This window comes from Cricetulus griseus, chromosome 4 (genome assembly GCF_003668045.3).
Source record: "Cricetulus griseus strain 17A/GY chromosome 4, alternate assembly CriGri-PICRH-1.0, whole genome shotgun sequence".
In the NCBI taxonomy this organism is placed as follows: Eukaryota; Metazoa; Chordata; class Mammalia; order Rodentia; family Cricetidae; genus Cricetulus; species Cricetulus griseus.
The window spans coordinates 221,641,599-221,713,337 of NC_048597.1; the positions used below are offsets into that span (position 1 = coordinate 221,641,599).

General features: G+C 45.5%; 1 protein-coding gene, 1 long non-coding RNA gene and 1 other non-coding gene across 8 annotated transcripts in view; 1 reads left to right on the forward strand and 2 right to left on the reverse strand.

Moving 5' to 3' along the window:
- Positions 1 to 8,007: 8,007 nt before the first annotated feature.
- Positions 8,008 to 59,403, reverse strand: Cnot10 (CCR4-NOT transcription complex subunit 10). Of its 3 annotated transcripts, none has more exons than XM_027415303.2 (19): positions 59,118 to 59,403; positions 51,041 to 51,135; positions 50,106 to 50,267; positions 47,854 to 48,004; positions 44,995 to 45,137; positions 43,994 to 44,080; positions 43,191 to 43,274; positions 38,669 to 38,786; positions 34,800 to 34,949; positions 33,590 to 33,792; positions 29,408 to 29,529; positions 28,160 to 28,336; positions 25,758 to 25,835; positions 16,410 to 16,523; positions 14,906 to 15,036; positions 14,072 to 14,107; positions 13,725 to 13,852; positions 9,280 to 9,355; positions 8,008 to 8,440 (listed from the first exon to the last, which is right to left on the reverse strand). In XM_027415303.2, exons 1-19 carry the CDS (start codon positions 59,137 to 59,139, stop codon positions 8,286 to 8,288), a joined length of 2,232 nt encoding a protein of 743 aa, XP_027271104.1. In that variant the 5' UTR covers positions 59,140 to 59,403; the 3' UTR covers positions 8,008 to 8,285. The 3 variants fall into 3 exon arrangements, with proteins under 3 accessions (XP_027271104.1, XP_027271103.1, XP_027271105.1); XM_027415302.2 differs by having other exon boundaries at positions 25,758 to 25,838; XM_027415304.2 differs by lacking the exon at positions 14,072 to 14,107 and having other exon boundaries at positions 25,758 to 25,838.
- LOC113835624 lies at positions 17,266 to 17,372 on the reverse strand. The gene has a single exon (XR_003485304.1). It is a non-coding gene; the product is annotated as a U6 spliceosomal RNA (small nuclear RNA).
- Positions 59,404 to 67,682: 8,279 nt separating the features above from the next.
- Positions 67,683 to 71,739, forward strand: part of LOC113835597 — an 8,632-nt gene continuing 4,575 nt past the window's right edge. For 2 of the 4 annotated variants that reach the window (XR_003485243.2, XR_003485242.2), the window contains exon 1: positions 67,683 to 68,607. This is a non-coding gene — a long non-coding RNA (uncharacterized LOC113835597). The remainder of the gene's footprint in view (positions 68,608 to 71,739) is intronic. The other 2 variants (XR_003485244.2, XR_003485245.2) reach the window with 1 other exon arrangement.

A 71,739-nucleotide genomic window follows, 5' to 3' on the forward strand; every position in this document is an offset into this window, starting at 1 on the left:
CTCCCGTCCCGGTTGTCCCCGCTGGGAGCACTTTGGAAGTCGAGGGAAGCGTCAGTCACGTAGTGTGCAGGGCACAGACGCGCAGCTGTTCCAATGACTCGGACTTCCTACGTGGGACAATTGTCTATGATAAGGTTGTCCCTCATACATTAAAGGGTCCACGCTTAAGCGCGGGGTGGAAACTCCCACCTGCCGGCTGCCGGTGAGAGTGAGCTCGCTGAGCCTCAGCGGAGATGCGGACGACGGCGAGGCGCTGCCGAGTCCCCGCAGTCCCCATCGGGGCACACCGGGGTGGGCAGGGGACACACACGGACACGGACACGGACACGGACACACACACACACACACACACACACACACACGGACACAGGCTGCTTGCATGCTAATGCCGTGGTGACAATCGTGCTGGGCGCACCGGGGTGGGCAGGGGACACACACACACACACACACACACGGACACGGACACGGACACAGGCTGCTTGCATGCTAATGCCGCGGTGACAATCGTGCTGGGCGCACCGGGGTGGGGAGGGGACACGGACACACACACACACACACACACACACACACACACACACACGGGCTGCTCGCATGCTAATGCCGCGGTGACAATCGTGCTGGGCGCACCGGGGTGGGGAGGGGACACGGACACACACACACACACACACACACACACACACACACACACACACACACGGGCTGCTCGCATGCTAATGCCGCGGTGACAATCGTGCTGGGCGCCTCCGCGCCTGGGGAGGCCGAGGCAGGGACAAAGCTTTGGCGTTCTCTCCGTGTGAAAGGGCCGCATTCCTCGGCGGGCCCCGCGGCCCTCCCTATTCACACCACGGACCACACAGAGCGCCTCTCGCGCCAAACGCTGCAAGGTTCGGTTCAGCTTTTCTTTTGACCCGGGCGATGCATACGGAATGTAGATATTTCCCTAAACGCAGGCTTTGACGTTTAATGCGTCCCTAAGTAGTCTGAAATGTGGACAGGATTAGGAGGAGGCTGGGGGCCCACCGGGACACTCCCGCAAATCCCCCTAAATCCTCCAAGACAATTGTGTGTCACCACAAGGATTGGCTTTGCCCCAAATGGGGGGACTAATGAACTTCCCTGCCTCCTCCCGTGGCAGCCCACTCGCACCCGGCCCTTTGAGCGAGCCTCTGCGCCCTCTCCCGCTTTGTGTCAGAGCGTGTTTACTTTGGGCTGGGCCAGCTGCCTTCCAGGATCCAGTCCCACCACTAACTAACTCCTCTACCCTAGGCCATCACGCCACAAGGTTCTGAGGGTCATGGATACTGAGGACCCTTGAACCTTGGGGCTCTTACAGGCCACCCCATCTCAGGCTCCTTGTAACACTGCCGGGCCCAGAAGGAAAAAATACCACGTTATTTTATCTTACACATCAGAGTGTTTTGCCACCGAGGCCATTAGAGGGCGTTGCATCTGTGGAACCAGCTACAGGCGTTGAGCCACCATGTGGTTTCTTGGAATCGAACTCTCGGGTACCCTACATGAACAAAAGCTCTAAATGGCCATCCCACCAGATTACCCCCCCGCCCCTTAAGATGGGGGTCTCATTATGAATCCCTGGCTGGCTTGGAACTTGGTGGGTAGATCAGGCTGGCTTCAATCTCACTGATTTCAAGGCTTGTGCACCACACGGAGCAAAGTTTTCTTTTCTTTTTTTTTCGAGACAGGGTTTTTCTGTGGTGTAACAAACAGTCCAGGCTGTCCTGGAACTCACTTGGTAGACCAGGCTGGCCTCCAACTCAACGAGATCTGTCTGCCTCTGCCTCTGCCTCTGCCTCCCAAGTGCTCCAGCACTAAAGTGCACTACCGCTGCACGGTGCCAATTGTTCCTGAAAGAAAAAAGGAAATTTTTCCAGCAAGCTGGTGCACACTTTAATCCCGGAACTTGGGAGGCAGCGGCAGGTGGAGCTAAAGTTTGACACTAGCTTGTTGTACATGGTTGAATTCCAGGACAGCAGGAATATACAGACCCTGTTTTCAACACCCTCCTCACCCTAAAAAAGCAAAATTTACTCGGGGAGGTGAGTGTTGTTCTTTTGCTTCGAATGCTAGGATAAAGCTGGAAGGGGTCCTGCGTGGGGGACCATGGCGGATTCCATGGCCAGTGAGGGTGACTGAGGCGGGGGACACACAGGCCAGGCAGACAGAGCTTGAGTGAAAGTTTTATTAGACAGGGGAGGGAGGGGGAAGGAAAGAGAACAGAGGTAAAGAGACAGGGGGAAGACAGAAGAGAAGAGGGACACAGGAGGAGGAAGAGCAGGAAAGAGCAGAAAGAGCGTTAAGTGGGCGGGGTCTGTCTTTTAAAGGGTCCTTTGCACCTGCGTGCAGACTGTACTCATGGAACCCTGGGCTGACCAGAGTACTGCCTGAGTACATTCTGCCAGGTGACAGGGGCAGGCAAGCATAATGCCTGAATCCTTAAAGTGAGAACACTGGGGTTTGATTCCCAATAGCACAAAAAACAAATAAAATGTGCTGGAGATTTTCAGAGTCCCAATAGCTGGACAGAAAATCCTTCCTGAATGAAAAGGGGTGAAAAAGTAAAAATTGATTCCAAACTGCCAAGGCTGTCTCCCGGGAAAGCAAGAAGCAACAGGGAAAAGACTTCCAGGGTTACATGGGAAGTGGAGAAAGGGGGTTGTGAGCTGGGTTGAGCTTGTAAACGAGGGTGGGGGTGTTGAGGGAGCCCAGTGGCTAGCATTGACCTTGACAATAGGCACCATGGTCATAAACTGACAGAAGGGTCACACGTTTCTCTTATCAGAGGTAAGAATGGACATAGCTTTTCAGCAAGCAGGAACTTTCTTCAAGCCCCCGAGGGAAAGGTGGCTTTTCTAAATGCCCCACTTTGGTAAAAGGACTTTCTTAGGGGACCAAACCTGGATGCCCTCAGTGTAAGGGAGCATCAAGAAAGGAAGAGGCTTTGGAGACTGGAGAGGTTGAGAGGGTTTAGAGCACTATATACAGAAACTGTAAGGTTCAGTTGTAAGCAGCTGAGCGCCCAAGGCATCAGCCTTAGAGGAGAGAAATGGGAATTCATTCTGGGGCGGAGACACATGAATGCAGTGGAGGAAGAGAGGCTGGGGCACTGAAGCTGGATGCCTGTAAACTCAGAGTTCAGGAGGCGATGACCAGAGGATCAAGAGTTCAAGGCCAGAGTTGAGTGGTGGCGGCGCACGCCTTCAATCCCAGCACTTGGGAGACAGAGGCAGGCAGATCTGTGAGATGGAGGCCAGCTTGGTCTACAGAGTGAGTTCCAGGATAGCCAAGACTACACAGAGAAACCCTGTCTCAGAAAACAAAACAAGTTCAAGGCCAGAGGGATATAGCTCAGTGGTACAGTCTGAGTTGAAGATGCAAGAAGTGGCTTGAAAAAGAATGGCTTCCATAGGCTCATGTATTTGAATACTTGGTTAACAGGGAGCAGGAAGTGTGGCACCACTCCTGCCTGCCTGTCACCCTGCTCACCACCATAAAGATAATGGATTAAAACTCTGAAACTAAGCCAGTCCCAATTAAATGCTTCCCTTTTAAGTTTCTGTGCTCATGGTATCTCTCTCTCTCTCTCTCTCTGAGACAGGATTTCTCTGTGGCTATGGAGGCACAGTCCTGAAACTAGCTCTTGTAGACCAGGCTGGTCTTGAACTCACAGAGATCCACCTGCCTCTGCCTCTGCCTCCCGAGTGCTGGGACTAAAGGCGTGCACCACCACTGCCCCAGCCCCATGGTATCTCTTAACAGCCATAGAACATTGACTAAGACAACTACGACAACACAACTGAGTAAATAAGGCTTGCCTGCTACTCTTCCAATGGAGCTGAGTTAGCTCCCAGCATTCAGGTCCAGTGGTTCAGTACTGACTGTAACTCTAGCTCCAAGGGATTCAATGCTGTCTTCTGGCCTCCTTAACCACCTGTATGCCCGTGCACACATGAACATAAACAATGACAGACCTTGTGGGACCTGGGGCTCTGAAGTTATGAACAGAACAACAACTGGGCCCTCAGCCTCAGGGCTACTTTGTCTTCTCTTGATGACCAACGCATGGCAAACACCAAAACCAAAGCAACTTGGGGAGGAAAAGGCTTATTTTGTCTTTGGACTCCCAGTCTGTCCATCATTGAATGGTTGTCAGGGCAGGAACAGAGGCAGGAGCCATGGAAAAACACTGTTGGGCTTGCTCCTGGGCTCAAGTTGGGATACCCTTTTTATTCTTCTTGCCCAGCAGTGGTGGTAACACCCATGATGGTCTGGGCCCTCCCACATCAATCAAAAATCAAAAGGTGAGGACATCTCACTTGAGGTTCCCTCTTCCCAGGTGACTGGTGTGTGTGGAGAGTTGGTGCACAGTAACCAGTACATGGCTTTTTCTTCCATACCGTGGAAGGACCGAGGCATCCCTGCCAGTCACCAAAACTCAGGCACCAAACCAACAAGTTCCTGGGTGGTGGTAGCATGCGCCTTTAATCCCAGCACTAGGAAGGCAGAGGCAGGAGGATCCCTGAGTTCAAGACCAGCCTGGTCTACAGAATGAGTTTCAAGCCAGCCAGGGGCTGCTGGAAAAGTGAGGTATTAGTGTGTCATCCCCAGCAGTGGAGGTGAAATGCACTATTCCCTGGGGACCTAAGTGGCAAGTGAACCAGAAGTGCCCAAGAGAAGTGAGGTTGTCCGGAAGCCACTTCTGGAAGTGTGCTGTCCTTATTACTTTCGAGAAAGGAGTCACATATGATTTATTTTATCAGTACAGCTTTTATTGTGCTTTCTATGGTGTGTGTGTGTGTGTGTGTGTGTGTGTGTGTGTGTGTGTGTGTGTGTGTGTGTGTGTGTGTGTGTGTGTGTACCCATGCTACAGAATCTGTGTGGAGAGCAGAGGACAACTTTCAGAAATCCCCGTGGGTCCTGGGGATCAATTGCAGATCACCAGGCTAGCACATGGCAAGTTCTTTATATCAGTTGCCCCACACAGCACTTTTTTTTTTTAATAAGACTTTCACGTTGCCTTGTTTTTGTCTTCATATCTGTCCTCCAGGACAATTGTCATAGCTTAGCCCAGAACACAGAGGATCCAAGCCGAGGACTGGTTCTAAAGCCCTTTGCTGAGGTTATGACTGGAGAAGACTCATTCAGAGAGAAAATTCAGGCACACTCATTTAATCCCAGCACTCAGGAGGCAGGAGCAGGCAGATCTCTGTGAGTTCCAGGACACCCTGGTCTACACAGTAAGGTCCTGTCTCAAACAAAAACAAAGAAACAAGAACACTGCTATTGTAGAGGACCTGGGTTCAGTTCCTTGTACCTACTGAAATGGTACAAGGTTTCAGTAGGTACCTTCGAGCAACAATGGTTGCTCGAAACCACCTGTAACTCCAGTTAAACAAATTCCAGCAAACACTTACACAATAAATAGATGACCAGAGTTCTGGAGCTCCAGAGGGCGCTGTCTTCTGGCCTCTGTAGCCCCCTCCATCTCTCCATCTCTCCATCTCTCCATCTCTCTCTCTCTCTCTCTCTCTCACACACACACACACACACACACACAGAGTCCCATAAAATAACACACACACAAAACCAAATCCCACCCCACAAGCCCTAAAGCAGTCTAGCCCTAGCCCTACTGTGTGCTTAACTGTCTGGTGTCAGACGACCTACTCAGAGAAAGCTGCAGACATCCCATGTTTGCCCACTAGCCTCTGTAGGATGTCAGCGAGACACGTCTGCTCCTAGTGGCACCAATCAACTTCAAAGAAGCTGAATGGGCATCAAAGAAACTCCATGTGGCATTTGCTCTTTATGGCAAAAGATAACCATATGGGCAAAGAAACTGCCCTTGCCTCAATTGCTGACAGTATACTATCCAAATTAGACCAGCAGGACACAAAAGAGAGTGACTCCTAAACTTTGCCAAGACAAGGCAAGACAGTCCTTCAAAAATTCTCTGCTTCTCAGAAAAGTCTGTCAGATATATGAGGCCTGCAGGCCAAAGTTGGATGCCTAACATTACAGAAGAACCTAGGTTGACTGTCCAGGAAGCCAGATATTCCTGTCGTTAGGTGACATTTTACCTTTCTGGGGTCTTAGACAAAATTGAGGACTAGATAGTCGTAGTTAAGAGTTTTCCGTAGTTATGATAAAAGGTAAATTAGGCATAAAACTTTAGTCACAAAGATAAAACAGATAATAGAATATTTTCTCTAATTTTGTCAAATACAAATGAACTAGACATTGTAACTATAATTCTTACTTGATAATTGTTTTGTTGCATATATCACTATTTAAAGTTAAAACCTTCCTTTTTAATTAGACAAAAAGGGAGAAATGTGGAATATTCCTTTACACTGTATGGTTTAATAAAGAAGCTGACTGGCCAATAGCTGAATAAGTTAGGTGGGAGAGCCAAACTGAGAATGATGGGAAAAAGACGGGTGGAGTCAGAGGAGTAGCCAGGAGATGCAGAGAGAAGCAAGAAGAGCATGCTGTGCTGGGACAAGGTACCAAGCCGCATGTCAAAGCATAGATAAGGAATTTAGGCTAATTTCAATGTAAGAGTTAGCTAGTTACAAGCCTGAGCTATTGGCTGCTGAGTATTTACAATTAATATAAGCCTCAGTGTGTTTATTTGGGACCTGCTGGTGGGAATGAAACTTTTCACCTATGAGCCTCTTACTAGACATGAGAAGCCATCAAGCTTGGTTGTGGTGATTTGCATGATAACAGACTCTCAGCCTTGTAGTTAAGTAGAACTGCTTGGGAAGGACCAGGTGTGGCCTTGTTGGAGAACTTGTGTCACTGGGGTCTTGTAGATTAAGATATGAGCTCTCAGCTACTGCTCTAGCACCATGACCCTGTCATGATGACCATGAACTCTAACCTTCTGAAACTGTAGGCCTCAAATAAGTTGCCAAAATAACTAAGACAGCTGCCATATATGCTGCCTATGCCAAGGTGGTCTCCACGCCAGGAATTGAAGAGAGCGAAGACACCAACAGACACCGCTAAATAAAAGACATTCGCCCAACAACTTGTCAACAGTTGGGGCAACTCACTTTTTTTTTCCCCCTTTCTTTTTTGTTTTTCTAGAGACAGGGCTTTTCTGTACCTTTGGAGGCTGTCCTGGAACTTGCTCTGTAAACTGGGCTGTCCTTGAACTCACAGAGATCTGCCTGCCTCTGCCTCCTAAATGCTAGGATTAAAGTTGTGTGCCACCATGCCCAGGTTTCTGTCTATCCATTTGTGAGGGTTCCCTGAATGTATGTGCACTATGTGCGGTGCCTTCAGAGGCCAGAAGATGGTGTCAGATACTCCTAGGACTGGAGATCTACAGGCAGTTGTGAGCACGTGGGTCTGAGGGACACACCTCTGCTTCCTTGTAAGACCAGCAAGTGCTCTTAACCACCGAGCCATCTCTCCAGCCCCCCTGTCAGTAATTTTTCACTAAATGATTCCTACTTTAGACCCAATTATATCCTGTGTTGGTTTCAATGAGAATAACCCCAAAGGATCACAGATTTGAATGCTTAGTCACAATGGAGTGGCACTATTTGAAAGGGTTAGGAGGTGTGGCCTTGTTGGAGGAAGTGTGTCACTTGGGGTGGGCTCTGAGGTTTCAAAAGCCCAAGCCAAGACCAGAGTTTCTCTCTTGGCCCTGCTGCCCAGGATGCAGCTCTCAGCTCCAGTGCCACGAGTGCCCCCCACTCCCTGCTATGATGATAATGGGCTAACCTCTGAAACTATATGCAAGCTCCCAAACAAATGCTTCCTTTCTTATGTTGCCTTGGTCATGGCGTCTCTTCACAGCAACAGAACAGTGACTAAGACAGACCCTGTAGGTGAACATCAATCTAACCCATCTCCTTCACTCCAAGGACAGTTTCTGGCCTGGCTAGAGTGATGTTCTTATCAGTCAGCTTTTATTTACAGCTTTGACATTAAACCTTACTAAATCATCCAACAGTATAAGAAAGACTACAAAACTGTTCTGATAAGACCATCTTTTAATGCCTAGACACAGACATACCACAGAATGGGTCACAGGTAAGAGCCTGGCAAATAAAAACTGAAAGTAGGTTTATGAGTCCTTAATTTTAAGTAAGCCTCTGGCAAAAAACCCAGTGCAGGTCCAACAGTCGTCTTCAACTGTTTTCAAAACCAGCACCTTTACCATCTGTTCTCTTTACTGGTGTTGCTGTAGGACAGCTGAAAGGCCACTGACTACGCTGGGGCTCAGGTAACAGTTCCCCCAAAGCAAGTTCTCACTTCCTCTGCACGGTGGTGAATGAGGACATCTGGATGGGCTGGATTGGGTGCACAGACTGGAACACCGGCTTCTTCCTCACGTCGGAGTGCGCCTTCACTGTGGGGAGCAGCTGGTTCCGCTTGATCATCTGCAGGGCTAGCTGTGTGTTGCCTAGAAAAACACCGCCCATTCAAGAAGAAAACCAAGCACACAACACTACCATTGCACAGACCAAGCCACCAGAATCCCGAAAAGGAGGCCATGACCAAACCAAACCAAACCAAAAAAAAAAAAAAAAAAAAAAAAAAAAAAAAAAAAAAAACCAAAACAAAAAGATGCTGCACTGTGTGACTTAAGTAGTCAGCATTGTGACTCATGTTCTCAAGAATCAGGGGCCCAAGAAAAGCTTAATGTTCGGGGCTAGCCCTGATGGTCAGAAGTTGAAACTGCATTTTCGGACTAAAGGGAGCATGAATTTGTGGGCAGGAATCCGTATGACATTAGAGCCTTGCTCTAGCACTGCTGTGTGTGTATGCGTATGTGTGTGCATGGGTACATGGGTATGGAGGTCAGAGGACAACTTTGTGATTCAAGCTCAGGTCACCAGGAGCCTTTAGTCCCACCACTTGGGAGGCGGATGGACCTCTGTGAGTTTGAGGCCAGCCTGGTCTACAGAGCTAGTTCCAGGATACTCAGGGCTACACAAAAAAACTCTGTCTCGAAAAACAAAAAACTACCCCCACCCCCAAAAAGAAAGAAAGAAAGAAAGAAAGAAAGAAAGAAAGAAAGAAAGAAAGAAAGAAAGAAAAGAAAAGAAAACCAGATGGGTCATGTTCTCAAGGACTGTGAAGCTTTAAACTATATTGTTGGGGCTACACCAGGCTGGATCACATGATCCTCCTGTCTCTCCCTCTCAACATGCCAGGTCCTGAGTTTGAGTTTGAAGAGAAAAAGCAGATAGCAGAAACCAGCAGCACTTTAAATGACAGCCCCTAATGAGAGTCACTTACCATTCTGCAGTTCAAGGTAGACTGCCAGCAGGATGGCCTCAGGGGGCACCTCTTTAGGATGGATCATTGAAGCCGCCTTTGCTCAAAAAGAGAGAGAATACACCCATGAAATCAAAGTCGTCAGTGACTCGGGCTCATGTTCACAGGACCCCAAGGCTATCTTCCAGCTGCCTCTGCTTTTCTCAGAAACACTATTTCTGAGAACTGTTGCCCAGAATAGCCTCACACTCAGTGTCCAGTGTGGAGAGCTATTCTGCTTGGCTATCTGACCAAACAAGGATGACAGACTTTCACATGGTGACCTCCTGTCTCATTCTCTGAGTATAGATAGAGGAATATGTCACCTCACCCAACACCACCCTCATTCATTTATTCATTTTTTGGCTTTTCCAGACAGGGTTTCACTGTAGTTTTGGAGCCTGTTCTGGCCTTGAACCCACAGAGATCCGCTTGCTTCTGCCTCCTGAGTGCTGGGATTAAAGGTGTGTACCACCACTGCCTGGCCATGCAAACAATTGCTCTTAATAGGTGAGCCATCATTGGGCATGATGTCATAGCCTTTAATTCCAGCCCTCTGGAGGCAGAAGCAGGTGTCATGTGAGTTGGAGGCCAGCCTGGTCTACAGAGTGAGTTCCAAGACAACCAGGGCTACACAGAGAAACCCTGTTTCATAAAACCAGGTAAAAAAAACATGACAAAAAACCAAAAAGCTGAGCCATCTTTCCAGTCCCTAATTTAATTTTGAAAAGTTGTTTATTCTCTGGTACGGGGGGGGGGGGGGGGCAGCATGCATACCACAGTTGTACATGGGACACGTGGAAGTCAGAGGACAACTTGTGCCAGCTGCTTTCACTCCATGGCTCCATGAGGCTTTCCAGCAGCGACTTTATAGTCTGAATCATCCTACTGGTCCTGTTTTCCTGCTTCTAACTTTCTACACTATTTATGCAAGTGTGTGTGGGTGTGGGTGCTCACAGAGGCCAGATCTAGTATCTTCAGACACCCAGAGTTGGAGTCACAGGTGACTGATAGCCACCTAAGATGGGTGATAGGAACTGAGCTTATATGATGCAGATGCTTTTTGAAAAAATATTTATTTATTATGTATACAGTGTTCTGCCTACATGTATCCCTGCAAGCCAGAAGAGGGCACTAGATCTCATTACAGATGGTTGTAAGCCACCAAGTGGGTGCTGGGAATTGAACCCAGAACCTCTGGAATAGCAGTCAGGGCTCTTAACCTTCCTGAGCCATCTCTCCAGCCCGCTGCAGATGCTCTTAACTGCTGAGCTATCTCTGCAGCTCCATGAATCTTACTTTTTTTTTTTTTTTTGGAGGAAGGGTCTCTGACTGTGTAGTGGGTAGCCCTGGGTTGTCCGGAACTTGCTATGTAGACCAGGCTGATCATAAATTCAGACATCTACCCACCTCTACTTCCCATTAAATGCGCTGTGACGCAACATCGGGCTTCTCACTGATTTGAGACGGTAGGTCATGAAATTGTCCAAGTTGACCCTAACATTTCAACCCTCCTGCTTCAGCTCCCCAGTAGGAGGGATTACAGGGCTACACCACCAGACCTGCCTTTCTCCTCTGCTAGGAATCCTGTGTCTCTGCAGTACTGAGCCTACCCTCCAGTCACAGGACCATGTCTAGTGTTGTCTCTTCAGGACAGATTGACAGTTGCATTTGTCCATCTGTATAATGATGGACAAGGTGGGGCAGAGCTTCAACCCCCCAAAATAAAGGAGGCAACAGCAGGAAGATCTCAAGTTTGAAGTCAGCCTTGGTTACAAAGCAAGCCTCGGGGCTGGAGAGATGCCTCAGAGGTTAAGAGCACTGACTGATCTTCCAGGAGGTCCTGGGTTCAATTCCCAGCACTGACATGGTAGTTCACAACTGTCTGTAACTCCAGTTACAGGGGATCTGGTACCTTCACACTAATGCACATTAAAAAAAAAAAAAAGCAAGCCTCTGCCACAACATTCCCCTGTCCCCTGCCCGGGTTTCTCTGTGTAACAGCCCTAAATGTCCTGGAACTCACTCTGTAGACCAAGCTGGACTAAAGGCATGAGGCACTGTGTGCTTTCCTAAGTGAAGTAATTTACTAACTTAAAAGCTTCGACTGAATGTGGCTCAGCCCCACAGCTCCCCAGCAGTCTCCTGATTGTACTAAGAAAGGAAGTCTGGGTGGCTAAGATGGAGGTGCATTTCTTCCCCGGTCTGTCCTCAGGTGCTCTCTGCTGCCTCACTGCTTTACTTCTTTAACCAAAATGGAAAATGATCTTGTGTAAATACTTGTGTTTTTCCCTTCAAGTTTTTGAGGCAAGGTCTAACTCTATAGCCCAGGCTGGCCCTAAAACTTTTTTTAAAATTTTTTTTAAAGATTTTATTTATTTATTATGTATACAACATTCTGCTTCCATGTATATCTGCACACCAGAAGAGGGTACCAGATCTCATACAGGATGGTTGTGAGCCACCATGTGGTGCTGGGAATTGAACTTAGGACCTCTGGAAGAGCAGTCGGTGCTCTTAACCTCTGAGCCATCTCTCCAGCCCCGGCCTTAAAACTTTTTATTTCCTGAGACATTGTTTCTCTGTGTGTAGTCCTGGCTGTCCTGGAACTCACTCTGTAGACCAAGATGGCCTTGGAATTCACAGAGATCCTCCTGCCTCTGCTTCTTGAGTGCTAGGATTAAAGGCATGTGCCATCACTGCCCTGCAGAGCCTATACTCAAGACATGCCCCATGAGCGAGGTGGGTAGCTTTTTTCCTCTCATGTCACAAATGTCTATCAGCTTGGTCTTGAAAAGAAAGTTCTATACTGGCAGGCCTCGCTTTATGAAGGGAAGAGCATCACTACAGCACTTTGTGTTGAGATCCATCAGTGGGTAAAGGAAATAACTCCCTCCAGTTGCCCCTCCCCCATGTAAAACCTTTCTTAAAGTTCTATTATTTTAGTGTCTAATAAGCATAGGTCATTTTCTATTGTTCTTGGCATCAACTACAACCTACAGTTTTTCTGATCTAAGAATTCAAGACAACAACTTTCTGAGACTTAAGGGCACTGGCTGCTGACTGCTCAGAATGGGGATAGGGGGCCTTACTTTGGAAGCATTAGCTCAGAGCCCTTTCTGACTCTCCATATCATTGTTCTGCCCTCCTAGACAGGGCGGGCCTCCCAATTAACAAAAGCCCTGCCACTGGATTAATCAAAGAACAGAGACCAAAAACAAACCTCAGAGCCCCGAAGCAGGACTGACCTCATCTGTCTCTTCTTGCATGCATGGCTACCTGCAGGAAGAGGACCTGAGCTGACTATGCACACTAACTGCAGATCAGAAGCCCTGCTGTTTACTGGGGCCAGGGCTGGGGGCATCAGAAGGGCTGGTGGAGACACAGCCCCATGGCTGAGAACACAACACTTTTCACCTCTTGCAGTTCACAGCTCAGCTCCTAGAGGGTCCCTAGAGAGCTCAACCCTGACTTTCTGATTTGCACTAGAAATGCTGACACTAAGGTGACTACAGCTCAGGCATGGTTATTTTCCATGATATAGCACACAGTCCCGTCACTTTCAGATACTGTCAGTCTCCCCAACAACATGGGAGAACACAGGTTCTCTCATGATGTTCTTTTCTTGTGTTTTACCTTTTTTTTTTTCTTGAGAAAGGCGGTCTTAGGTTTTCTACTGTTATGATAAACACCATGAACAAAATCAATTTGGGGAGGAAGGGGTTTATTTCCACTTACAGCTTATAATCCATCACCCAGGGAAGACAAGACAGGAACTCATGGACAAGGCAAGAACCTGGAGGCAGGAGCTCATGCACAGGCCAAGGAGGCAGAGGCCATGGAGGAATGCTGTTTTCCTGACTTGCTCCCCATGGCTTACTCAGTCTGCTTTCTTACAGCACCCACCCCCATCAATCACCAATTAAGAAAATGCACCAAGCAGTGGTGGCAGCAGTGGTGAAAGCCTTTAATCCCAACAGGTAGATCTCTGAGTTCAAGGACAGCCTGGCCTACAGAGCAAATTCCAGGATAGCCAAGGCTACACAGAGAAACCCTGTCTCAAAAAACAAACAAACAAAATGCACTACAGACGTACCTATAGGCCAATCTTATGGAGGCATTGTCTCAAAGAGTCTCTCTTCCCAATAACTCTAGCTTTTATAAAGCTGAGATAAAACTAGCCAGCACACAGGGTCTTCCTACATAGCCCAGGGTGGCCTGGAACTCACAGAGATCCACCTGTCCCTACCTTCTGAATGCTGGAATTAAAGGTGTGCCCCATTACACCCCCAAGAATATTTTAAACCTGGAAAAATATTTTAGGTGTTTAACAAATTGACCATTAACCTCAAATAAAACCCCATAAAGTCAGGTCCTTTAATGGCTGGTGTGCACCAGTGAGTGCCACCCTGTCCATGTCCTCTCACCTGGTGCAGACACTTCCGGGCTTTGTCATATTCACTCCTCAGGCAGTACGCGCTGCCCAGGTTGAAGAGCATCACGGTCCGGGCAGAGTTGACAGAACTGGGGTAGCACTGAGGGGCGCGCTTGCCAGCTGAGGAGAAAGCGTAGACAGTGATGAAAGGGACGGCGCAGAGGACAGGGAGCACCACTCCACCGCTGAGCAAGTGGTGGAGCACCACTCCATGGCTGAGCACTGGAACAAAGCACTACTCCTCAGGCTGACAGATACACGAAGGACACAGAGATGCAGGGTCTAAGTCTTTGGGATGCAGGCCAGGCTACTTAAGGATTTACAAAACTTCTTACTTACAGGACTCCATTGCTTCATTTTCACCCTTGTCTGATCCTACAAACACATGAAAATACATCTGAGGGCAGGACAACAGCACATCTTCTCAACACCTAAGTTTCTTACCAAGTAGGAACGGGAAGTATGGCAGTGCTTGCTTTGGTGTCGTGGAGGCTTTGTTAAAGGCGCCAGGGTGCAATCTCACCACCACCCCATGTGAGCTAGCCATGAAGAGAGGGGACTATATGGCTTCAGAGCCTCAGAAAGTTACAACGTGAATGAAAATTGTTTGAAAACCACGCCTCCATTCCCTCTCGAACAGAGGAAAAATAGTGTCAGAGCCAAACCCAATGAACCCTCTTAAGCAGGGTGAGCTGACACCAAAGTCTGTCATGCTAGACTGAAAAAAGGTCCAGACAGGCTGGAGGATGGCATGAGCTCAGGGGTTTGAAGCCAGCCTGGGCAAACAGTGAGATTATGTCTCGTAAAAAAAAAGGGGGGGGGTTGAGGGTGGGGAGAAGGAAGGAAGAAAGGAAGGAAGGAAGGAAGGAAGGAAGGAAGGAAGGAAGGAAGGAAGGAAGGAAGGAAGGGAGGGAGGGATAGAATGGAAGGGAAGGGAAGGGAAGAACCCTAACATTATCAGCCTTTGAGTGACAATTTAGGCCATGTGACAATCAGTTTCCAGGTTTACTTAGCAGACAATTGCTACATAGTAAGAACAGCCATAAACATGGAGAGCTGACTTCAAACTTCCTTCCCTTCACAACCATGCCCTTAGGTCTCTACATATCCTGAATTACAACAGGAAGGAAGTGGCAACAATGACCAGTTCTAATCAAATGTGTCCTCATTAACCTTGGTCCTGCTCATTCGAAGAGATCCCTAAGGAGACATCAGTGACATTCTCTGGGTTCAAGTGCGTAATGGCATCAGATATTCTGTCAAGGGAGATGAGAGCTTCTGCAGCATACAAATGGCCCAGAAACCTGAAATGAAATGGCAGATTTCAGCCTGATGAACAGGTCATCACAGAAACGCATAGTGTACAGGAACACCTGGACCTGGGATTCCCACACTCCATGTCTAAGTTTAGGTTGTTTTAAGCCAGCAAGAGATCAGTGGGTGAAGCCACTTCACTTGCCACCAAATCTTATGTCCTAAATTCAATCCCTGGGAGCCTTGTGCTGGAAGGAAGGAGCTAACTCTTTCAATTGGTCTCTGACTGCCACATGGCATGTGCCTTCTCACACCTCCATCTGTACAAACACCAAAACCAGACAGACAGGGAACACAAAACGCCAACAACAAAAACATTGTAGGAGGAGCTGGAGAGATGGCTCCAATGTTACAGACTGGTCTTTTAGAGACCTGGGTTCACTTTCCAGTGGCTCAGAATCAGCGGTCAAGTCTCAGAGCCCCCCCTCCCCCCAAGAAAAACCCACTGCAGATTCAGAGAGGCTGGTAAGATGGCTTAGTAGGTAATAGTGCTTGAAAATGCTGCAAGGAGAGAACTATTTCAAGAAAACCTGTTCTCTAAGCACCATATCAGTCCCTGTCTCCCACCCCCTCCTGGAGGACTCATCAAAGTGGCAGAAACAGCAGGAGGCACTGGCTCCAGAAGGTGGAAGGTGACTGGGCTCTCAAGAGCTGTCCCCTGACTTCCACAGAGTGTGGCACCTGCACAGTTACTCACACATATACTACTAATAAATTAAATTACCCCCCAAAAAAACCCCACAACATAAGCCAGGCAAGGTGGAGTACACCTTTAATTCTAGCACAGGAGAGAGGTAAGAAGCCAGGCCACCCAGGGCTACACAGTGAAGTCCTGCCTAAAAGTAAATAAAACATGAGATGGGATTCCATGTATCGCAGACTTCTGATCCTGCTGCCACCCTGCACCTCCACTGCTGGCATTATACGCACAAGTGACACATGCTATGTGGATGCTGCAATTGAACCCAGGGCTTCATGCATTTGAGCAAGCATACTATCAATCTAGGTACCTTTGTGGAGCGTTTTAGACTTCTTTCTTGTTTTGTTTTTCAAGATATGGCCCTGGTGGGCTTGAACTCAAAGCAATTAGTCCTCCTGCCTCAACTTCTGAGTTCTGGGATTATAGCTATGAACTACCATTGTCTGCCTGCCCTTCCTTCTTCCCTCCTTTTCTTGAGACAGGGTCTCTCTCACGTAGCTTAGGCTAGCCTTGAACTCGGTATGTGTCCGAGACTGGCTTGGAAGTCCTGGGACGACAGTCACACACCACCATGTGCCTGTGCTTCCCTCAGCAGCACACATCCATGCAGAGACGACCCAGAACCCAGGAAACAATTGTGAGTGCAGGTGAAGTCACACTTACTTAAGAGAGCCAGACAGCTTGGGCTGCTGAAGGAGCTGGTCTGCATGACTCAAAGCCATGAGGTTATCACCTAAGGCCAGAGCCACGTAAGCACTGCAAGCAAGGATGGAACACCTACAACAGAAATGAGAGGCAAGAACCCGAGTTACAGGTGGACAGCATCTTGGTCCAATACCAAATAGTTAGCCCTGAAACAAGCAATACAAATGAGCAGGTTGTATTTATATACTTAGGAATGCATGCACACACTTAACAGAAAAAAGTTCATGAATTTGAGAGCAAGAGGGAGACACAGAGAAGGGGCTGCAGGAAATGAAAGGGGGAAAAATTAACTATACTACAATCTCAAGAAAATAATTTAAAAAATGCAGAGAATAGCTGGGCATTGGTGCACACACCATTAATCCCAGCACTCTGGAGGCAGAAGCAGGTGGATCTCTGTGAGTTTGAGGCGAGCCTGGCCTACAGAGTGAGTGCCAGGACAACCTCCAAAGCCACACAGAGAAACCCTGTCTCGAAAAACAAAACAAAACAAAAAACAAACAAAAAATACTGAGAATGAAATGAAACACAAAGGTTAGAGTGGGAAGCTACATGTAGGCTATGTGTTTCCAAATAACTTTTTGGAGCCTGTCCTGGCACTTGCTCTGTAGACCATGCTGGCCTCAAACTCACAGAGATCCGCCTGCCTCTGCCTCCAGAGCGGTGGAATTAAAGGTGTGTTCCACCAATGCCTGGCTCCTATTTTCTTATCATCTGATATTATAATTACATTGTTTTCCCTCTTTCTCTCTCCAAACCCTCCCAAGTATATTGCCTCCCTTGCCCCCTTTCAAATCCAGAGGTTCCCCACCCCCCAACCCAACTGCTTCTGGGTAATTTTCATGTCATTCTTTAGCAGGGGCCATGCTAGTCTTTTCTGATTTGAGCTGATTTTTGTATGTATGCTGCCAAACTGAGCATGGAAACAGGGCTCTCACTCCTAAGTATAGACTGTCCTCAAACTTACAGTCTAGGTGTCCTTACACTTGAGCCTCCCACTTGCTACAATGACCGACAGGCCTGAGCCCCATCAAGTGCTGACTGATCAAGCCAACTTCTGTTTGGTCCTTTCTTCCTTTTTTTCTTTTCTTTTTGAGACAGGGTTTCTCTATGTAGCTTTGGAGCTTGTCCTGGTTTTCTTATTCTGAGACAGGGTGTTCCTCTAGGCTGGCCTCAAAACTCACAGCAATCCTCCTGCCTCAGCTTCCCAAACGTTACAGGCATGAGTCATCTCTGGCACTTACTAGATAGACCAAACTGGCCTCACACTCAAGAAATATACCTTCCCCCACCTCCAGAGTACTGGGATGAAAGCTGCATGCTATTGCACCTGGTTTAATTAATTCTTTTTTTCCCTTTTTGTGTGACAGGGTTTCTCTCTGTAGCTGTGGCTGTCCTGGAACTCAAGAGATCCACTTGCCTCTACCTCCTGGGTGCTATTATTGCAGGTGTGTGTCACCACCACCTGGCTTTCTCCCCACCCCAATTATTGTTTTTATGTGTCTAGGTATTTTGCCTCTATGTATGTACATCACACGAGTACATATGTGCCTAGTGTTGGGAGGGCAAAAGAGGGCATCAGACCCTCTGGACTATAGTTACAGATGGTTGTAGGCCACTAAGTAGGCACTGGTGACTGAATCCAACTAACCGCTGACCCATCTCTCAAAAAACAAACAAACAAAAAACCCTGATCGTTTTGTTTGTTGAGACAGGGTCTCTCTACATAGCCATGGCTGTTCTTGATACAGATCAGGTGGGCCTCAAATTCACAGAGATCCACTTGCCTCTGCCTTCCAAGTGCTGGGATTAAAGGAATGGGCTACCACACTGCCCATCTAATTCTAGATAAACAAGTGTCCCAGTAACTTAAGCTGGAGACATAGCTCAGTGGTATAGAACTTGTCTAGCATAGACAAGGTCATGAATTCCAGTCTCCAGTATCACAAAAAGAAAATAGGGCTGATAGTTTGAATGAGAAATGTCTCCTGCTCATTCATGTGCTTGAGCATCTGGTCTCCAGCCAGTGGCACTGTTTGGGGGAGGTTATGGAACTATTAGGTGTACCCTAGAGGAAGAAGTCACCAGGGGCAAGCTTATCGGCTTTATAGTTCTGTTCTACTTCCTTTGTTGCTTACTGGTGGTTTCTGGAATCTTCCTCTGGTTTCATCTACTAGTTTCAGGACAAGGCTGCCCCATAGTCTTGGGGGCAGCCATCTCTTGCCTGGAAGACTCGAGGGACGAAGGGAGGAGAGCACAGACAGTTGGGCAGATCTCACCTTTAGAAACATGTCAGCAGTTAGAGCTGTTCGACAAGACTAGACAGCTTAACTTTTCCTTTTGGCTTGTTTACTCTATTCATTTGGTTGATTAAGTGGTGTTTAAGACAAGGTTTCATGTAGGCCAGGTTGCCTCCTCACACGCATGATATAGCCAAGGATGACCTTGATGGAACTATTATTCTTCTCTCCATTTCCTAGGTGCTAGGATTATAGGCATGTGTCTTCATACCTGGTTGTTTTTATTTTAATTAAAGAAAAAGAAAAAACTTAAAGGACAGTGTCTCATATAGTCCAGACTTTTAGCCTTCAACTTACTACATGCAGCTGAAGATGACTTTGAACTCCCACTAACCGAGTTCTGAGACTTGGGACAGTCACTTACTCTGTGTGGCTGGGCATCTATGCAGGGCTTCCTGGGCAGCATAAGTCTGCTAACTAAGGCACACCAATCTTCTTTAAAAATTTTTCTTTATGTGCACTCGTGTTTTGCCTACATGTATGTCTGTATGAGGGTGTTGGGTACCTTGGACCTGGAGTTACAGAAAATTTTGAGGTGCTATGTGGGTGCTGGAAGCTAAACCCAGGGTCCTCTGGAAGAGCAGCAAGTGCTCTTAACCGATGAGCCATCTCTCTCGCTCCACACTAATCATCTTGCTCCTATTTTACTTAAAAAAAAAAAAAAAAGAAAAAGAAAGAAAAAGAAAAAAAGAAGACAAAAACTTTTTATTAAGCCAGTTGGTGGTGGTGCACACCCAGCACTTGGGAGGCAAAGGCAGGCGGATCTTTGTGAGCTAGAGGCCAGCCTGGTCCACATAGTGAATTCTAGGACAGGCTCCAAAGCTACACAAAGAAACCCTGTCTCAAGAAAGAAAGAAAAATTAAAACAAAACAAAAAAAAACTCAAAAATCAAAGCAAAACAAAAAACACACAAAGAACAAACCAGAAATGCATATTCATACACCGAGGAAGGGCACAGTGCACTCAGAAGGTAGAGGCAAAAGGATGGAGAGTTTGAGGCCACCCTAGGTTACACCTATTAAAAAAAAAGGAGGGGAATACTGGAGAGATGGCTCAGAGGTTGAGTGCCAGCTGTTCTTGCAGAGGAGCTGCTTTATTTATTTATTTATTTATTAATTATTATTATTATTGGTTTTTTCGAGACAGGGTTTCTCTGTGTAGCTTATTATTATTATTATTATTATTATTATTATTATTATTTATTGGTTTTTTTGAGACAGGGTTTCTCTGTGTAGCTTTGGAGGCTATCCTGGCACTCACTCTGGAGACCAGGCTGGCCTTGAACTCACAAGAGATCCGCCTGCCTCTGCCTCCCTAATGCTGGGATTAAAGGCGTGCGCCACCAAAGCCCGGCGAGGACCTGGTTTGGATTCCAGCACCATACAGCAACTATCTGTAACTCCAGTTCCAGGAGACAGCACGCTGTCTTCTGTCTTCTACGGACCCCAGGCACACAGGAGGTACAAAGACATGCACGAAGGCAAAGCCACACATACACATAAATAAATCTTTAAAAAAGGAAAAAAAGTTTTAAAAAGATAGTGTCTACTCAAATTTACACATATATTGTTATAAAAGAAAACCACAAACACTTGTTTAGCACTAGGGATTGAACATGGGTCCTTGCAAGTGACATTAAAAAAAAAAAAAAAAAAAAAAAAAAGTCTTGGGCTGGAGAGATGGCTCAGTGGTTAAGAGCACTGACTGTTCTTCCAGAGGTCCTGAGCCTGAGCCCAATTCCAGGCAACCACATGGTGGCTCACAACCACCTTAAATGAGATCTGGTGCCCTCTGCTGGCATGCAGGCAGAAGACTGTATACATAATAAATAAATAAAATCTTAAAAAAAAAAAAAAAAGTCTTTAAAGCCTGAAGAATGATGCTCACAAAGTTTAACCTTTTGTTTCAAATTCAGTTTTATCTGTGACTCTTCCAAGGATGAACGCAAAAAGTAAGTTCTTTAAAAGTAGAAGCGGTTTCCTGCATTCGCACAGCATCTTACTCTTCCCCAGGAGGTAGGTGTATAGATGGGTAACTGCTGAAGACCATGGGCTATGCTAGGCACCGTGCTAGATGTCTGCGTTCCTAGCACTGGGGCACAGAGGTCTCCAGAAGGACAGTGTTGAAGGCCAGCCTGCACGGCACAGCAAGATCCTAGCTCAGAAAAACAAACCAAAATAAAACCAAAGCTACAAAAGCAAAAGCTTCAGCGGGTATACCAGACCCTGTCCCTCTCCTGGGCTCCGGAAGCCAGAGGCTGTCCTTGCATGCTAGAGCTCCTGGAGCCCTCAACAGTACCACCTCAGGCAGGCTCACTGGGAAACATCGGCCCTAGGCTCTCCTGATGGTAGGTGGGCAATTACCGCTCCAGCCCACTGTCACGCTCACTTTGGGTCCAGAAATCAGTCATGTAAGCACAGGAGCAGGACAGTTTTCCAGCAAGCTCACATCAAATCCATGTGTAACAAAGTGAATGTTTCCCCAACTCTTACCCTAAGATTCTATTAGTAAAATCAGCCCACAAGCATATTTAAATATGTCAATATAAAACCGGGGCCAGGGATAGTTAGTGGTAAGAGACCTCGGCTAACATGCCTCTCGGTTCAGTCCTCAGCAAGGCAAAACAACAAATTTGGCCGGCACCCTGCTCAAGAGCCATACAATGAAGGCAGCTTCATGACGCTCTCCTCCTGAAGCCTGATAATCTACCTCAGGTCACTGCTCAGTGCCCTCTCCACCACTGTTCCCTGTTAGTATTTCCCGAAGGCTCCGAACACCAAAGAGAAACATGCAAGTCTCTACCTACTAAGCCCTTGCAGAAAGTCATTTTACTTTTGATCATCACCACTTAAAGCACTCCCATCCCCACCACACACGACACCCTGCAGTCACTGTCCCACCCGTTTTACCTGACGCTCAGTGGATCTGACAGCTCACTGGACTAGAAGATGGAAGAGGCAAGGGCAGGGACACTGGAGCTTCTGCCCCCTGCAGAGCATCTGACAAAACCCTCACTCCATCCACACGCCTGAGGAGCCAGCTAAGTCCCCGGACAACAACCAGAGAGAGAAGAAAGGAAGGAGAGGTGAAGGGGGACTCCTCCTTTAACACAGCAAGCTACAACCAGCTGCAGAAGACCAGGCATTAAAAACTGTCAAGAGATACCCTGGGGACTAATGAATGAAGTCCAGATACCTCAAACTTCAACCTCCAGTAAAGAAGCTGACGCGGCCGAAATCAGTCACTATCAAAACAAAATGCATTTGCAGTGAAATTTCCTAACAAATACCATTTGAAAAATTGACTAACAAAATCAATGCACAACAAACTGAAAAAATGTAAATTTTCAAAGAAACAGAACTACAACAAACAAGAACCTCCAAACTACCAAGCTTCACTAACTTCTCTACAAGTTAATTCAGAAAAAAAATGAAACCTGTCAGCTGCCAGCTGATCTGGCTCTTCTGCCTCCACACACAGAGTGTCAGATTATAGCCATGTACCACCATGTCCTCTGTGCTGTGGTGGGGTCAAACTCAAAAGCTTTTGTACTTGTTGAGCAAATGAGCTACATTTGGGTCTCCAAGAGCCCCTCCCACATTTTGAGACAGAGTTCTTCGAAAGTAGCCTCAGATAGCCTCTCCATTCTTGTCCTTAGTATCCTAGATGATAGCATACAGGTGTGGGCCTTATGTCTACATAACCCTTACCCACACTGGACACAAGGTCTTACTACGTAGCTCTGGCTGGTCTGGAACCTGTTAAGTAGTTCAGGCTAGTCTTGAACTCACAGAATCCACCTGCCTCTGCCTCACTAGTGCTGGGGTTAAAGGTAAGTGCCACCACATTCTCAAGACCTTTCTTTGTTCGATTGTTTTGCTTTTTCTAAAAAAAAAAAAAAAAAAAAAAAGTATGAATGTTTTGCTTGCTTGTGCAGGTACCACTTGTGTGCCTGAGGAGGGCAGGAGAGGGTGAAGAATCCCCGGAACTGGAGCAGTGAGCCACCATGTGGGTGCTGGGAATCAATCCCAGGTTCTCTAGGAGAACAGCCCATGCTCTTAACTAACCACTGAGCCACCTCTCCAGCCCATTTTGCTTTACCTAAAAAGCTCCTTTTATCTTTAGCAAATGTAGCGATCACAAGAGCTGGTCATACCCTACGCAGTAAATCAAGCACACACTGTCTGGGGACTGAAGAGATGGCTCAGCAGTTAAGAGCACCGGCTACTCTTCCAGAGGTTCTGAGTTCAATTCCCAGCAGCCACATGGTGGCTCACCATCCATAATGAGGTCTGGTGCCCTCTACTGGTGTGCAGGCATACCTGCAGACAGACCCCTGTATATATAATAAATACATATACTGTCTGGCTGGAGAGATGGCTCAGTGGTTAAGAGCAAGCACTGCTTTTATAGAAGATGAGTCTGAGCCCAGCACCAACCACGGCTCCAGGGGATCTTATGCCTCAAGCCTCCAGCCACTTGCCCTCACCCTCCACACCTACATTGCACAATTAAAAGTGAAATCAATCTTACAAAATAAGGCAGAAAGTCCTGGAGACCCATTATTTTATATAAGCAGGACCCCAGTATTACATAACCGGATTCTAACCCTGCTACCTGACAGGAGAGCTCGAGGGTTAAACAATCTGTCCACAATTAGTGGTGCTTGCTGCAGTGGTCCAGAGGGCCAGAGCTGGTCTAAGAGCATTGTGGAGGCACACGGATCCTACTAAGTGGACACAAGTGCAGATGACCTGCAGGCCAGGGTGCTGGCTGGGCAGGAGCCTCTGGACAAATCACTGCATAGCTAGGCTTTAGCAGGACCAGCACTGGGGATACTGGGGCAGGAGGATCACCATGGATTATTTAGCATGACTATGTAACTGTACGTATCTGTGCCTCAAATAGAAACAAAACAAAATAACCCTAAAATCAATTGAAATGGGGAGGGGTATGGGCCCTAAGAAGGCAGTACAAAAATTGAAGACCAGGTGAGGCACATCACCCAGCAGGTCTCCCCTACTCCAATTCTGTCTCACGACAAGACCCAAACAAACATAAGCCTTAATCAAGCTGACCCTCCTGCAACGTGCATGTTATTGGGCTCCTTAACACCAATGGAGAAAGAACTCAAGGATGCCTCGTCAGGATCTACAGAATTACCTAAAGCCTGCCACGATTTATATCTGTGCAACAGTTATACAGGGCCTAATTATGTTTGTCCTTTTATCCATTTTGGAGCCTCTTACCAAAAAAAGACAAATTAAAATTCATTTCTAAGCCAGGCGGTGGTGGCGCATGCCTTTAGTCCCGGCACTTGGGAGGCAGAGGCAGGCGGATCTCTTAGATCGAGGCCAGCCTGGTCTACAGAGAGAGAGAGTGCTAGAAAAGCCAGGACTGTGACACAGAGAAACCCTGTCTTGAAAAACAACAACATCAAAAAGTAAAATTGAGGACTCTGGCTGTATCTGGCCTTTTGTCATGATCATTCTCAGAGGGTTAGGTTGAATTACTACAACGCAGGGTAGACCTGTGGACTGTTACATGCCTAAAATCAATTCTAGTACTGGCGAGATGGAGGCAAGAACACCAGGATCATCCTTGGCCACAGGGCCAGCCTGTCTACATAAGATGCCGCCAAACAAACAAACAAGAGCCGGTGAGACGGCTCAACGGGTAAAGGCATTTGCCATCAAGCCTGCAGATCTGAACCACTCGGTGGAGAGAGGGAGTAACTTTTTCTCTTTTGGTTTTTTGGGACAGGGTTTCTCTGTGTCACAGTCCTGGCTGTCCTGGGGCTAGCTCTGTAGACCAGGCTGGCCTCCAACTCACAGAGATCTGCCAGCCTGTCTTCCAAATGCTGGGATTAAAGGTGTGCACCACCACAGCCCGGCTAAGGGAGTAGACCTCCAGGGATGTGTACAAAATATGTCAGGCAAGCAGGGCAGTGTCAGGCATCTGTAAAGGGAAGGGTTTGAGGACAAGTATTTTACCAAATACTGTGTTGGCTGAAACTTACCATGCATGTGTACTTATTACACCAAACCTAGGCGACTTTTATAGAATTCACTTTGCTTTTCTATTTGGGACAAAAATGTAGTATAGTGACTTTATTTTAGTTATACAAGTAGATTTTTTTTTCTTTTAAAAGCTTAGCCATGTCTCGAAGTCACCACACACAGAGGCCACTTCCGCCTACCAAGCGCTATGACCAAAGGTGTGGACAACCATATCTGACTCTGGTTGGAAAGGAACTGCTTTTAGCTGTTTTCTACTTTTACACTATTTGCGTGCGCATTCCCATAGGCACTCAAGTGTAGAGGCTAGAGGACAACTCACAGAACTCCTTTTTCTTTCTATTTCATGGATGTGGGGATCAAACTGAGGTCGTCAGGCTTGGTGAGGAAATGTCTTTACTAAGCCATCTTGCTGGTCCAGTGACTACATTAAAACAAACAAACAAAACTGTATTTGGTAGATTTAGTGCTCTTAAACACTGAGCTATCTCTTCAGCTCCTATTTTTGTTTTCTTCAGTCCCCCCTTTTTTATGAGCCAATATCCTTTATGCAGTTCACTGGAAAGCTTACTTTTTCAGGGAACAGGACCTTGTAACTAGGGGGTGTGGCCTAGCTCAATGGTAGTGATGAAGCACCAGCCCAACACACACAAGTCCCCCACTGCATCCACAGCATTATGGCCTCCCCACCCCAGTTTGTTCAGATAAACTTCCAGAGGCCTGAAACTTCCAGTAGGCAGAGTGGGTAATAGCACACACTGTACAAGCATGGGGACCTGATTTGGCATCCCCAGCAGCCATGGAAAAGGCCAGGCATGGCCGCACACTTTGTAACTTCAGCACTGAAATGGGGAAAGGAAGGCAGTGCAGGTGGTGCTATGGAGAGGACAGACGGTGCAGGCGTGTGGCCCACTGTCCCACAGCGCTGTGATGCAGGTGGAAGTCAGTGTGTTCACCTCAGTGGATGCTCACTGCAGCAGATACTCACTTTAGGTTTTCCAATTCCTGTTTCCTCAACGGAGAAGACGGTGGAGCTGGAATGAACTTATCTCCATCATGGCTTTTACTGCTGAAATAGAGAAAGACTCAGATATATAAACAAACAGTGTGCAATTTCTTTTCCTATCCTTATTGCTTCACTCTAATGCAGTTCTTACAAGTGTGTGAGTTGGGGCGACTAGTGAATGGAGACCTGGCCCTACATTCACACTGACTATGTACTGCGCACAACTGTATTTTCCCAGTGCACATTGGCACTTCTACAAAACTTCTAGCTGCAAACATCTCTACTACGTAAGTATCTTCAAACCCTTTAGTTTTGCTTCAAAATTTCTTTAGTAAATAGGCTGGAGTGTGGTTCAGTTGATAGAGTGATGGCCTAACATGCATGAAGCCATGCAATCTATTCCCAGCACTGCATAAACCAAGCATGATGCTGTGTGTCTTTAATCCCAGTATATGGGAGGTAGCTTAATGGTTAGAAATTCAAGGTCACCCTCAGCTACCCGGTGAGCCAGCCAGGTCTATATGAGACTTTGTTTCAAATTTTTGTAACAAATACTTTAAAAAAAATTATAATCAAGAAAGGAGGTGTTGGAATGGAGACATGGGTTTAAACCTAAGGCAAAGGGACCAGACCTTCAGGTTGAGCATGGTGGCTCATCTCTTTCATCCAGCACTCAGGAGGCAGAGGCAGAAGGCTCACTGGAAATTCGAAGCTGACTTGGGTTTGGACTATAGATCTAGATCAACACAAAAAAAGAAACAAAAAGAATTGAGAAAAAAACTAAAGCAAGTAGGTTTTTTTTTTTTTTTTATAGACCAGGCTGGCTTCTAACCCACAGAGATCGGAATGTCTCTGTCTCCTGAGTGCTGGGACTAAAGGCGTGCACTACCACACCCAGCTGGCATGTTAAAAATATATATGCATTTTTAAATTTGTGCATGTGTGTGGCAATGAATGTGCCATAGTGCACACATGGTGGTCAGAGGACAACTTGTAGAAGTCGGCTCTTTCCACATTGGCTCCTGGGGACAGAACTCAGGTTGCCCTGCTTAGCAGTAAGAGCCTTTACCTAGTGAAACCACCTTGTCTGATCCCTTTTTGGGGGGAGGGAGGGCAGAGCCTCACAGCTATAGCTCTGGCTGTCCTGAGACTTGCTAGGAACTCAGATCTGTCTGCCTCTGCCTCCCAAGTGCTGGGATTAAAGGCGTGTGTCACCCTGGCCTAGCTTGGCTCCTAATATTTAATAAGTATTAAATACCCATAAAACTTTTGAATATCTCCACTGTTAACCTACAGGGATTTCTTTCCTTTCCTATTTCTTCACTGAGTTTTGTTATGTAACCCAGACTGCTACCCAATTTGTCATCCTCCTGCCTTCCAGAACTGCAATATACATGTGTGAATCATACCTGACACTCTCCTTACTTAGCTTTTACTTTGTTTCTCTTCAGAAACATCACAGTCTCCTTTGTTGTCAAGTAGTTTGGAACTGCTGCATGGAGCTTAGGAAGATATATAAAGGATAGAAGGGCTTGCTAAAGACGTCCTGAAGGGCTTTAGGTGCATTGATTAGTTTTTGGGTTTTTTTGTTTGTTTTTGTTTTTTCGAGACAGGGTTTCTCTGTATTGTTTTGGAGGCTGTCCTGGAACTAGCTCTTTTAGACCAGGCTGGTCTCGAACTCAAAGTGATCTGCCTGCCTCTGCCTCCCCGAGTGCTGGGATTAAAGGCGTGCGCCACCAACGCCGGGGTTTTTGTTGTTGTTGTTGTTGTTAACCTGACACAAGCTAGAGTAATTTGGGAACAGGGAACCACAGCTGAGAAAAGGACTCCATCAGATTGGCCTATACGCAAGTTTGTGGGCTTTTTTTCAACTGCTGACTCATAAGGACCCAGGCCAGTGTGGGTGGTCCATCAGCTCAGGGATGGAATATGATCAAAACCAGCCCTTCCCTTCTTGTGGTGGTTCAAATAAGACTGGCTCCCCTAGACTCATGTGTGAATGCTTGGTCAACAGGGAGAGGTACTATTTAAAAGGATTAGGAAGTGTGGCTTTGTTGGAGGAGTGTGTCACTGGGGATGGGCTCTGAGGGTTCAAAACCTCAAGACAGGCCCCAATCCCAGTGTCTCTCTTCCAGATGCCTATGGACCCAGATGTAGAACTCTCAGCCACTTTCTCCAGCACCATGTCTGCCTGAGTGCTGCCATGACACTAATGGACCAAACCCCTGGGAACTGTAAGCAAGCCGCAATGAAATACTTTGTAAGAGTTGCTATGACCACTGTGTCTCTTCACAGCAATAGAGCACTACACTTGCCGAGAAGCTTTTGGTCCCAGGGTTTGTCAGAGCAGCAGAAGCTGCAGCACAGGTGAGCGGGACAGGTACCTGCATGTCTCACTGCTCTCGCTGCTCTCCGCATTCCCTCCTAGCTGGCTGCTGTTCTTGGAGCCATTCTCCTGCTTTGGGTCTTGTTGTTCTTCAGGTAACAGCAGCAATGCATTTCTGAGGCAGATGGCTGCAAACTCCACACTGGCTACAGGAATGGCTGAAGACTGCCCATCACTTCAAAGAACAAGACAAATAAGTTGAACAGACAGCAGAAAAATAAACTGGACACTGCTGCTATAAGGAATCACTAACTGTTAGATGGCAGTGGTGATGGCAACTTTTATCCCAGCACCAGGGAGACAAAAGCAGGTGGATCTTCGTGAGTTCTAGGCCAGCCTGGTCTACAGGGTAAGTTCTGGGGCAGCCAGGGCTACACAGAGAAACTCTGTCTTGAAACACCATAAATAACCCCACAAAGGACTGTAAATGCATAATCAAGTACTCTGTACTCTGTCAATATTAATGCAAGAGAGGAATTATGGATGAGGCCATGAGGGTAAAGGTCAGAACAGGTGTCGTAAGAAAGCAAAGGAGGGTAGTGGGAAGCTAAAGAACTAGCTTAGTGGTTAAGAGCACCAACTGGCCGGGTGGCAGCTCTTGCCTTAATCCCAGCAATGGGAAGGCAGAAACAGGTGAGTTCGAGACCAGCCAGAGAAACCCCGTCTAAAAAAACCAAACCAAACGAAAGCAAACGAAAGCAAACCAAACCAAACCAAACCAAAAAATCCAAAAAGAGCACTGGCTGTTCTTGCAGACTAAGTTCTACACAGAAACCCTGTCTGGAAAAACAACAACAAAAAAAAGGAACTATGTGTATGTTCCATAGGTTATAATTTTCTTGCTTGTGGGTCTTTTCAATCAGAGGCAGGTTGACTCCATGGGTGGGGACTCACAGGCAAGGGTGAGGAGCATAGGCCATTGTCCCGGATCAGTGTGATCTAAAATGGGAACACCAAAACGTCCTCTTCAGGACATCCTGATTCACAGAAATGAATGGGTTGCTTCCTTAGGACAGACAGTTTCAGCACCCACAGATGTTCTAAATCAGTTTCACTCGACAGATCAACTCACTGTGGGTTTACTCAGAATGGGCCTAGGTTTGTGGTGAGTTTACTGATGAAGCCATGGAATGTCATGACACAGCAATTCCTCCTGGAAACCAATAAAGCCCAAGCTCCTACCACATAGACCACAGTGTGAACAGGGTTATTACAGAGACACACTGGCTCATGGAAAAATACTCACTTGTAGACAGTGTTCTGAATAGACTGTGATGCCAGAACTATTTTACGGTGATACCCCTGACCGACAATAGATTGCACAATCCCCTTTTTAGTAGGAAGACCTTTAGTTTCTTGCTCAGAAGTCTGCAAAACAAAAAATATTTCAAATAAAATTTAAAGGAACTATAAGACAACATAAAATATGACCAATTTATAATTATTACTATGTTTTATACATTTATTTTATATACATAAGTGCTTGCCTGCCAGTATGTATGTATTCCATGTGTGCCTGGTACCCACATCTAGAAGAGGACTCTGGATTCCCTGAACCACAGGCAGCTGTGTACCACCATGTGATCGGTAGGGATCTAACCTGTGTTCTTTGCAAGATAATTAAGTGTCCATTTCCAGCACCAATTTTGTTGTTGTTTTGAGACAGGGTTTCTCTGTGGCTTTGGAGGCTGTTCTGGAACTAGCTTTTGTAGACCAGGCTGGTCTCAAACTTACAGAGATGTGCCTGCCTCGGCCTCTGCCTCCTGAGTGCTGGGACTAAAGGCGAGCACCACCACCGCCTGGCTCCAGCACCAAATTTTACAACTTTAAATAAGTGTCTGTGTCTGTGTGTTTAGGAGACAGGGTTTTGTTATGTAGCTCAAGCTGGCCTCAAACTTATAATTCTATTGCTTTAATCTCTGATGGCCACGTGGTGAAGCTACATTTATTTTCCACCATGTGTATCTGTATGTGTGATGCACAGGTGCCTGTGTGTGAGCCTGGAGGCCTGAGGGTAACACGGAGTTGTCCTTGGTTTATCTCCTGTGTATTTACTGAGGCAGAGTCTCTCAACAGAACCTAGGGCTGGCTGGTAAGGCCAATTCAGCTAGACAGCTAGGGATTCCATCTCTGACTTCCCAGTTCTGGAATTATGCTCATTCTATTCACGATGCTGGGAAGCCAAACTCTAGTCATGTTTAGTATAGCAACCATTTTATTTTGGAGCCATCTCTCCAGCTACCCCTCTCTGCCCCCACCAAGTGTTTCTGTTATATAGGGCCTCATCATGTAGTCCTAGCTGCCCTGGACCTTGCTATTTAGACCAGGCTGGCTTTTAGATGCCCCTCCCGCTTGTTCCTGCCTCCCAAGTGCTGAAACTATAAGTACCACCTTGCCCAGCATCTTTTCCCCTAAAGTAGTAATTACATTACCAGAAACAATCTAACAAGCTACATATGGAGTTCACACAGGTATAATTCTTGCCTTCTAGGCAATTTAGAGCCCCAATCCATAATATCAACAAACATTTAAATTTAAAGATACAAATTACTTCACCACAGGAGCTTGGTAGTAGCAGTGACACACAACTCTCCTTCCCCCTGGATAATTACTGTGACATGAGTGCCTACCTAGTCACCATCATGAGACACCCCGAATCTCCTCTACAGCCACACCCTGGAGCCAGCCAGCAGGAACACAAAACTCAGCTTGGCCCTGGAGTCCTTCTGTAAACACAGATACCTCCATAACCACTGTCTCCCTCTAATAACTTCAAAAGGTCCCCACAATTCAAGCTCGTGAACTGATGAAGGATGAAGAAGGTAAGTGACTCCTAGAGATTCACTCATTTATTTACACATTTAAATTTATAAAATTATGTGTATATGTGTGCCTCAGTGGGGGTTTATGCACACGAGTGTGGTGTCAAGGAGAGCAGAAGAAGGCATTAGATCCCGTTTAAATTCTAGGGTCTAGAACTTGAATTATCGGCGGTTTGTGAACCATCTGGTGTGCTTGCTGGGTGTCAAATTCAGGCCCTCTGAGAAAGCAGCAAGTACTCTTCATTGATGAACCATCGAAGCCAAGTTAACAACCCCCACCCCTGCTCTGGTTTTTAGAGACAGGGTTTCTCTGTGTAGCTCTGGCTGTCCTGAAACTCAATCTGTAGACCAGGCTGTCCTGGAACTCAGAGATCCACCTGCCTCTGCCTCCCGTGCACTGGGATTAAAGGTGTACACCACCACCACCTAGCTCAAACAAGTGTTTTTAACAGGTATGAATCTGCCTAGAATTTATTTGTTAATTTAAAAATGATTGAAATATGGCTGCTCTTCCAGAGGACCTGAGTTCAATTCCCAGCAACCACATGGTGGCTCACAACCATCTGTAATGAGATCTGGTGCCTCCTTCTGGCCTACAGGTATACACGCAGACAGAACACTGTATACATACTAAGTAAGTAAATCTTTAAAAAAAATAAAATAAAAAAAAATCTTAAAAAGAAAAACTCTCGGGGCTGGAGAGATGGCTCAGAGGTTAAGAGCACCGACTCCTCTTCCAGAGGTTCTGGATTCAATTCCCAGCAACAACATAGTGGCTCACAACCATCCATTATGAGATCTGGCACCCTCTTCTGGTGTGCAGATATACATGGAAGCAGAATGTTGTATGCATAATAAATAAAATTTAAAAAAAGAAAAAAAAAAAGAAAAACTCTCAAAGCAGCGCAGTGGTAGAGTACTTTCCTGCTATGCATAAAGCTGAGTGTGAGCCAGCATGCGAACATGCGTGCACACCCGACACCATGCAAGGTAAAGCACAAGCGAAGGCACCACCGAGCCACTCAGGAGCGCCATTAGTGTTGTCTTCTCCGCTGCACTAAAGTCATTGACTACCTCAACCCCGAGTGCAAACACTGCCCATCTACATGCCTCCTCAAAGCCCTGGGTTCTTCTGCCTGCTGTTCAGAAAATGCTGCTCAGGGAACAACCTCAGCATCTGATGTAAGCTCTGGCGGGCAGGCATGCCAGGCAAGACCCTCCTGACACACTTGTCCACAATGTCTAAAACTAGGCTGCTCTGCACCGTCACCTCTAGACAGTAGCAGCCTCCGAAGTCTTGGGTTGAGAGAGGTCAGTGAAAAGTGGGGAAACGACCCCCCCTTGCCATGTCCAGGCGTGTGGAGGCTGGAGCAGCTGACAGTGTGTCAGGAGGAACTTGGTTGTCACGCGCTTCACGGCAGGGAATGCTGCTTACTGCACTCCTGTCCATTCCCCATCAGAACAGGCGCCAAAGTCACACACTCACACTTCACACACTCTTAGCGCCAAACACACTCACACTTCACACACACTCTTAGCGCCACATTCACACCTCACACACACACTCTTAGCGCCACACTCACACCTCACACACACACTCTTAGCGCCACATTCACACCTCACACACACACTCTTAGCGCCACACTCACACACTTCACACACACTCTTAGCGCCACATTCACACCTCACACACACACTCTTAGCGCCACATTCACACCTCACACACACACTCTTAGCGCCACACTCACACTTCACACACACACTCTTAGCGCCACATTCACACCTCACACACACACTCTTAGCGCCACATTCACACCTCACACACACACTCTTAGCGCCACACTCACACTTCACACACACACTCTTAGCGCCACATTCACACCTCACACACACACTCTTAGCGCCACACTCACACTTCACACACACACTCTTAGCGCCACATTCACACCTCACACACACACTCTTAGCGCCACATTCACACCTCACACACACACTCTTAGCGCCACATTCACACTTCACACACACACTCTTAGCGCCACATTCACACCTCACACACACACTCTTAGCGCCACACTCACACTTCACACACACACTCTTAGCGCCACATTCACACCTCACACACACACTCTTAGCGCCACATTCACACCTCACACACACACTCTTAGCGCCACACTCACACTTCACACACACACTCTTAGCGCCACACTCACACACTTCACACACACTCTTAGCGCCACATTCACACTTCACACACACACTCTTAGCGCCACATTCACACCTCACACACACACTCTTAGCGCCACATTCACACTTCACACACTCACCCTTAGTGCCACACTCACACGCTTCCTTCATGCTTGCAGATGGCACAGGCCAGGCCCAACAGGAGCTACTGTTCTGACAGACAGTCTTCTCATTGGCACCAACCCTTTGCCAACAATCAGAGCTAAGCAAGTGACAAACAACCCCCAGCTGCTAACAGAAGAGTCTCCTACAGATTCGGTGAGGCTGAAAAGGAAACTGAGGTCTTAGATCCCAAGTATGTTTTGCTTTCTGTGTAACAAGTGTTGGAGAGGAGAAGCAGAGTCCCAAGAGATAGCACTCACCCCTTTATTGGCAGCAATGCAGCATTCAGCCAGCCGCAGCCAAAGCCGGGGATTTGCATGATAAACCTGAACAGCTTCAATCAGACACTCGAAGGCAGCCAGTGGCCTCCCGATGTGCAGCAGCTGGATCCCACAGTTGTACAGCAGTTCATACCTCTTATTGGTTAGCAAAGTACACATGGGTCTTCCAGAAAACTTTTTGCCTAGCAATAAAAATTGCAGACTAGATTATTAAATATATTTTTCTTTCTTTCTTTCTTTTGTTTTTTGTTTTTTCTCTGGGTAGTCCTGGCTGTCCTGGAACTCAACTTGTAGACCAGGCTGACCTTGAATTCAGAGATCCACCTGCCTCTGCCTCCCAAGAGCTGGTATTAAAGGTGTGTGCCACCACCGCCTGGCTAGAATATTTTTTTTAATCAATTAAATAGATGCTTATGATGTAAAAATTAGCAAACTACTTGATTTTAAGCATTTCTGATCAAGGATCCACATAATCTGAATGTTAAATGACAAACTTCAGTCATGCTTTAAGGCTGTCAGATATCACCAATCCATCACTTGGGAAGTTCCACCAACAATTTATAATAACGCTGGCCTAACAGTGGAGAAATCCTAATGACTAATTAGAACTGATCAACACACCATCTAGGGTTACTGATTCAAATCTAAAACAAACTGAGGTAACTGAATTTTCTTCCTTTTCCCCATGTCTGTGAGTTTTCATGTGTGTACGTATGTGAAAGTATAAAAGTCTGAGGTCGAGGTGCTCTCTTAATCACTCGGGCCTTTTTGTTGCTGACAGTTACTGAAGCTCCCTGAGAGGGCTGGTCTCACCAGCCAGCTTGTTCCAGGATCTTGCCTTGGCCATGGGTACACAGCATTTATGCAGATTCTGGGGTCTGCTCCCCTTGTTTAATTGCTGAGCCATTTCCCCAGCCCCCCCCCCTTTTTTTGGTAAGTCAAAGTTTCTCTTAGCTTCCTAACATCAAGGTGCAATAACTACTAAATGTCTCCAGAGCCAAGTCTGTCCACACGGCCTGCACCCTTCGATGGGATGACCGCAACTCCTTTTACTATGGAACCTTCAAACAAAACTTGTCACTTCCCCTGAGCTCTGACTGTATCTCCCACACCCAGCTCTCCTCCCCCATGCTTGCTCTCTCAGTAACGTGTCTCTAAACAGGACACTGCAGTTCCCAGTGCTGCCTACCTGGATCAGTGCCACATGCACTGAGCTGGGCACAGACATTGTCATTTTCTTGCAGAGCCTTCTTAAAGTAGAAAATCCCCAAATTGTGCTTGCCCATGGCAAAATGGATGCAACCAAGATTATTCCAAAACATGCACCTCAAGCATTCACCTGAAAACAACACAAACCACTTTATCCACACAATTTTGTTTTTGCAGTCCCTCATATACAAATCAGATCTACTTGCTGTCAGTTAGTTAATCTATCTGGAATGTCACTTAGTCGCTAAAAGGCAGTTCATTAGGAATGGTGTAAGTGTGAGGACTGGATAGGGTGACACACTCTTTCTGGCAGATAATACTATTTTAAGTCAACCCTGCATACTTTTTTTTCTGACCTTATTTTCAGCAAGTGACAAAAAATAAAAACAATATACATGCCATACATCCACAGTGAAATACCATATAAACTGCAAACAATGAAGCAATCTAAACATGGAGGCTCAATGGTAGAACATATAAGGTCTTGACATGGAAACAGCTAAAATACACTAAGTGAAGAATAAATAACAGGGAGAATGTAGGCAATAGAACAGAGTATACAGCACTCAAGAGGCAGAGGAAGAGGCAGAGGCAGGTGGATCTCAGTGAGTTTGAGGCCAGCTTGTCTACAAAGTGACTTCCAGGACAGCCAGCACTACATAGACAAAACCAAAGCAAAACAATAACAAAACCCAAAAAAGAAAATACAGAGTATTCAAACCCTGGTTCATTTGAAGCTAAGTTTCCACTCTTTATTTGCTCTGCCTATCCACCAGTCTATTCATCATACTACCTACCACCTGAGACAGAATCCTGTGTAAAAAGGCTGGCAACACTAGAACTCTCTGTGACGTTGAGAATGACCTAAATCTCTTGCCTCTACCTCCTAAATAAAGTGTAGGGATCATAGACATAAACCAGCACACTTGGTTTGTGTGGTACTGGAGATGAAACCCAGGGCTCTGTGCATGATAGGTGAACACTCTACCAACTGCTACAATTCCACCACCATTTTCATTACTTTGAGAGAGGGCCTCACATTTGGTCCTGGGGGACTAGAATTCACTAGGTAGCTGAGGCTGGCTTTCAACTTTGGAAATCCTGTCTCATCCTCCTGAGTGCAGGGATTACAAGTGCATTATTTCTTAGCTTATGCATGAATGCATGATCTCATCTGGTCTATCAGCTGCCCCTTGCCTTGTATGTCAGAGAAGCCTTCTGTCTGTTTCAAATGCTCATGCACATTAACATTTGTCATTTGTTTAGTGACTTGATCTTGTATGTATATGTGTAGTTATGTTTTTAATCACAAAAAGTTGATGTGTGTGTGTGTGTGTGTGTGTGTGTGTGTGGTCAAAATCTTTAGCTATCTCTCCAAACTCTATGTCAATAGATTTTCACTTTGGTATAATGAAAATAACCCAAACTTAGCTTTCATTTTCTGAATGAGCCACCAAACACTCCAAAACCATTGACTGAAGCTTGTGTGGCAGAGGAGTAGCACATGCTATAATCTCAGCACCTGAGGGGTGGAGGCAATAACATCAGAGTTTGAGACTGGGTGTCGTGGCTCATGCCTTTAATCTCAGCACGTGGAAGCCAGTTAGGCAGATCTCTGAGTTTGAGGCTGGCCAGAGCTACACAGCTACCCCATCTCTAAACAAAATTACAATAAAATGTACTAATTAGCACATGCCCTACTTTACAATCCACAACACAAAATGCCAGATGATGACAAGTTGGTGACAGGATATTTACTGCTAAATACCAAGGCTGTATGCTTTGAGCATTCATTCATTCATTCATTCATTCATTCATTCATTCATTCATTCATCTATTTTGGTTTTTCTTTTTTGTTTGTTTGTCATGTCCACCGCCCCCTGTCCCGGCCCCGAGATGGGGTTTCTCTGTGGCTTTGGAGACTGTCCTGGAACTAGCTCTTGTAGACCAGGCTGGTCTCAAACTCACAGGGATCCACCTGCCTCTGCCTCCTGGTGTGCCACCACCACCTGGCTATGCTGAGTTTTAAACAAGGCAGCAATATTAAAAGGAAACAGGGACTGAGAATTTAGGTCATCAGTAGAAAAGCTGTTTCGTGAATCAGACTCTGGGGTCTGACCACAGACAGGAAAAGGAAGGCTGGCCTGGGCTGCACAGCAAAGAAAACCAAACAAGAGAGAACAGTAAGCACACTAAGATGCTTAAACAGACCAACTCTAGGTATGACATTATAGGCAATTACAGCTAAATTCTACCTTCCAAGTATTCTTTGATAACCATATTTTATCATTAGCAAAAACTAAGGTTTACATAGGGGAAACAAAGATTTCAACATTAGAAGCTGGATTGTGGTGGTGGTGGTGCACACCTTGGGTGAATCTCTGAGTTCAAAGCCCACCTGGTCTAAAAGGTGATTTCCAGCATGGCCAGAGAAATCTTTCCTCGAACTGTCCCCCTTCTCAAAACCCCCCAAAACCTTCCCATCAGAGAGCCCTAACTTTGATTCAACACCCACTTCACCTCCAGCTCTTGACCTCCTGCAGTTTTCTCAGAGTGCACTTGTAATATGAGAGACCATCTTATACTATGATCATGAATACATCAGAAACAGAATTCAGAACAGGCTAGGATGTGGTTTAATAGGTTGGGTGCTTCCTGGAATTCGTAAGCCCTTGCACCACATGGTCAATCCTTGGCAGCATGATACAGGAGCAATGGTGCATGCCTGTACTTCTCCACTGCAGAGGGAGAGGTAAGAGGATCACAAAAACCAAGGTCATCCTTGATACACTGAGTTAAATAAACAAGGCCAGCCTGTGTACATGAGATACAAGACACAAGTTGAACAAACCCAGGAGCATTAGGACTGAGTGTTTCAAAGAATGTCCAAGGGGGCTGAGAGATGCCTCAGTGGTTAAGAGCACCAACTGATCTTCCAGAGGTCCGGAGTTCAATTCCCAGCAACCACATGGAGGCTCACAGCCATCTCTAATGGAATCTGATGCCCTCTTCTGGTATAAAGTTGTACATGCAAATGGAGTACTTATCTAATTAAAATAAATAAACAAATTAAAAAAAAAGAAAAGAAGAAATGTCCAAGAGGAAACTAGAGTAAAACTGCCTTTCTCCTCTCTCCAGTCAACTCAGACCACAGACTGGGGGAAGGACCAGCAGGTAGAGGTAGAGGCTATGTATGCATCTGAACAGAATCCAAGACAAAAAACACAAACATCTCCACACACACAGAGACATGGACACACATGGACCAGGAACAGGTAAAGTCAAAAGAAAGCAAAGATGTGATGAGCCCTCTTTCAATGTGGAAACAAATTACTTGATAAAAATCTCAACAAAATTGTTTTTCAGAAAGAAATATGAAAACCCTGTTTTAAGATACAGCATTGAGGGGTTGGAGAGATGGCTCAGTGGTTAAGAGCACTGACTGGCTGCTCTTCCAGAGGTCCTGAGTTCAATTCCCAGCAACCACATGGTGGCTCACAACCATCTGTAAAGAGATCTGATGCCCTCTTCTGGTATGGATGAAAACAAAGCACTCATATACATAAAATAAATAAAATTAAATTAAAAAAATTAAAAAATTAAATTAAAAAAAAATTATTAAAAAAAAAAAAAAGAACATTGAAAGGCAGCCTGGCTGGCCTCAAATTTGAGATTCCTCTGCCCTCATCAGCCCAGTGATGGATTAGAGTGTGCCATCATACCAGACTTAGAACATTTCCATTTAAAAAAATGAAGAAAATAACTCTGAAATAGACTGGTATGTGGGGGGTAGAGGGGACCCCAAGCAATAAGGAGTAGACCAACAAAAACATTACAATTTTCTTTTACCTGTTTTCATGAAGCCTGGATGCTCGGCAATGTTTGAACTATTTAAGAGCTTCACCGCTTTTCGATAATTGCCCCTTAAGTACTCAAAATTGCTTTTGAGAAACAGGGAGGGTGCAGACTGTAAAGGAAACATAAAAGTGATTTAAAATTTGTCTTCAGTTCTTTTTTGCATGATCGGGACTACATTGCTGTGCATGCCCATGTTAGGACATAACCAGCTGAATCATGCCACAGGAAACAATCTCTAAATGCTGCATGGATCTTGACATTTCAAATACGGAAACATTGCAGACAATAGCCTGTGAAGTGTCCACCTAAAAATATTATAAATGTGTACATAAGAACAGAGTTCACGGGCTGGAGAGATAGCTGAGAGGTTAAGAGCACTGGTTGCTCTTCCAGAGGTCCTGAGTTCAATTCCCAGCAACCACATGGTGGCTCACAATCATTTGTAATGAGATCTGCTGCCCTCTTCTGTCGTGCAGACAGACAGAACACTGTATACATAATAAATAAATAAATCTTAAAAAAAAAAAAAAAAAAAGAACAGAGTTCACAGAGCATTAACCATTTTCATTCACTGCAGTCTCTGTGCCCAGCATGGTCTGCATTCAAGTGATCTTCTGTCTTAGCCTCTTAGGCAGCTGGGGATACAAGCACAGAACCCTGAGGCTGGCTTAACTGCAAGCCAATTTTACAGCATCAACTAAGACTTTTCTTTTGATAGTTATTGCAAAACTGATGATTATGGTGGTTTGAATGAGAATGGGCCCACAGACCCATGTATTTCAATGCTTGGTCCTCAGCTGGTGGAACCATTGGGGGAAGGAGTAGGAGGTGTGGCCCTGTTGAAGCAGGTTTGTCACTGCAGCCAGGCTTTGGGGTTGCAAAAGCCCACATCACTCAGATAGCTCTCTATGCTCACCCTGTACATGGAATCAGATGCAAACTCTCAGATACTGCTCCAGTGCCTTCCTGCCTAATTGCCATGCTCCCTGCCATGATGGTCACAGACTCTAATCCTCTGGAACTGTGAGCCTCCAAATTAAACAACTCATTGCATAAGTTGCCTTGGTCGTAGTATCTCCTCAAAGCAGTAGAACAGTAACTTAAAGAGTGATATTCTTTATTTCCTTTTGATTTAAAAAAAAGGCTGTGGTCGGCCGGGCATTGGTGGCGCACGCCTTGAATCCCAGTACTTGGGAGGCAGAGGCAGGTGGATCTCTGTGAGTTCGAGGCCAGCCTGGTCTCCAGAGGGAGTGCCAGTATAGACTCCAAAGCTACACAGAGAAACCGTCTCGAAAAACCGAAAAACCAAAAAAAAGGCTGTGGTCATTTAAAAGAGAATGGCCCCCATAAACCAGACAGTGGTGGTGCATTGCTTTAATTCCAGCACTCGGGGTTGGGGTTGGGCTTGGGGCTGGAGCAGGCATATCTCTGTGATTTCCAGGACAGCCAGGGAAACACAAAGAAACCCTGGGCGGAGGGGGGTGTTAGTCCCCATAGGCTCATGTATTTGAATCCTTGCTCATCAGGGAGTGTCAACTACTTGGGGAAGATTAGGAGGTGTGGCCTTGTTGAGGAAGTGTGTCACTAGAGGCGGGCTTTGACATTTCAAAGGCCCAAGCCAGGCCGTGTCTTTCTCTTCCTGCTGCCTGGGAACCCTGATGTAGAATTTGAACCTACTTCCCCAGTGCCAGTCTGCCTGTGTGTCACCTTTCTCCCCACCATGGTGAAAATAGACTAAACCTCTGACAGCCCATTTAAATGCTTTCTTTTATAAAAGTCGTCTTAGACATCTCTTCACAGCAATAGAACAGTGACTAAGACAAAGACCTAAGTTATTATTTTTTAATTATGTGTGTGTGTGGAGAGCATGGAAGAAGGGGACACAGACATATTGAGTATGTGCCTACAGAAACAAGAATAGCATGTCAGATCCCCTGGGGCTGGGATTTATAGCTGGTCCTGAGCTTGGTATCCAACCAAGGATGACCTTGAACTTCTGACCCTTCTGCCACTACCACCCAAATGTTGGTACTGTAAAATGGAGCCACCGGGCTGGAGAGATGGCTCAGAGGTTAAGAGCACCGACTGCTCTTCCAGAGGTCCTGAGTTCAATTCCCAGCAACCACATGGTGGCTCACAACCATCTGTTATAAGATCTGGTGCCCTCTTCTGGTGTGCAGATACATGGAAGCAGAATGTTGTATGCATAATAAATAAATAAAATCTTTTTAAAAAAAAAATGGAGCCACCACACCCAGGCTTTTGATTTATGTACGTACTATGGAGGGATGTCTTTTTTGCTATTGTGGTTTCAAGATTTTAGTTTTAATGATTATATGTATATGTGAGTGGTAGCTTGTGCACTAGAGTACAGTGCTTTTTTGAGGCCAGAAAAGGGATTTAGATCCCCTGCAACTGGAGTTACAGGCAACTGTGATCTGCCTGATGTGGTTGCTGGGAACCAAACTTACGTTGCAAGAGCAGTGAGTGATCCTAACTGCTGGGTGAACCATGTCTTTAGCCCTTGTTTTTAATGATGGTTTAGGCTAGCTTTGCATTCCTGATCCTCCTGTCTTCACTTCTGAAGTAATAGAACAACATGGGTGTATATGGGGTGTGTGTGTGTGTGTGTGTGTGTGTGTGTGTGTGTGAATTTAAGACTAAACCCAGGCAGGACTGTTATGAAATATTAGCTTAAGTGTCACATCCATTTATGCTGTGGAATTGTGGAATATTTGTTTAATGATGCAAATATGTGTTGCATTCTTTTATGTTGCATTTTTTTAACTCTGTAAAGTTGTTTACCTGCCTAAAATGCCTGATTGGCATTGGTGGCGCATGCCTTTAATGCCAGGAGGAAGAGGCAGGTGGATCTCTGTGAGCTTAGGCCAGACTGGTCTATAAGGGCTAGTTCCAGGACAGCCAGAGCTGTTACACAGAAAAACCCTGTTTCGAAGCCAGGCTATGGTGGCGCATGTCTTTAATCCCAGCACTTGGGAGGCAGAGGCAGGTGGATCCCTGTGAGTTTGAGACCAGCCTGATCTACAAGAACTAGTTCCAGGACAGCCTCCAAAGTCACAGAGAAACCCCATCTCAAAAAACAAAAACAAAAACAACAACAACAAAAAACCCTGTTTCGAACCCTCCCCCCCCCCACCAAAGGAGCTGAAAGGCCAATAGCTAGACATAAGAAAGGGATAGGTGGGGTTGCCAGGTAGAGAGAATAAATAGGAGGAGAAATCTAGGCTTGGTAGGAGGAGGAGCAAGAAGAGGAGGACGCCATGGACCAGCCACCCAGCCACCCGAGGAGTAAGAAGGAAAGAAAGATATATAGAATAAAGAAAGGTAAAAAGCCTAGAGGCAGCTGGGAGTTGGTGGTGCACGCCTTTAATCCCAGCACTCGGGAGGCAGAGGCAAGAGGATCTCTGTGAGTTCCAGGCCAGCCTGGTCTACAAGAAATACAGAAAAACCCTGTCTTGAAAAACAAACAAACAAACAAACAAAAAACCAAAAAGCCTAGAGGCAAAACTTAGTTAAAGAGAAATGGGATAATTTAAGTAAGAAAAGCTGGCTAGAAACAAGACAAGCTAAGGCCAGGCATGCGTAAGTAAGAATAAATTTCTATGCATTCATTTGGGATCTGGGTGGCAGGTCCCCAAAGATTAAAGAGCAAAAAAGGTACCTAACAAAGACTGCATGCTAGGGTACTGCTCCACCACTGAGCTATCCCCAACCGTTCTCATTTCTCAGGATTCAAGCTCACCTTTCACTAATACCCAATAACCAGGTGTTCTTCCAAGTATGAAAGGAAGAATTTTCAGACAGCAAGTTTTGCTTGTAGGCAGTAATATCTCTCTTCCAAAATTCTTGTTTTGGATTTCAGATCACTCTCCTGAAATCTTCAAGAGTGCAAATGCACACAGAGGTCTGGACACTACTGTGAAAATCTCCCACCCAGCAATTACTCGCTAGCTTATAAACATGCTCGCCTTCTACAGTCTAGCTCTTTCTCTCTCTGCTCAGCCTTCTCTTGACCCAGAGGTCTTCTGCTCACTAAGAATTAGAATCTCAGGGATTATTCTAGGTGGAGAAACTTCCAAGTCAAGATTAATGGCCTCATGTATAAGCAGTAAACTGCACAGCACTTAACAATGTATTTAATTTACTTAGGGTTTTTTGAAGAGTTTCCCTGTGCTGGGATTAAAGGTGTATGCTGGCCACCAATTTTTAAAAACAAGATTTATTTATGTGTATGTGCATAGGCACAGGGGCTTGTGCAAGTGTGCAGACCTCTCCCTGTTCTGCTGAGACAGGCTCTCCCTGAACCTGAAGCCTGTGTTTTCAATGGCAGGCTAGAAGCCAGCTAGCCCAGAATCTTCCTTTCCCCTCAGAACTTGGGTTAGCGGCATGTGCTCTACCAGTAAGTCACCCCATCACTGAGAACTGACAAACCTCAGTCTAAATATGAGAGTCGCAAGCTGACAGCCCTGAGGAAAGCCCAGGAGGAACTTACATTTCCAGCCGTGTTCATGACAGACTTGATTTCCCGTTTGCAAGCCTTCAGGGACTTCATCTGGATGTACGCTCTGACTTTGTACTGTCAGGGAGGAACGGAGGCACGTAAGAGGTGGGTCACTTACACACGCTCAAGCTCTGCTTCCCAGAGCAGGACGGTAAATCTCATCTGCTTACAACGCAGTCAAATGCCAGTTTCATCCAAATGCAACTTAAAAATGATCTTAAGTATTGTTTTCCTTTTCTTTTGTGTGGCGCTGGGGATAGAATCTAAGGTGTTGTGCATCATAGGCAATCATTATACTCCCGAGCCAAAAACCTACAAATCCAAATTTGCATGAAACAATTTATCTTATCTGTATAATTTTAAAATTCCATATATTGACTTATCATATATTCTAGGTTATTTCTTTTTTTTAATTTATTTACTTATTTTTATTCCATATACAGTGTTCTGTCTGCATATTTGCCTGCACACCAGAAGAGGGCACCATCTTATGATAGATGGTTGTGAGCTACCATGTGGTTGCTGGGGATTGAACTCAGGACCTCTGGAAGAACAGTCCAGTGCTCTTAACCTCTGAGCCATCTCTCCAGCCCTCTAGGTTATTTCAAAGTTCTATACAGTGACTTAAAGAAGTTATACTGTATGTATGTGTATGTAAAGCAAAATGTATTTACAGGAAAAACTATACTTCTAAACTACATCCTTCCAACCCGAGTAAATGCACCGCCTTGAATTAGTGTCTATGTGCCTCTCACACAGCTTCCATGCATGTCCACCCTTTGAGCATACACTACCTGGTGTATCTTGGACTTTGCAGCCTCTATTAGAGCTCCACTCTCAGCCTTAGGATTAGATCCATCCTTGTTGCTATTATTGCCAGTCTGTACAATAGTGAAACAAAATCAAATAGTTGTAACCATACTGATTTCCAAATGAGCTAAGTACAAAGTGTCCAAATCAAGTATCCAGAGGCCATTTTCAAATTGAACCTGCTGCAGAGCCTACTCCCAGGGACTGAGGATCAGTACGGCATTCCTGACAGGAGGAGAAGAGCATAGCTATGGACCAATTTTAAAATCACAAGTGCCCCTCAGACTATGCCTCTAAAACCCAAGACAGGCTGTCTTTTTCTGCCCTCCTCCTGTGTGATTACCCTGACAGCACCACTGAGCCCTACTTTCCCTGAGGAAGCCTCAATCCTTCACCTTCCTTCTGCACAGACCCACCTTCTCTCTAGTGTGCTTGCCTGGCTGCTCCCCACATCTCAGACACATCAGGACCACTGTTCACACCCTTTGTGCTGTCTCTTCTACCACGAGTTACTCTACTCCATCCCTCCTTTTCTGACTCGTCAGACTGAATATTCAAATCAAACACACGAGTCCTAGAAACTTCTCTCATTTTCTTTCTTTCCACCCATGAACTCACTGTACTCCATCCATCCCTTCCCTGCAGAGGGCCCCGGGGACAAGGATTGCAGTGTTTCTACCGTCCTTAGATTAGAACCTATCACACATATACACCAAATATGGAAAAGAAATACTATACAACACAAACTTTAGGAAAAATGCTAAAAGCACTCTGCTGGAATCTCTTAATACACTTGTTGGAGCTAAACAAATGTAAGCCATGCAAGTGTTTAAAATGAAAAGTTTTAAGAGGCAAGCTTACAAGGCTTGGACGGACAGCACAGTTCCTGTGAATCACACCTCCAGAAAGCTGCTAGGATACCATGTCTCATGTGACAGACATGGGTCACACCTTCTAAGTCTCAGTCTGATGGCTGGGAACTCACCTCATTCTTTCCGTTTTTGCTGCTGCTGCCCTGTGAGATCATTTTTTCTAGGACAGCAAGAAGATGCAGAGCTTTCTCAGCTTGGTGGGTTAATATATACAAGTCTACAAGCAGAAAGCACACTGCTTGGGCAAATTTTTCTTCTGGCAAAACAAACAAACAAACAAACAAACAGAAAAAGTTACACTTCAAGGTAGAGCAGTATTTTAGGGCAGTTACTGTCCTCTGTATAACACCCCAGTGGGTAGGTACTTTGTTCAGATGCACAAAATGTACATCAGAAGTAAATCCTAATGTGAGCTACAGACTCTGTGGGACTGTAAAGTGTCAGTGTGGCTCATCCACTGTAAGATACGCACTGATACTTACCAACGAGGACAGCTGTTATGGGGAGTTACGGATGTTGATGGGGAGGGCGGTAGGAAACGGCTCAATTTTGCTACGAACCCCAAACTGCTTAGAATAAAACCAAACAAAACACCCAACCAGCAAAAGTAAAAAACTAGCGGCACGTGACGGTGCACGCCTTTCATCCCAGCACTCAGGAGAGGCAGGCAGATCTCAGAGTTCCAGGTCAGGGTGATCTCCATACTGAGTTCCAGGACAGCCAGGACTGCACGGTAAGATCCTTTCTCAAAAATAAAACAAGGGGCTCGAAGGTTAAGAAATCTCGCTGCTCTTCCAGAGGACCCAAGTTCCAAGTACCCACATCAGGCAACTTACAACAGCAGCCTGTAACTACAGCTCAAGGGGACCCAATGCCTGTAACTACAGGGGACCAATGCCTCTGACTTCCAGGCCTCTGCATTCATGTGCACACAGACACACACAGACATACCCCAACACATATAATTTAAAAAATACTTAAAATAGAAACAAACCTTTTAAATAGAAAAATTAAGGAAACCACAATAATTTTCACAAAAATAAATGTATCCAAATGACTTACACTGAACTTTATATTCTCTTAGCCACAGTACAGATTCATAGTATTTTGTGAACTGTTGGCAGAATTCAGAAAAGCACTGTCAATGCTTTCAGTGGGGACCAATTCTGACATAGCTTCATGGAGGGACTTAGTTCTTGTCACACAGTCCCTACCACTGCCTCTCTCCTGGCCAGTCTACCAGTCACCAAGCCATCAGGACTGAAAGAGACAGGCAACTTAAAACAGTTCCCTAGAGTCAGTTACCAGCTGCTCAATGAGTTGTCAAAGGGCTACATATCCTCTTCCCAAGTGTCACAGGGGCACAGGGACCACACTCCACCACCTGCTGTATAGGAACCACCAACAGACCAGTGTTCAGAGCCTCGGATGTCTCCTTCATGGTCTGATCTAACACAACGAGCAGACTCCTTGTGGACTGGTGCTCTCTAACCACATACCAGCCTGCTGCTCATCTGCTGGCTCCTCTCTTCTCCTCAGACTCCAACCTCCCCAATTCTTAAGGCCAGTATCAGAAATAAAACACAAACCTGTATTAGCTCTCTACATGCAGAAATTTCAGCAGGGCAACAGAGAAACGAAATACTACACTGTCCTCTAACACTCCAATGTTAAAATGGTCTTTTAAAACTTTGGGCTGGAGAGATGCACAGAGGTTAAAAGCACCGACTGCTCTTCCACAGGTCTGAGTTCAATTCCCAGCAACCACATGGTGGCTCACAACCATCCGTTATGAGATTTGGCGCTCTCTTCTGGTGTGCAGATATACATGGAAGCAGAATGTTGTATACATAATAAATAAATAAAATCCTTAAAAAAATCTTTAAAAAATGTTTACTTTATGCATATGAATGTTTTGCCTTTGTGTATGTATGTGTAAACCTAGTGCATGCTGAGGAAAAATGTAGGCCTGGGAACTAAACCCCGATTCTCTGCAAGAGCAGCAAGTGCTCCAAAACACCAAGCATCACTCCAGCCCTCCCCATCTTTTCTCAAGTGTGCCATGGTAAAAAGGCTCTAGTCATTAAGGGAGTATGCAATAGCAAAGAAAGGACAAACATCTTTCTACTCTCCAAAAGGTCATTCCTTCCCTTCCCTTCCTCCTCCTACCCTCCTTCCTTTTTGATAGGATCTCATGAAATCCAGGCTGTCCTCAAACCCAGTAAGTGTCAGAGGATGACCCTGAACAACTGGTCTACCGGATATTTTGGGCCCCTTTAAAACTCAGGTGAGGAGTGCTAAAGGAAACAGGACTTCTCTAAATGTCATAGAAGTTTATCTATTCTAAAATTAAATTTAGAAAGGCTTAAACAGCTTTATTTTGATCATTTTATATGTGTGTGCTCAGGTATGCAGTTGCATGTGTGCATGCATGTGTAGAAGACAAGAGGGATCTCTGGGTTGATCCTTAGTGACCGTTCGTTCTCTTTAGTTGTTTTACCTGCCTATATGTGCCTGAGGAGGCCAGAAGAGGGCTTCAGATTTTCTGAGAGTGACAGATGATTGTGAGCAGCTATGTGGGTGCTGCGAATTGAACTCATGTCCTAGGAGAACAGCCAGTGCTCTGAACTGTTGAGCCATCTCTCTAGACCTTGACTCTAGTTTTCTGAGACAGGTATCTCAATAGCCTAGCGCTTAAGCAGGCCGGGCCATCTAGCCAGCAAACTCAAGAGATCCACCTCTATCTGCCCCCAGCACTATATTACAAGCATATACTACCATGTTAGCTGTTTTTAGGTGGCTTCTAGGCATTGAACCCAGCCAGGTCCTTACATTTGCAAGGCAAGCATTCTGCTGACCGAGCTATTCCCATTAAACGCTGACATACAGCTTTAGTTTAGGTCATCTAGAAAAAAAAAAAAAAAAAAAAAAAAGCTAGAAAGGATGAATTTCTGGCCCGACAGATAACATACCAAAAGGTTCTATGAACTGATAGAGTTTTTCACCAACAGATATGGCCTCTGTATACTGCCGCAGATGATAAAGAATGACTGCTTGATTATAATACAACATGCTGTTTTCAACATCATCTAATCCATCCATTTCTTCAACAGCTGAGTGAACCTACAAAACAATCCAGGCAGAATGTGCTCTTAACAACAGTTAAGAAAACAACCTGCAAAAATGAAAGAATTCAGCCGGACGTATAGCACACCCCTGTAACCTCAGCACCTACAAAGCCCAGGCAGGAGAACTACTATTCTAAGTTCAAGGTCAGCCAAGGCAAAACAGTGAGTTCCAGGCCAATCTTTTGAGTAGCTGCGAGTGCAGATGTGTGCTACCATGCCCAGCTCCAACACTTCTTTTTCTTATTTTCCTACGTTTTAATAGTACCTTCACCAGGCTGGTGGCACACCCCCTAATCCCAACACTGAGAAGCAGGGACAGGCAGATCCCTGAGTTCAAGGCCAGCCTGGTCTACAGAGCAAGTTCCAGGACCGCCAGGGCTACACAGAGAAACCCTGTCTCTAAAACAAAATACAAAACAACAAAAAAAAGTACCTTCAGGTTTTCTTTTTTTTTTCTTTTTGGTTTTTGAGACAGGGTTTCTCTGTGGCTTTTGAGCCTATCCTGGAATTTGCTCTTGTAGACCAGACTGGTCTCGAACTCACAGAGATCCCCCTGCCTCTGCCTCCCAAGTGCTGGGATTAAAGGCGTGCACCACCCACGCCCGGCTTAGGTTTTCTTTTTAATTTAAAAAATGTATTTATTTGTATTTTATATATGAGTATTCTGCATACCAGAAGAGGGCACCAGATCTCATTATAGATGCTTGTGAGCCATCATGTCGTCACTGGGAGTTGAACTCAGGACCTCTGGAAGTTCTTAACCACTGAGCCATCTCTCCAGCCAAAGTAACTCTAGGTTTTAATTAGTCCCAAATACTAGAAATTATTTTTATCTGTTTCATTCACATTGAAATCCTATTAGACAAAACATTTTGAATCTCACTTACACAGCAAGTTCCAGGCCAGTCAAAGCTACACAGGGAGAATGCAGATATTTACCTTACAAATATGGGAGACCAGAATTGTAATTATGCTGTCCAAGACCAAGGGAGCATATCTAAGGACTTAGTCCCACAGTAAAAACGAACAGATGCTGTGAGCTGCCATGTGTGCTGGGTCTTCTCAAGAGCAGTAAGTGCTCTGAGTGCTAAGCCATCTCTCCTGCCTATCTTTCCATTTTTGAAAATAAAATAGCCCCAGATGACCTCAGACACACAGCAATCCTCCTGCCTCATCTTAACAAGTGTAGGGATTATATTGTATTTTATTATCATTGCTTTTTTTGTTTGTTTGGAACAGGGTCTCACTATACAGTGTTGGCTGTCCTTGAACTCAGAGTACTGCCTCCTGAGTGCTAGGGTTAAAGGCAGGCACATGCCTGGCTTGGCCTAGAAGACACTTTGTAAACCAGGCTGCCCTTAATCTCTTTATATTTCACAAGTCTCTAATTTACGTATGACACACATAACTAAAATTCTAGCCACATTAAAACTACATTTCTTTGCCATCATAAAAATTAAAACAAATTAACTCTGACATTTCTGCAAATCAGGCAGTGGTTTAGTATACACGGACCTGACAACCTTGGTGTGGCTGATGGCATGGAACCTAAAGCTTCACAGAACAGTGGTTCATAATCAGACTTCAGTCACCAACAGGGTTGAGCCTGACACGACAGCGGGGCTCACAGGGTGGAAAAGACCCTGGTGACCAGCAGCTCAAGGGAGCTCTTCATTACTTAGCCAGCCACCATCTTCAAATTAAAAGGTATCTTAAATACAGAAAATTCCATTTCCAAGGAAAGTCAATTCTTCTTGTAGTGTTTTATTTTAAAATTTCTGTTGTGTGTTCATGTGGGAAGCTCCTATGAAAGCTAGAGGTCGACATCGCGTATCTTCCTCTGCTGCTCTCCATCTTTTTCCTGAGACAGGGTTTCTCACTGGCCTTGGGATTGCTAAATAGGCTTGGCTGGCTGGTCAATGCCTCCCCAGTGTTGGGCCTGGACTAATAATTAAATCCAAACAAAACTAGTAGCAACAAAGGATTCAGAGAAGTAGTTCTGTCTTCAGTATCAGGCAAGAAATCACATTTATTTTCCTTAACTATATTTCAAACATTAATACAACAAATTTTTACAGTTAAAATTCATTTATCACCTGATTCTTCAGCTGGTTAAGTGTTTGTCTCAAATTATCTGTTGTTGTTTGATTATTTTTAAAAAATTCAGCTACTGCTGTGTTCAAAATTATTTTGTAATCATCTTTGTTTATATCTTGGAGACTGGCAAGGTGTTGCAGACAGGCATCATAATTTCCAGACTAAAAAGAAAAGACAAACAAAAACACACATAGATACACAGAATTCCATATCAGCTTTAAGAACAATGCAGCTTTTTCAAATACGTTTCCCTCACTACTTATGTTCGAAAGGGGGAGTCCCCTCAGTATTCTAAGTGAAAGCCCTAGGTCATGCAATCAGGTAAACACCGCACCATCTTTTTCTAAGACCCGAGCTCTCTCGTCAGCAGGGAGAGCTGTAACACACATATGTAGACATGATAGATCGCACACATATCGCTGGCAGGGTATCGCTAGGAGACGCTAGCCAAGAAAGGGAACACAGTTATTACAAAGGTCAGATCCTAGTAAATATACTTTGAATGCAAATCAAATTCTTCTGTCTAATGTATATTTAAAATGCATGCACATGTATATCATAAGTTTTTTTCATATTGTTTAATGTCAGAGAAGTTGTAATTCTGACAACAAATATTTGGTGTTCCACTTTAAGGTACATTCAAGATAAGAAATGAACAGAGTAGGGAAATGGGAAGACTGACCCATACATTTACCAATCTAAATTTAAAAGACTCAAACAACATTGGAGTTAAAACATGTTGTGAAAACAAAAATTTGGAGTGGCTCCAAGTACTTCCAATATTTCCACCATGTTTACATAAAATCAAACCTACTTCTCCCTAAAGTTAATTCCTGAATTATGACAGAACAAATATATAAGATTCAAATTCGCTTAAGAGAGTCCTACTCGACAGTCCCGATTTGAGCAGATGAAGAGAGAAACTGTCTCTTACTGTGAAGGCCTGGAAAGCACTGGTGGACAGCTCCTTCTCCTGGTCGGTGACCCCAGATGACTGGCCTGCCCCTTCATGTTTCTCTGCTCCCTGATCTGCAAACACACAAAGTTCCTTTAGAAATGGAAGTTGGGGATGGCAAGATGGCTTAGCAAGAGAAAATATTGTTTGCACACAAGCCTGACAACTCAAGTTTGATGCCCAAATCTTAAAGGATACAGAGAACAAGTTATCCTGACCTCCACCGCTCATCACATGTCCATGCAGGCACAAGAAATGAAGCTGTACAATGAATTTCTTCATCTGTTTTTTTTTTGGGGGGGTGGGTGGGTGGGAGTAGGTTTAGAGACAGTCTCATATAGTCAACAGCCTCAAACGCAGTATTTCACTGATCTTCCTCTATCACCCAAGCGCTGAGATTATAGGCATATGCCCCTACACCTGTCCCTGTGTGTGTGTGTGTGTGTGTGTGTGTGTGTGTGTGTGTGTGTGTGTGAGAGAGAGAGAGAGAGAGAGAGAGAGAGAGAGAGAGAGAGAGCTACTGGGGATTCAGGATCTTGAGCACTGTGCTCCAACAAAATTTGGCCACTCATCCTTGATGAGCTAATTAAAACAGCCAAATTAATAGTAAAAGACAGAAAAGGGATTTACTCAATGTAGCCTCATTGGGAAATAGGACAAAGAGTCCTAATAACTTCCTCAGTTTACCTCCAGGGATCTGAAGTTAGACTGAGATTTAAGTAGAAAGCCAGAGTTACACACATATCTAAGCAGACCCTAGCCAAGGTGGTTCAAACACAAGTGTATGCTTCCTGTGAATAAAGACAACAATAGTGAGTTGGGGCTGTAGTGATCCAGTGAGAGAGCTCTTACCTAGAATATACAAGGTCTTGGGTTCGATTTCTAGTAACACCAAAAATGAACAAAGGGACAGGATGTAGATCAGCTTGCAGAGTGCTTGCCTAGCACCTAGGATGTCCTTGGTTCAGTCCTAAGCACTGCAAAACCAACTATGGTGGGGCCTAGTACTCCAAAGGGAAAGTCAGGAGACCTCAGTTAGCAAACTCAAGGTCAGACTACAACAGGAGACCCTAACTCAAAAAACATTGTTGCAAGGGCTGGAGATGGCTCAGAGGTTATGAGTGGCTGTTCTTCCAGAGGACCTGAGTTCAATTCCCAAAAACCACATGGTGGCTCACAACCATCATTAATGAGATCTGGTGCCCTTTTCTGGCATTCAGGCAAACATGCAACAAAACACTGTACATATAATAAATAAATAAATCTTTAAAAAGCAAAACAAACAAACAAAAAAACCAAAAGTCATTGCTGGTTTAAAAAACTGAGGCAGGAAAATGGTTAAAAATCCAGGAGTTCGCCGGGCATTGGTGGTGCACGCCTTTAATCCCAGTACTCGGGAGGCAGAGGCAGGCGGATCTCTGTGAGTTCAAGGCCAGCCTGGTCTACAGAGTGAGTTTCCAGTACAGCTAGGGATGTTACACAGAGAAACCTTATCTCTGCGTAACCAGGGAAAAAAAAGAAAAAGAAATCCAGGAGTTCAAAACCAGTCCAAGGAAGACAGCGAGACCTTGTTTCAAAACTAAAATACAATAAAGTACTCATTCTGGCAGCACACTTACTAAAATTGGAATAATAGCAGATCACCAAGGCCCAGCAGCAGGGATGACTTGAAGATCTAAGAAGTGTTCCATACTTTTTTTTTTTTTTTTTGGTTTTTCGAGACAGGGTTTCTCTGTGTAGCTTTGGAGCCTATCCTGGAACTAGCCCTTGTAGAACAGGCTGGCCTCGAACTCACAGAGATCCACCTGCCTCTGCCTCCCAAGTGCTGGGATTAAAGGTGTGCACCACCAACGCCTGGCTGAAGTATTCCATACTTAATACCAAAAACCAAACCGAAGTAAGGCAGTAGGGTGCTTGCCTAGCAGTTAAGGCCTTGGGTTTGAGGCCCCCAACACTCTGTGTGTGTGTGTGTGTGTGTGTGTGTGTGTGTGTGTGTGTGTGTGTGTGTGAGAGAGAGAGAGAGAGAGAGAGAGAGAGAGAGAGAGAGAGAGAGAGAGATCCTACCCATTCAGTACAGCATTGAAAATTTCTTTTTCTTTTTTTCTGAGACAGGGTCTTAACACTAGGGTTAACACTGAGGCTGGGGCTAGCCTCAAAATCATGGCAATCCTCCTGCCTCAGCCTCCCAGATGCTGGGCTTACAGGATGAGCCAAGAGATCCATTTAGGACACTGAAGATTTTAAGCCTCTTCCACTAAAATCAGACTGACGAAGCCACAGTTGTCATCAGAATTCCCCAGGAAATTGGCCAATTTCAAGTTAAATGACCAGACAAGGGGCTGACAGACTCTGAAACTCATTTCTATGTCTATTAGAGAGCTGAGTTGCATAGTCTTTTAAATATCAGTCAACGATAATTCTCCTACATTTTTTACTTCGGGATAACAATTAAAAAATACTTCAAAGAGATGACTATTTTTTTTTTAAGCTTCTTGTGCATTTTCAGGGTTGAAGTCAGGTTTTCCAAAGTTTTAAGAGGCATACACTATTTGTAGCAGCTAACTTCTTACCAGACAGCGTCTGCACATAATCCCACAGTGTGTCTTTACTTGTCCAAAAGTAGTCTCCATTGCCAATGGAAAGTGGGTAAGAACGCTCCTCCAGAAGCTTCACTTTCCTTCTGCCCTGGCCTAATGGACATGGCTGACGCAGGCGTACAGAGCTCTTGGATGCACAGACCTTGACACTCTTTACGCTCAAAGACTTCATTCCTAACCACACACACACACCTTTGGGTTTCAACTACACAGAAAAGAAACCCAACACCTCTTCCAAACTGAAAGTCAGTTAACTGAAAACACAGACATATTCCAACACAGAATGTTAACGCTTCAAAGCTGATTGGAGGAGCACTACAAAACTGTACTGTCCACACAGTCCCAGGGGTCAAGAGAGCACAATGCTGAAGGGTAAGACAGACGCATGGTCACAAAATATCAGCAATGCCTTGGCAAGACAACATTTTAAACAATGTCTTTTCATTTTGTTTTGTTTTGGAGACAGGCTCTCATGTAGCCCAGGCTAGCCTCAAACTATGTAGCCAAAGATCCATCTGAATTCAGGTCCTCTTGCCTCCACCTGAGTGCTGGGATGACAGCCCTCACCAAAGTCATTAGACAGCTGTTAGGACAGCTCAGATGTGGTTTCTACCACTCAAAGGAAAAATGAACTCACCCAAACTCTCCTAATAGCTTCAATATAATACAAAGAAGTTACATGGCCAAAGGAGTACTGTGGGCTGAGAAGATGGCTCTGTGGCTAAGAATGCCTGCTCTGAAAGCATGGCAGTGTGTGTACCACCACACACAGGGCTGGAAATGGCTGTACATCCTTCTGTACAGACAGGAGGATCTCAGGGCTCAGTGGCCAGCTGAGCCAAAACAGGTAGCTTCTGGTTCACTGAAGGATTCTGCCTCAGAGAATATGACAGTGGAAGACATGTCCTCTGGCCTCCACATGCTAGCTCACACTCATGTGCATGAAACACACACACACACACACACACACACACACACACACGCACGCACGCACGCACGCACGCACGCACGCACGCACGCACACTACAAAGCAGTTATATTCTACAGTTTCAGCCCCACAATCTATGTTCCTTCTACTTTAAGACAAGCAGAGCTGGAAAAAATGGGAGAACACACATTCCAGAGAGCAGAGTAAGATACTTGTAAGCCACAGCACGCTGGTTTCAAACGTCCTGATCAAGTCTGCTCTCACTGCTGAGTGTCGTGGCGCAAGGAGACAGGGATACCCTGAGTTTAAAGCTAGCTTAGAATACTAAACAAATTTGGAGGATGGCAAGCGTGACCTCCATCTGCTCTTTGCCTTCTTTGTGTTTTGTTTTGTTAAGACGGGGTCCCAATCTGTAACCTAGAAAGGCCTACAATTTACTACATTTCCCAGGCTGACCTCAAATTTGTGAGCAATTCTTCTGCCCTAAATTCCCAAGTGCTAGAATTACAAGCCCATGCCACCACACCTGGTTGACTCCTATTTTATCTTAAGATCTCTCTCACACACAGGCACTCCTGCCACAGAGGTCTCACCAGAGGTTGAAATGCTGCCATTTGACTCGGGACATTTAGCATCCAACACTTTAGTAAATTGGGCATGATGACACACATCTGTAATCCCAGCACCTCTGGAGCTGAGGCAGGAAGATTTTGAGTCTGAGGCTAGTGCAGGATTTACCGGCTCATCAACTGCCAAGCAGCCATCAACCCAGATGCAAAAGAAAAATCTGTTCTTCCCTGTTAAACCATCTTTAACCAAATGGGAAGAAAAAGCAGGAGGAAACTACACAAATCCTGCCTTCTTTTCTCTCCAATGTGTTTCTTTCAAAAACTACTTTCAGAGGTGTTCGAGGTGAGGCTCCCTTAAAAAACATCCCATAAGGACCTGGTGGTGGTGTCATACTCCTTTGATCTCAGCACTCAGGAGTTAGACAGACCTCTGTGAGTTCAAGGCCAGCTTGGTCTATAAATTGAGTTCCAGGACAGCCAGGCCTAAACAGAGCAATCCTGACTTGATCCCTCCCGCTCCTCAATTCCACAGGAAGTGACTGCCACAGACCAGAGCTGAAGTCATTTAAGCCTTTCCTAGCTCTAGGACAAAGACACTACCATCATTTTTACTGTACACATAGGAATCTAAAAAGGCTTCTAAGGCCACCAAGATAGCTCAACAAGCCACCAAGCCAAGTTCAATTCTTTGAAGGAGAGAACTGAGTGCCACAAGCTGTCCTCTGACCTCCACATATGTATTGGAGTATGCACTCTGATACACATGATAGGCAGGTAGGTAGGTAGGTAGATGTGTCATTAAAAAAAAATTAAAAAGCAGCAACTAGAGAGATGTCTTAGGGGTTAAGAGTAGTTACTGCTCCTGCAGAGGACCTGAGTTTGAAAGTCAACTGTGAAAAAGCTCACAAATCATATTAAAGAGTAAGGACTTGGTGGCTAAACAAAGAGACAATCTTGGCACACAAGCCTTACAACCTGAATTCAGATCCTCAGAACCCATTTAAAGTCAGACAGGATAGCATGTGTCTGAAATCCCAGCACTCCCACAGGGAAGACAACCGAACCCCCTGGAAATGTGGAGGGCACCTGGTTTGGAGAATACAGCACAGTAGCAAACAACCAGAGAGATCTTGCCTCAGATACAAAGTTGGCAGCTGGGAGAAGGCTCAGTGGTTAAAAGCAGCATATTGCTCCTCTAGGGTTTGGTTCCCAGTACCCATGTCAGGAGGCTCACAATTGCCTGTAACTACAGTTCTAGGGGAGCAACACCCTCCTCTGAACTCTGCAGACACTGCACTCATAGGCATTTAACCACATACAGTCACACAAATGTACATATAATTCAAAATAAATCTCAAAAAACAAAAAAGTGGAAGATGAAGACACCCAAGACTTTTCTGAGACCTCCACACACATACCATGGCACATGTGTACCCTCTCACACAAAAAACTCACACACATACACACCATATACACAAATTCACAAAATGAAAAATAGAACAGTGAAGCAAAGAGACTAGACGGAAAGAGACTAACAACACTTTCTGAAAACTAATGTGCTTAGATAACAATTTAAAGAGTGTGTACTATTCATCAGGAAACTAGTTTGGATCCCAACACCCACATGAGGCAGCTCATATCTGCAAGTTAACTCAAGTTCCAGGGGAGATCAAGACACCTCTGACATCCTCCAATATCTCTCCACATATGCATATACCCACACAAAGACAAACATACATATACATCATTAAAAATAAGTCTTTAGGCTGGGCAGTGGTGGTGCATGCCTTTAATACTCGAGAGGTAGAGGCAGGAGGATCTCTTGAGTTTGAGGCCAGTCTGGTCTACAGAGTGAGTTCCAGGACTGCCAGGGCCACACAGAGAAACCCTGTCTTGAAAAACAAAAACAAAAACAAAAACAAAGCAAACAAAAAGACTAGTATGAAAGAGAAAACATGAGGGCCAGAGCCATGCCACTTAAAACAGCAGAGATTCTCAAGAACTTTGCCAAACTCATCTACTCCATACAAATTCAGCATCTCGGAAGGAAGGAACAGTGTCCCAATCTAGGAACACCAAGGCTGCTCTGGATGGTTCTTCTCCAATTAGACCTGTTACACAGCTCTTCCCAAACTGGAGTGCCAGTCCTCAGAGGCAGGCTGTGTTATAGTCACTTCAACACCTGCACCAGTGCCTACACAGAATCTTTGTGAGGGAATGGATGAACGACTGAGATCGAATTCCAACTGGGTAGTCCTGTATAGTAAGATGGTTCCGGCAGAGTGTTAACTGGGCCCACAGGCAGTGTCTTAATAACAAGGGCAGGAGGTGCATTTCCTTCATCCATCCTACAGCATGTGGGCCATTCCTTCATTGTATCCAGATCTCTGCTCAAACACTACCCCAGCGGGGGTTGGTTCAGCAGGTGGCTTGGAGGGGAAAGATGCTTGAGTTTGACGATGCAAGCCTGATAATTTGAGTTTGATCCTTAAATGCCAAAGCATGCATTTGTAAGTACACACACACAGACACACACACACACACACACACACACACACACACTGACACACTCACACACTATCATCTTGGGGCTCAGTGACTAAAAGCAATATTGCTCTTCAGAGGACCTGAGTTTGATTCCCAGCACCCACAAGCACCTGTAACTCCAGCTTCGGGGGACCCAACTCTCTGACAGCCTCTTCAGGCATCTGTACTCAAGTGCACACACCCACAATTAAAAACAAAAACAAAAACAACCTTACAAGAGGCCTTCTCTGATCAACCTACCTAAAACTCGATAGGAGGCTCTGGGGATCTGAAAACAACCTGGTCTCCAAAGCAAGCTCCAGACCAGCCAGGGCTGTACAGTGTGACCCTGTCTCAACCACTAATCAATCAATTCCAGAGCACATTCTATTAGGCCCACTCCCTAAATCTCTATCGTTTTCTTAAGGGACCACAGAGAAGATTCTCCAATGGTTTTGTTTATATGTACCTGAATCGGGATAGGCTCACTTAAAGCTCACTTGTCTGTTGTTGAGACGAGGGCCACCTAAAACCCACGATCACTGAAATTTTTTTCTCCTAATTAAATTTCATTATTTAAAAAAAAAGGCGTGCTGACCACTTTAGATTGTTGTCATTTAAGTTTCTTTCACTAAAACCCGAATACCACAAAGAATAATACTTCCTTGAAAGAAACAAAGCAGACTTTCCCAAGTAACGGGCTAGAAACTCTCATATTCCCTAATGGGACAACAATTCTAGAGGGCACTACAGAAAACCGTCGAGATTAAGATCTTATTATCAGGGCTGGGAAGCTGGCTCAGCGGTTAGCAGCACTTGCTGCTCCTCCGGCAGAGGACCAAGACTGGGTGGGTTTCCAGCAGCCACAAAAGGAGGCTCACAAGTGGTCTCCAGCTCTAGGAGTTCCAACGTCCTCTTGTGGACTTTGCACTCACACGCACACAATTAAGTTTGTTTGTTTGTTTGCTTGTTTTAAAGAACCAAGTTAATCTTGAGGAGCTAGAGAAAGCCAAGTAGGGAAACGGGGTAACTGGGGCCGGGCAGAAAGAAGACGCCGGGAACTCCAAGTCAATTGAGACAGTTTTAGGAGGTGGCTTCCACGGGGCACGCTGACCAGAGGCAACTTCGGACAGCCGTGTGAGCAGCGCGGAGCACCTTCCCTGGAAGCTTCCGGAGGGCGGAGTGGCACTATGTGAGCTTCCCGGGCCCCCGTTGCCTCGGGGAACGAGGCAAGGAGGGTCTGCTGCGCTGGATCCGAGAGGAGTCACAGCAGAAAACCACCGGCCGTGGGACCCGAGGGGCAGGAGCGGAGTCGGGCGGCCCTCGAGTCCCCCGCGCGGGCCCCGCCGTCCCCGCCCCGCGCGCGGCGAGCGTGTCAGCCCCGGGTCCCGTCGGGTCCCGTCGGGCCGGGCCGGGCCGCGGCGCGGGCGCCTCACCTGCAGGCTTGTCTGCAGCCATCTTCCCGCCTCGGCTCGAGCTCTTCCCTGCAGGTGGCGTGGCCCCGACTCCCGCCGCCGCCGGGCTGGCCGCAGGCTCTGCAAGGCCGGGGACGACTCTACGCTCAGCCCGGGCCCGGCCGCCTCTGGTTCGGGCCCGAACGGACCACGGGCTGAGGAAGTGACGAAGCTACGGTCGGTCGTCTAGCAACAGCAGCAACATATCCGCCTGTGCAGGGCTGTTTTCCCCGCCATGCACAGCTTCCGCCCTGCGGCGGCCAAGGAACGCACGACTTCCGGGGCGGGGCCAGCGGCGCCGACGACAGCTGGGCGTGGGAACAGAAGCTGGCCTCCGCCCCGGAAGCGTGTGCCTGCGCGAAGCCGGAAGTGTGCTAGCGAAGGTCCCGAGGGAAACACGGACAGGGGCAGGGCTTTTGTTCCGCGACTCACCAAAACGACAGGCACCGCGCGCCTGACGTTTGTGTGCCAAGCGCGTGGCCAAGTACGTGGCCTGTACTGTCTCACTGGTTTCCCACAACAACCCTACGAGGGAGGCGTCGTTGCGGACCCTCCCCCAGGTAAAAGACTTAAAAAAAAAAAGTTTTAGAGCCGCTTTGTGATTTGTAGCCGAGTTGCAAAAATCACACAGAATTCCTGAATTATGCATCCTGTTTCCCCCATTGTGAGCCCTGCATCATTAATTAAGTTACTAAGGTACGTCAGTCACATCTAAGACACACGAGCTTGGTGCATCGCTGTTACTAAGCATACCGACCTCAAGTTCAGATCCTCTGGAAGAACTGAAGGAACCGGCTTCCCTTTTGGCAGCCATAATGGTTGAACATGTGCTTCTATGACCTTGTCCTAGAAACCAGAAAGTCAGATGCCTGTCTTGTGACAAGGAACCAATCAGAAGTTAGCTGGTGGTGCTATGCTTTATGGCTCTGGGTGTGCTTTACGGACAAGCGCACAGCAATGACGTAGAGAGCATAGCAACCACCCTGGGAGGGCCTATGAGCCATAACAACCAGTTGACCAATCAACACAGGGCAAGCCCTCCAAGCCTGGAAGCACACCAATCCTGAGCCTGTGCGTACCCCTAGACACTCCCCTTACGCTGCCCTATAAGATCTTTGGGGAGACCTTAGGAGCCGTCTTTTCTAGCCGTCTGCCATGGCGGGTGGGTGAAAGACCCGAGCTAACATGGGGTTAGTTCGTTAAATTACAATAAAGCCTCGTGCAGTTTGCAGCAAGCTCTCGAATCCGCCTGGTGATTGGGGTGACCGCGAACCTGGCCTGAGACCCCGGATACTTGAGTTTTCGGGGGTCTAACATTTTGGGGGCTCGTCCGGGATTTGCGACCATCCTTCACCTGAGTGGATTCGATCTTGGAGGTAAGATGATTCGAGCTCGAAACTTGTATATGTTCAATGTTCTATGTTTCTTGTTTTGTCTCTTGCTGTTTTGTTTGGTGCCATGATTTGTATTTGATCTGCGCAGAATTTGTATTTGTAATTCGGACTTCTGGGGAAGACCCTGAAGTCCTGCCCTGGATGAAAGTCCGAGGGTTGCTTGATTTGATCTGCGCAGAATTTGTAATTTGTATTTGATCTGCGCAGAATTTGTAATTGAACCATAGGGTAAGCAGACTTGCGAGAACCTTGGTTCCACCCTGGATGAAAGTCCAAGGTTTGGTTGTAATTTTGGTTTGGGGCACCATTTCTTTGCCGCGGTTTGTCCTGTCTAATGTTTGTGCTGTCTAATGTGCTGTCATTTGTGTTATGTGTTTCTTAAGCATCTCTTTCTGTCCCACATTGCCCATGCACGTGGCATGCATGGGTCAGGGGTCTTTTCTTGTTGCCCTAAGCACATGGCACGGGAAAGGAGTTCTGCCATGTGTCACGGGTTAGAATGTGTTATGTTGGAGTCCCCCGATGCTGCTTTTCTGAACTCGAACCACTGCTGCAGCCCTTACAGCTGAGCCTGGCCCATGTAGGTGAGTCTTTCCCTATCCCCACTTGCCGGTCCCGTGGGTCCCTGCCATTTGCCTAGCTGCCCGGCATTCTTTGTGCTCTACACACATGGTATGCAGGGGGGCCGCAGGAGTCTTTCCCACCCCTGGATTGGCCAAGGGTCTGGGTTTACCAGCAGCACAAATGAGAAAAAAATGTAGAAGGCTTAAATAATAGAGAAAAAAAAATTGTCTAAGAATGTCTAAGAAAGTCAGAGAAATAAAATAAAAGGTTAAAGAGAGTTAAAACAAATGGTAAAAGTTATAGAGGGTTAAAGCAAGTTGTTGGAGGTCAGAGAAAAAGATTGTTACAGAAAGTTATAGAGGGTTAAAGTAAGTTATAAAAGGTCAGAGGAAAGTTATTAAAGGTCAGAGAAAAGGTTGTTACTAGCCAAAAAAAAAATGTAAACTGTGCTATGGTTTCTCATGTCTACAAATAATAAATTTTAAAAATGGTAATATAAGTTAAAATTTTAACCATATTAAGCTAATTCTGTTTTAAAAAGTCCTGTTTATTTCTCAAGTAATTTATATATATTTGTTTTAAAATGTTCTGTTTCCTGGTTTAGCCAGCACATGGCCAACTGGTCACATGACTTGACTAGTCGCCATTTTGCTAAAGTTAAAAAAAAAATACTTAAACCGCCATCTTGACTAAAGATGACCGCATGAAAATTAGAGGTACCATCTTAAAAACAAGTTTTTCAGTTAAGATTTAAAATGTTAATGCTTCTATATATTACAGAAAGACCTTAAGGGAATTTAAATTTCTTTTTAAAACCAGTTTTCAAATGTTTATTTTTATTAATGTTTGTACTTAAAGAGCTTCAATTTAGAATTATTTTTAAGCAAAGCCTGACAGTGTAAAGTTCTTGTTTTATAAAAGATGCTGATCTATATAAGACGGTACAGTTTGTGTTTTCAGAAGTTAAGTTTAGAATGTTGGTGACACACACCTTTAAGCTCAGGGTGTAGATGGCACACGCCTTTAATCCCACCATTCGGGAGGAAGAGGCAGATGGATCTTTATGAGTTCAAGGCCTGCCTGGTCCGGCAGATCGAATTCCAGAACAGGCTCCAAAGTCACAGAAAAACCCTGCCTCAGAAAGAAGTTAAGCTACTGTTTAAGGAATATAAGGTAGCTCTATGCAGTTTTAAGTTCAGCTGTGCTGTTTCAAACATTTTACTAAGTTAAAACCAGTTACAGTCAGACTAAATCATTTACAGAAATAAGACCTTACCTAGCCACCTGTATGCTTAATGTGTGCTTAAGGCAAGTAACTAAAACAGACAAACAGACCTCTAATGCTTCAGAGATCTTCAGAATATGGCATTTAAATTGTTATCTTTAAAGTTTATAATGTCAGACAGACTGCCAGATCCGGACAGTGACCCAAAGTCTCCAAAGAAGATTACGAGGCACCTCAGTTCCTGCACCTGGACCAGTGAGCGAGATGCTCAGATGTGATACCTGCCGCCTGCCAGAACCTAGCCGAGACTGTGGACAAAGCTGCTGGACACTGGAAAATTGATTGCACCCCTTTGCCTAGACAAAACAAGGTCAGTCTTTTCCATGTCCCTCTTCCACAGAGAGGAAAAAACTCTCACAGTATAGGCCTGGCGAAGATTGCTGTTCTTTGAGACAGCTGCCTCCAACAGTAATGGAGAAACTTGGGTTTGGCTAACTGTATATAGACTGGCTTCTGTCACTTTTTAGTAGATTCGGATAAAGTATACCCTTCTCAGATCTCTGAAATATTACTGGTTGTCAGCTTGACAGCATCAGTCAGTCAGATCCACTATAGACTAGTCAGTATGTTAGCTGATAAAATAGTAACTATCTACTGTTCAGGCACGAGTTCAAGGTTTTTAAGTTTATTTTGGTTGTCATCTAAGTACAAACTTAAAGGGCTTTTCATCAGACCAAAGGCACCTCTGTCCAATCCATACCTGGCTCTCTGGACAGAAAAAAAAATGTACATGCTTATAGCCCAAATCTGCAGTTTTTGCTAGGACTCAAAGTTATAAATATGTTCTTGCTGTTTAAACAGATATCTGCCTTTTCTACACTGTGGGCTTCAGTAAATAAGCTTTAACCTCTGTTCCTAGTTTAAACATGTCTTAAACAGGTTTCTGCTTCTGGCAGACATCTGAATATCAGTTGCTGACTACAGACTGTTCTAAGACTGCGAGCCCTGGACTTGCTGTGGATGTGAACCAGTTCAGCTGATATGGACACCCCCTGTCTCTGCAACAGTGTCTGCTACCCAGAAGCCCCTGATGAATTCCCCATTGCCTAAATCCCTTTTTGCTTTTGACTAGCATTTCAACCTTCTGGGGTCCCTAACTTCGTCCCAAAGTCAGCAGGAAGCAGTTTAGAAAAGAATTTCGGCGTCCATTTTCCCTGGTTAAAATGCTAAGTCAAAAGGAACTCCCTTACATGGGGATGCCAATATCTATCACTCCCTGATGGGGATGCTAGAGAGACAGCAATTCCATGATTGGAATTTCCAGAAAAGAAAATGGGGGAATGAAGGAACCGGCTTCCCTTTTGGCAGCCATAATGGTTGAACATGTGCTTCTATGACCTTGTCCTAGAAACCAGAAAGTCAGATGCCTGTCTTGTGACAAGGAACCAATCAGAAGTTAGCTGGTGGTGCTATGCTTTATGGCTCTGGGTGTGCTTTACGGACAAGCGCACAGCAATGACGTAGAGAGCATAGCAACCACCCTGGGAGGGCCTATGAGCCATAACAACCAGTTGACCAATCAACACAGGGCAAGCCCTCCAAGCCTGGAAGCACACCAATCCTGAGCCTGTGCGTACCCCTAGACACTCCCCTTACGCTGCCCTATAAGATCTTTGGGGAGACCTTAGGAGCCGTCTTTTCTAGCCGTCTGCCATGGCGGGTGGGTGAAAGACCCGAGCTAACATGGGGTTAGTTCGTTAAATTACAATAAAGCCTCGTGCAGTTTGCAGCAAGCTCTCGAATCCGCCTGGTGATTGGGGTGACCGCGAACCTGGCCTGAGACCCCGGATACTTGAGTTTTCGAGGGTCTAACAGAACGATACCCATTCTTAACCACCGGGCCATCTCCAACCAATAACTTGATAGTTTTTGTTCAGTTCTGAGGGCAGGGTCTCACTATGCATCCCTGACTGGAAATTTTTTTTTTTTTTTTTTTTTTTTGGTTTTTCGAGACAGGGTTTCTCTGTGTAGCTTTGCAGCCTATCCTGGCACTCTCTCTGGAGCTCAGGTTGGCCTCGAACTCACAGAGATCCTCCTGCCTCTGCCTCCCGAGTGCTGGGATTAAAGGCATGGCCACCAACGCCCGACCTGACTGGAAATTTTTGTGACAAAGGCTTTATGCATCCACTGGTTCTGGTTTTGTTCAATGACCACAGCCTTGGGCTCCAAAAACACCTACTCCACCTTTCCTTTCCCTTCCAGGGAACAACCAGTGCTTATGGTAACAGGATCATATAGAGGGAGACAGACATCAAGGGCACACGTGTTAGGCTTTTTGCTGCTGTGGGAAATACCTTGGAAGAGAATTTAAATGAGGAAGGGCTGCTTTTACCTCGTGGTGTCAGAATTTTCGGTCCACAGTCACTTGGTTCCATTGTTTCTGGGCCTTCGGGGATGCAGCGCATTGTGCAAAGTAAACTTGATGACTTCTTGGTGGCTAGAAGCAGAGAAGGCTGGAGAGGAAATAGCCTCGAGGCATACATCCCACTGACATGCTTATTCTAACTGGCTTCCACCTCCTTAATTTCCATTACTTCCCAATAATACATCAAACTATGAATCTGCTAGTAGATGAGCCCATTGAGTAGTTCCAAACCCTTGAATCCTACCACCACCCTCCATATAAGAGCCTTTTGAGGAAGTGGGCGTTTCATATCTAAATGACAACAGCACTGAATTGTAAAGTGATCCTGAGTAGTGCTTTGATGGTATGGTGGTTTGAAAGAAAGCGGCCCCCAAAGGGAATGGCACTGTGGTCATGGTGTCTCTTCACAGTAACAGAAATCCTAAGACAGCGTGAGGATAATAAATAAATAAATAAAATACCTCAACCTATTTATTTTATTTACATTTTTCTATTTTCTATGTAGCTGAACTCAGATATCTGCCTCCTGAGTGTTAGAATTAAAGGAATGCACTATCACACCAGGTGTTCCCCATAGGATTTTTAAAATTTTGTTTTGATGTTTTAAAATTAATCCAAGGGCCAGCAGGATAGTTCAGAGGGTAAACACCAGCCACCAGTCAGGTAGTGGTGGTGCATACCTTTAATCCCAGCACTTGGGAGGCAAAGTGTTATGTTTTGTTTAAATTAGATATAAAGAAAAAGAGGAGGAGGCACAAGATGAGACATATTAACCAGTTTATTACAGGCCCGGCAGAGTAGGGAGACTAAGAGAGAAGAGAAACATGGCTACTGGCTGACCGCCATGGCCAGTCACCATAGAGAAAGAGAAGAGAAGCAATAGCAGACAGAGAAGAGGAGAAGAGTAGAGTAGAGAGAAGAAGACGAAGCAGAGAGAGCGCGAAGCAGGGAAGTTGGAAGGAACTTTTAAAGGGAAGACTGCGCATGCCCAGAGTCCTCACACAAGCTGTAGATGTGTGGTGGGATGTGGTGATGGCACTTCCCTGTGCATGCCCTGACTGCTTTCAGGGGGCGAGGTCTGTCTCTTAAAGAGGTAGAGTTGATCAGCATTAAAGCCTGAACCTTTCACAAAGGCAAGTGGATATCTGTGAGTTTGAGGCCAGCCTGGTCTACAGAGCAAATTCTAGGACAGGCTCCAAACCTACAGAGAAACCCTGTCTCAAAAAACCAACACACATACACACACACACACACACACACCTGCCACCAAGCCTGATGGTCCGATTCCCAGAATCTACATGATAGAAGTAGAGAAATGACTGCTACAAATTGCTCTCTGACCTCCATAAATATACGCTGTGGCACACCTGTGCACACACACACAAATGGATGAACCAATAAGTAAATGTGAAAAAAAATAAACTAAGCAAGTCATGGTGGGATGCAACCCCAGAACTCAATAGGCTGCAGAAGGAATGATAATCTAAGGGCTATCAGGGTTATAAAGAAGACCAAACGCTGTATCAAGAAAAACAGGACTAAAATATTTTATTAAAATGTTTAGAGTGGTTCCTATTTTTCAAGCTAGTTCTCACCTGGTATAAACCTTGGGCAAAAGTCTTAGAGGTCAGATGTGATGACACATACATAATATCCCAGCACATGGAGGGCTGATGCAGGAGGATTTTGAGTTTGCAGGTAACCTGGACTGAACAACAAGATCTTATCTCATATTTAAAAAATAAAAGATGCAGGCAGGCAAGTGATGGCACACCCCTTTAATACCAGCACTAGGGAGGCAGAGGCAGGTGGATCTCTATGAGTTCAAGGCCAGCCTGGTCTACAGAGCAAGTTCCAGGACAGCTTGGGCTATTACACAGAGAAACCCTGACTCAAAAACAAAACAAAATCAAACAAACAAAAAGATCCAGAAGAAAACTTTTGGCTCTCTATTGGAGCCTCCTTGAAGTTATTTTTAATTTTGTATTTTAAAGACATCGCTACAAAGATCATTCTTGAGCATGTGCAGAGCTAAGAGTCATTCTTTAGGATACAAACAATGAAGAGGGGATTAGCTGCATGTCCCCATTAAGATTTTAGTATAGAGCATTTCAGATATATGCGAAAACAGAATCACAACTCCAATGTCCACAGTGTAACTTTGCTCTATATTAGTTTCCTCTATGTTGTTCTGCACTTTGTGTTTTGTAGGAAGCCGGTTCCTGCATTATAATGCTGCCTAAAGACACCAAGGTGTGAATTACTTCACAGGCGCTGGGTAATCTCCATTCCTTTGATCTCTGCCTATCCCGTGGCTCATTTTGGCCTGAGGAGCTGGAGCCATTCATAGGGTAATACGTCCCAGGCGGCTGGTCAGCCTTTATATAGGAATGGTTTTCTTAGTTCAATGTCTCTGCTTAGTCTCTGCTTAGTCTCTGCTTAGTCTCTGCTTAGTCTCTGCTTAGTCTCTGCTCAGTCTCTGTTCAGTCTAATGCATTAAAGCTTGTCTGCAGAAGGATCCGAGTGTCCTGCGTGTGTTTCTTGCTGGCGAGGAATACAGAGAGCGCGCGGGACATATGGTGCCGAAACCCGGGAAGCTTAACATCTCCAGCACCTCAGAGACCCCTCTAACGAGGCGGATTCAGAACTGCAGGGTGGTAAATTCGGAGAGGTATGATTTTTCTGGACTTTGGCTTGGGAATGTTGCTATTTTGGGAGGTTAATCTATTTTGACTTTTCTCACTGTTGTAACAATCTTAAAGAAGTCCAAAATTACATATCAGAAACCGAATGTAATGAGAAAAATTCGGAGAGGTATGATTTTTCTAGACTTTGGCTTGGGAATGTTACTATTGTGGGAGGTTAATATAGAGGCTTCTATGCTTTTACTAGGAGCTATTTTGACTTTTCTCACTGTTACAACAATCTTAAAGAAGTCCAAAATTACATATCAGAAACCGAATGTAGTGAGAGATGGGGCGCGCCTAACAATAAAATATAAGAAAAAAGGACCTCCCGGGATGTCTAGTGACATGGGAGTGTATGTAAGAAGAAAAACTACAACAAATAAGAAAAAAAGACCTCCTGGAATGTCTACTGACAAGGGAGTGTATAAAGCTTTAAATCTTGATAGCTCTGATAACTCTAAAAGCTCAAGAGATAAAGTTTTAAAAGAAACAGCTCAGCTAGATGAGGGAGAGACAAAAAAGGAGGGAGAAAGAATGGGGAATGGCCGGTCACACCCCGGTAAATTTAGAAGCTGCCCTACAACGAAACTGGAAGCCTTGGAGCTGAGCAGCTCAGACTCTAAGATTTTAGACTCTAACAAGGAAACAGAGCTAGAGAAAGAAGCAGCACGGCCAAAAATGCCAGCGGGTGTGCTTCCATCAGCACCCCCACTATTTGAAACCGACTCCTTCTTACCATCAGAGGAATGGAAAAAATTACAGATGGCTTTCCCAGTCTTTGATAGGGGAAAAGGCCATGCCTGCTATTCAACACTTCTTAAAGGCCTGGAATGCCTGGGGCTTTAAAGCCTCATTTACATTAACGCTGGGGGCCATACCGAGGCCAAGCGTCTCACCTCAAAAACTAAAAGGCCAAAAGAAAATGGTAAAATGGAAAGATATCTTAACTGATCTTTGGAAAGGCCCGGATCCTATTCTCATAAGATCCAGGGGAGCGATATTGTGTTTTCTCACAGGATGAAGAAAATCCTCTGTGGATCCCAGAAAGACTCACCCGAAGAGCCTCTACAGACCTTCAAAAGTCGAAACTCCACCCTCTACCCCCGGGAGTTGAGAGCCGCTATTGTTATCCAGATTAACTCCTGCCCTTGGCGGAGCGATTGTCTCTACTTAAGGGGTGGGTATAATTGTTCGATGCAGCCGTTTACAGATTGCTGTTATTTTTGGCTGGTCTGTGAGAAAAGGGGTGGGTATAATTGTTCGATACAGCCGTTTTTTGGCTGGCCTGTGAGAAAAGGGGTGGGTGTAATTGTTCGATACAGCCGCTTATGGATTGCTGTTACTTTTGACTGGCATGTAAGCTCCAGGGCTCAAACCAAGAGATCATCCAAGCGCTTATATTTTTGGCTACTAAGCGATAGGCCGCCGGCCAGACAGCTCTTGCACACCCGGAGCCTAGGCTCACTGCACAGGGTAGAGTGTCTGGTTTGTGCAGCCCCAAAAAGAGGGATGCTGAGCATAGGCATCGCACAGAGTTGCCTATTATACAGGCTTCTCTGGGAGGTACGTTGACCTGCATAAGGGTTACCTGCCTTGAGAATTTCCCTTTCCCAGAAAAACGGCAGAGGACAGGTCGGGAGTACTTCGGGTCAAACTGACAGCCTGATGGTGACTCTCGTACACAGTCTTAATGTTTGATTTTGGGAAGGTCAACCCCTGCCTCTATCCCTCAACATATGGGTGACCTATTTGCTTGTAATAATATAAAGCCTTTTCATTAATTAATAAAAAAAGGGTGATATGTAGGAAGCCGGTTCCTGCATTATAATGCTGCCTGAAGACACCAAGGTGTGAATTACTTCACAGGCGCTGGGTAATCTCCATTCCTTTGATCTCTGCCTATCCCGTGGCTCATTTTGGCCTGAGGAGCTGGAGCCATTCATAGGGTAATACGTCCCAGGCGGCTGGTCAGCCTTTATATAGGAATGGTTTTCTTAGTTCAATGTCTCTGCTTAGTCTCTGCTTAGTCTCTGCTTAGTCTCTGCTTAGTCTCTGCTTAGTCTCTGCTTAGTCTCTGCTCAGTCTCTGTTCAGTCTAATGCATTAAAGCTTGTCTGCAGAAGGATCCGAGTGTCCTGCGTGTGTTTCTTGCTGGCGAGGAATACAGAGCGGGCGCGGGACAGTGTTTTGTGGCTAAAGAATGTTGACGCAAGTCCAAACATGTCAGTATGCAATTTGTAGGAAAAGAAATATGGGGAGCTGGCCTGGAGTGTTGGCGCACGCCTTTAATCCCAGCACTCGGGAGGCAGAGGCAGGCAGATCTCTGAGTTCATGCCACCCTCTTTTGTAGAAGGAGTTCCAGGGCTCCACAGAGAAATATTGAAAACAAAACAACAGCCGGGCATTGCTGGCACATGCCTTTAATCCCAGCACTCGGGAGGCAGAGGCAGGTGGATCTCTGTGAGTTCGAGGCCAGCCTGGTCTCCAGAGCAAGTGCCAGGATAGGCTCCAAAGCTACACAGAGAAACCCTATCTCGAAAAACCAAAACAAACAAACAAACAAACAACAAACAAACAAACAAACAAAAAGCAACAAAAAAGAAAGAAAGATATATGGCTTGGGGAAATGGCTCAGCACTCTCACCCACCATGGAACCTAATGGCCTGAGTTTGATCCCTGGGATCTACATGGTAGGAGAGGACTTCTGAAAGTTGTTTTCTAACCTACATACAGGCACTGTGGCATGTGTGCTACGGCAGGAGCATAGACAAACCCCCCACCCCACCCCCACTCCACACACACACACACACACACACACACACACACACACACACACACTAAATATATATATAAACCAGCAGAGTGCTGACTGGTGGTGCATGTTAATCCCAGTATTTGGGAAGTAGTGATCCAGAGGATCAATATGAATCCAGGACAACCTGGGTAAAGAATGACACCCTGCTCAAAAAACCCAAACCCAGTGTGGTGGTACGTCCTCATCACAATACTGGGAAGGTAGAAGCAGGGAACCAGGCATTTAAAGTCACCCATTGCCACATACCTAGCTGGAGGCCAGCATAGTAATATGCATGGGACCCTGTCACAAACAACAACATTAAAAAAACTACACAAGGGGAAACAAATGACAATATCAAAAAAACAAAACCAACCAACCAAAACAAAACAGGGACTAGAAAGATGGCTCATTGTACCAGGCTTTTTCTTTTGGTCCACCAACCAGCTCCCAAGTCATGACACAGAGATTTATTATGAGTTTTGAATGCTCTGCCTAGCTTAGGCACATTTCTGGCTAGCTCCTTTAACTCAGATTAACCCAATTCTCTTTATCTACATTTTGCCTCAGGATTTATTACCTTTCTTCCTGTACATCCTACTGTCACTGCTTCTTCTACAGCTGGCTGACTGGTGTCTGCTTGGCTTCTCACCGAGGGTGTGTCCCTCGTTCTTTCCTCCTTCTCTCATTCTGCCTTTTTCTCTCCTATTTGAGCCTAGATTTCTCCTTCTATTTATCCTCTGCCTACTAGCCCTGCCTGTTTGTCTGCCTAGCTGTTGGCCATTCAGCTATTCATTAAACCAATCAGGTGCCTTTGGCAGGCAAGGTGAAACAGATGCAACACATTTTTACATAATTAAACACACGTTCTTGGGGCTGAAGAGATGGCTCAGAGGTTCAGAGCAATGGATGCTCTTTCAGAGGTCCTGAGTTCAACTCCCAGCAGCCACATGTTGGCTCACAACCATCTGTAATGAGATCTGGTGCCCTCTTCTGGCCTGCAGACATACACACAGGTGGAACACTGCATACATAATAAATAACATCGTTAAACAAATGCAGCATAAACAAAAGTAACACACCTTTATGCAAAGTAATATTCTGCAACATAAAAGATGTAACACGTCTTTGCCTAGTTAAAATATTCTACAACAGCCGGGCATTGTAAAGCCGGGCCTTTAATCCTAGCACTTGGGAGGCAGAGGCAGGTGGATCTCTGTGAGTTCGAGATCAGCCTGGTCTACAAGAGTGAGTTCCAGGACAGCCTTCAAAGCCACAGAGAAACCCTGTCTCGAAAAACCAAAATAATAAAAAAAAATCTACAATAGCTAAGTGATCGAGGGTACCTGCCATTGTTTCAGACAACATGAGTTCAATTGGTACACAGACTACCTGTAACTTTACCTCCAGTAGATCCACTTTCCTTTTCCGGCACCCACAGGCACCCCACTGACATCATACACACAGAGAAAAAGAGAGGGAAAAATCCAACCAACCATGCTGCCTCCACTTTCC

Bases quoted from the DNA above. Each gene is read 5' to 3' on its own strand.
- Cnot10 (XM_027415302.2), bottom strand. From the start codon at position 59,139: ATGGCTGCAGACAAGCCTGCAG. The intron at 15,037-16,409 runs GTAAGTGTGACT...ATTTCATTTCAG, and splicing joins AAGCTGTCTGGCTCTCTTAA to GTTTCTGGGCCATTTGTATG. The intron at 9,356-13,724 runs GTGAGAGGACAT...TTTTGAGCAAAG, and splicing joins CCCGGAAGTGTCTGCACCAG to GCGGCTTCAATGATCCATCC.